Here is a 50,987-nt window from a genome sequence, read left to right as displayed (position 1 = left end):
TACACTTTTATGTTCAAAATATTTTTTTGCTCAGGTGATGTTTTTTTGTTTGTGCTTGGAAGACATTTTTTTATTTGTCTTTTGGATAAATGGAAACTTGCAGTATTCAATATGATAATGAAACAGTGTGTGCAATTTTTGATTTATGCAATTTAAATTTTTTAATTTACCTGTAGTGAAGGTGCATTATAAAACTGCACAGTGTATAATCTTTAACTATGTTTCTAAGTAAACATAATTTTACTGTACTGTAGATGCTTAAAAATCAAACATAATGTACTGTATTAAAATGTGTGTGGGACTACTTTTAAGTTTTAGAGGCACAGTTAACCAACAAATGGAAACTCGGTCATCATTTACTCACCCTTTATATTCAAACCTGTATTACATTCTTTCTTCTGGAGTAAACAAAAAAATATATTTTGAAGAATCTTTTTAAACTGCACCCATTGACTTGCATTGGTCTTGTGTCCATACGATAGAAGTGAATGGGTGCCGGCGCTGTTTGGTTCTTATTGGTATTATTTTTTTGTGTTCTGCGGATTAAAGAATGTGAATTGAGGGTGACTTAATGATAACAGAATTTTCATTTTTGGGTGAACTATCCCTTGAAGAACTAGAAGTAATTCAACAGATCGTCACATTTGCACCTTCTCCCATACAAAGAGTTTTGGCAGCTTTTTTAAAGCGGCCCTGCAATGGTGTTTCATGCATTCTGACTCATTTACGATGTTAAATGTGTGGTCTTCTCATGCTTGAAATGGTGAACGTGTCAAAAAACGAGTTGGACGTATGGCGTAGTATATCTGTGCTCGATACACTCCCCCAGTGTAGGTACAGGTTTCCGAAAGTTTTTATGGAATCTATGGAATGTCCTGGGAATATACATTTGTAAAGGATTTGAGTTGTAAGGGTTTTTGCTACAACAGAGTTGATCGGAAAGATTCTTTGCCCATTAATAAGAACACCGTTTGAATGCAATCAGAATCCTTACATTGAATATGTGATTTTTCGGTCGTTAAAGGCACAAGCATTTCTTATATAAACACCCAGAATTGTCACTATTTCCACGTAAAACATTTTCCTCCCATTTTATACCCCCGCACACAGCAGGGTCCACTTAGCCTGAGGGTAGAGATGCACTAGAACGCCCACTAACCTCTGAAGTAAAGTGCTACCACGGGGCACTCTAAACGTATAATGGTGGTGAAACTGTAAGGCCAAAATGCCCACAGGCAAAGCTCAGCTGTGTCTGATCTTGCAATCACAAATTATTATTCTGCGTTCACAGTTGGCTCGCGTGTTCCTGCTCAATCCCACTAAAAATCTTGAATAATCGTTTACCGTGATTATAGACTATACACCATGCATATATTTTAAATATAATGCTTGACCTTGTGAGGACACATACAGTGTGACACAATTCCTGTCAAAAACTACATTTAGAAAACTTTAAAACCCTTACAATATTAATAAAAACGTTTTAAAGGTTTTCACAATTTCTTAAAGCTGCTATAACACACGCAGTTTCTGCCAATCTCATATTAATCTTGAGTACTTATAGAGTAGTATTGCAGAGTTTTTGGTTTGATCAGATTTATTAAAGATAGATACAGCTGTATGATCATTTCCGGAAAAATATGACTTCCTGGGTTTATGCGGGGGGAAGAACTAAATCCGGAGAACACAATAACATAGCCATACATCATCGCATTATCCTTGCATATCTATTGACTCACAATAAGTTCGTGTTGTTTATGTTATGCACGTACGGGCCGATTGACAACCAAACACATGACTTAGTTTCACTTACCGCATGCTGTTCATGTCCGGCATTTTTGAGTGCTGGAACTGCTCCATCTATCAGTTTCAAATGATCTGTAAATCGAGATTTAACATTGTTAATAAGTCAGAATGCATTAAAACAATAAAACCGTTGCATCCCCACTTTAAAGGACTGGTTCACGCCAAAAATTATGTTATCATTTATTCTCTCTCTCATTCAAAACCTGTTTATGACTCTTTCTTGTGTGGAACACAAAAGAAGATATTTTGAGAAATGTGGGCCAGTGTTGTTTAGTTACCGTCGTTCTTTAAAATATCTTCTTTTGTGTCCTGCAGAAGAAAGGAGTAATGAATGGGATTCAAAATTTTCTCCCAAAATGTCATTTCTTCTATAGTTAACGTTCCTCTTAAGTCTAGAACACAACATCTGTTACGGACTGGCAGCCTCAAACAGTCCCTATTTACTTTCATTGCTCCAAAAAAAAAACATTACAGTGAATGGTGAGTCTGTTAGTCACTGTCCTCTGTAAAAAGAAAAAGAAAGTTGTACTGGTTTGGAACAACACGAAAGTGATTAAATGAGCGAAGGTGAGACACGCTTTTTCTTTCATCTAATTTTTAAGTCCTGTCAAAGGGAAGAAAAGGAAGAGAAGCAAACCTTTACATCTCACTTCGTTGCTTGCTCTCAGAGGGAGCCGGGACCACATTGTAATAAAAAGCTCACGTGCACGGTGTTATTGGACTCCAACAAAGCGTGAGATGACTCAAACCTCTTCAAGGTTCTCACTAATGAGGGAATATGGTTGGTGCGAAATGTGCACTACCGATGCATTCAATCATCTCCTGTGTGGGCCATGTTCAACCGTTTCAGTAAGCGCGGGGTCGCTGCATGTCATCGTCGCCATTGGGTTCAGGCTTGGAGTGTTAATGCGTATTAATTCAGAATACACTACGTGGTTTTCCTTTAAATGTGTTTTGTTGACCTAGTTTCCAACAGTCCAGAGTGTTAAAAGGAACTAAAAAGGTCACTCTGTATGGCTATCGCTGTTTTACATCCATCGGGCTGAGCATTGAAGGTCTAGTCACAGATAGAATTGTGCCTGGGGTCTATGCACACACATGTCTATGGGGTACAGAGGATAAGCATGGGAGTTGCAGGGAGTTTAAGAATTACTTTCAAAATGGCTTGATCAGTTCATTCTGACGCACCTCTTGAACACAAACACAAACAGATGCTCAAAGGGAAAATAAGTGGGGATGAAGTGCCGGTTACCTTAAAACGGGAAAAATCTGCTTATGGGTAATGTGATGTTGTTCACATTCTTAAAGCGGCCCTGCAACGGTGTTTCATGCATTCTGACTTACTTACAATGTTAAACGTGTTGTCTTCTCATGCTTGACATGACGAGTTGGATGTATGACGTAGTAAATCTGTGCTCGATGCACTCCCCCAGCATTCCTACAGGTTTCGGAAAGTTTTTTAAAGTTTAAACAGGATTATACGCAAAATAAAACAATCTGATGGGAAACATGACAAAATTCATTTGATTTCAATAATAGAAAAAGTTTGTCATTTTGGTGAATCCCATTGGATGTGTAAAGATTAAGCAAGTGTGACATCTTGTGATAAACTGTGGTATCGTCTTTTCTAGAATATTTGTGGAGCATTACAACCCCAGGCAGTTGTCCTAAATATTAAAAAAAATATTTTTTACATGCTATGTTTTGTCTCAAATAATAACTTTAATAATTTTAAGGCCCCCTAACTTGGAAGTTTGTTGAGGCCGCCGTGTTCAGATACTGCCGTGGGGTGCTGGGAGGTCATTTTATTTCTAAAATAATTTTGCGTTTTCTCTGGAAAGATGTTGCACACTAATTGTACACAATCATTTACTCATTAAACAGAAACGTAAACGTATTTCAGAAATAAAAATCGTTACCCTCTCTCTGGACATTTTTGATCTGAAATCCATATTTCATTTTTGTATTTCAGTATCGTTAGGAATTAACCTTGCATTGTGAAAATGTCATCAATTTATTCTCTACAAATGAATGGCCTTAATAAGAATAAACCAGGAGTTTAAAAACATCTTTTGACAGTACAGACATAAAGTTAAGCTCTAGGGGGCAACAACGAGCCACATTACAGCGTTACAACAAATTGCAAGGGAGAGCAGAAAATGGAGGTGTGGGCAGGAAGGGTGGCTATTTAAATTTGATTTAATACTCTAGGGATCTTCTTCTACCTTCAACAGACTGAGAAATGTGTGATCAAGAAATTCACCTTGCACCAAAACATCTGATTTAGATGTCTGATCAATAAGGGGAATCTAAAAATAGTCAGTGTTCCTGCTGCAATGGAGAACAAAACTTGTGCTATATATATATATAGAGAGAGCATTGTGTTTGCAACGCAACAATAATGTTTTTTTTCCCACAGAACACACTGATAAATAGCCTATAAAGCTTCAATTCACTGTAAGTTTTGCTTTGGATTAAAGTGTGTGCCAAATACATGAATGTAAATGGAAGTTTATTCCTCCAAAGTAAACCAGAATGCTATAAATGGGTTATGATCAAACAGTGGATTTTGTCAAACAGCATGTGAACTCAAAGGGGTAGAGGAAAGACATTAGATGGTGTTCACTGATCCCTGATCACTTGTTGTGTTTCACACTTGCGTGCCAAAAATCGGTGCGATGTGGTTGTAGTTCCAAGGACATAGATAAGTTGCAAAGACACTGCAGGCATGACTGTGCACTTCTGCGCTGTGCACGCTCACATTTGTCTTTATAATCTTGAACATCAGTGATAATAAGGAGGCAGCAATGGTGTTAATTACCCTCTCAGCAAGATACAGAACAGCATGCCATTATCGTGAATGGGAGACCGAGTTACTGAAGAAAAACATTTTCTGCATATTTTTAGAACACTGCCTAAATGCGTTACATTAGTTCAGAGGTTACCCAAGTGTGGAAATATTCAAGCTGGGCTATAAAATAGATTGTATTATAATACAGCTTAAAATAAGGGTTGCAGGATATACTAACTTGGAAAGGGTCTAATAAAATATAGAAACAAATTTCATTGAGTCAAATGTAAAGGTCCAGTTAATGTATTTTAGCGGCATCTAGCGGTGAGGTTTAGAATTGCAACCAACGGCTCACTCCACCCCTCACCCCTCCCTTTGAAAGCACTACGTTGCTGACACGGGGCTAAGATGTGATCACTTTTTCGCTTCTTTGCTGGAGGAGATAACCTATTTATGAAACGCAGTCTGAGCAGTATGTCTGTTCAGGGCTACCTTAGAAACAACATGGCGAATTCCACGAAAGGGGACCCGCGGTGTATGTAGATAGAAAATAGCTCATTCTAAGGTTATAAAAACATAACGCTTCATTATGTAAGTACTTAATCAATTATTATTATCATTTGTATATTAAAGTGCATTTCTGTCAATAGAAACACATTCCTTTATTCCAATAAGCTAATTTGGTATTCATCAAATATATGTTTGTAAATCTCAAATTAAGTTGTAACAAATCTGCAACTGTAACAAAAATGTAACACATCCGAAGGCTGCATAAGCCTCGGGCCATTGGATAATGGAAATCTATGCCGAGCCAAAGCAAAGTATGGATTTAACAGCAAAATATTAGCCAAAATATGTTCATGTATTCATTTTTATACTCATTAAACAATTTAATCACATTACAAAGTGCCCAAAAAGTGCAAGAACAATTTGTCCAAACCAAAGACTGTCGACCAAATTAAGAGACAGGTCTTTTTAACTCAGGCCAGTTTACAGGGCAACCGATTCACGGGGCAAGAGAACAAACTACTGTTTCACTACTGTTGAAAAGGAAATGGGTTTCAACTTGGCAGCAGGTCCTGAGTTGAAGACACAGATGTCTCTGTCTGCTCTCAGTTCACCTTATTCATCCATATTTATCTCTAAACCAGTTATGTGATTTTCTCTCTGGAACATAGAAAACTTTATTCATACAAATATGGCAATGGTACATTTTGTATACATTGTTTTTTCACTTGGCTCTACAGTAGCTATATGAAACACTACCACGATTTTTGTTCAAATTAAAACAGGGGGCTGCTTATTTTCGTCACATTTATGCAAGTCACAATTTTATCCAGCATCACTATTGTTTGTTTTAAGGATCTAATGATATACTTGAGTTCCTTTAAGCGCTTTATTCCGCACAGCTCACCAGAAGTTGCTTTTGGCAACACTCAGTAATGGCTGATTGGCCAAGATTTCCCTTCATGATACATCTGGGCCAATGAAAGAGCAGTACTCAGAGACAGCAGGTGCAGTCTGCACCTGTGTAGCAACAGAACGCCGTTACTTAGCAACGGATAAAGCCACTCAAATGCTTGTCGCTCATGCTGAAAGGTAAAAATAACACGAGAAGTGCTGCTTCTCATTTTCCACCTTATTTTTGTGAGACACAGCGCTGTTTTAGGTAACTGACAGCCTTGCAATATGTTATACATACACAATGGATTCAACATGCTGTTGTGTCAACAGAAATGCTCATGTTGGGCTAATATATTTCAGTCTCTTGTGAAGGTAATAAGGCAACAAAAAAAACGTTATTAAAATCCATAAGACCGTGCCTCCCGAAGATGTTCGGGGCAAACCTTTGATATGTTCTGGCTTTTACGGCTAGACATCTCGTATACAGCTCTGAGTATTCTCATATATATTTTTAGATGTTTATTTCAACCAGATGTCTTCTTTGCTAGTGGTGAAGACTAGCTTTGAAGCTTATGGAAATTAAAATGAAAGCGCCAGATTGTGACAGATCCTCTGAATAGTCTTTTTCTCCCATATGACACTCTTAGATCATCTTCCAATGTGAGCATTACATTCGAGGGACTTTTGTGAACCTTGTGTCATTGGTTTCCTAAAGTTAAATAAGATAATCAAAATAAGTGAATGTGAATGATCAGAGGGAGAGACAGACAGTGAGTGAGTGAGTGAGTGAGTGAGTGAGTGAGTGAGTGAGGAGAGGAAAACAGACAGTCTCAGATGGGGTGGTTTGTCACAGATAAGCATGAAGCTCTCTGTAGCCTCTCCCAAAGCCACATAGCAGAGCGGGAGAGAGGCTAGATAACACAGCAGTATCACTGAAGCCTGCTATGACCATAGAATACTGATGAGAAAACCTGGTGTGTGTTCATACCCGTACATTTCCACATATGTGTTTACATCTGACTATCTGCGAAGGTGTGAGTCGAATGTGACGGCATGTCGTTTTTGTTTAATTGGTAATGCCATTGCCATCATTCTGTGATAAAACTCAGTACAAAAACTCCATGAAATAATTGTGGCACATACAATGTATGAAAAACATAAAGATGTATATAAACTATACTGCATCTGTTTATACTGAGCTCATACCGCATTTAATTATATTTAGATTTTGTTTGATATTGTCCTCTTTACATTTCGTCGTCTTGCAACCAAACAGTTTTGGGACACTATTGACAACCACAGTAGGATAAAAAAAGTACCAAGGTAGTAAATGGTGCCCAAGAAATGTTTGGTTCCGCACACTCTTCAAAATATCTTCTTTTGTGTTCAACAAAACAAAGAAATGTATACAGATTTTAAACAACTTGGTGGTGAGAAAACATGAAATAATGTTTATTTAGTGTTGTTTTCTGTTTGTTTTGGCTTGGAGGTGGACTAAATAAATCTGTGTGTTCCTACTGGTAATTGTATCTTACGCTTGCAATGCATATACACAAACATGGCATTCTATTATAAGTGAGTGGATTGTGGGTGTTAGAAAACCTTGTGGGTCGAAACGATCAAATTCCTAATCCCTTTGCATTATATATATATATATATATATATATATATATATATCATATATTATTGCCTTTATATTTTTGCCAGTTTGTCTGTGATTTCACAGAAAATCACATTACCAGTAGTGTATAATAGTATACTAACACACTGGTATCTTATTATTGTGGGAGAATTACAATAGCTAAACATCCAAACACAAAAAAAACGAGAGATTGTCAGTGTTCAGCAGTGGAACTGAAAGTTGCAATACCTGCGAGAGTACGTGTGGGGGTGCGTTTGGATGTCTACGCATAAACGACAGCGAGAAGCTGACCTTTTTTGAATGTCATGCTTTTATGTGTTTTCTCTGGATGGTGGAGCGTTTCCGTTTCTTCCCTCGTCTCCTTTTGGCACGGGCTGTCATTCACTGTCAGTCCAGTTTACCCAAAATGCTATGGGGTTCATAAGGAATCTCACATGTTTGGAACACCCAGGCAGATTAAATACATATTGCAATTGGCGTTTGGCCAAAATTTGCAGCCCAAAATCTAATTGTTCTTGATCTCTTAAGATTCAATATAAGGACCTTCTGTATTTTTCCGAACACAAGATTTTATAAAATGTGAGAAGGTTTGCCGAACCTTGTGTTGTTTCTGTCTATTTGTAGCATCTGCATATCATTCTGAAACATAAAGGCCATTTTGGCAGGTTCTGGGCTTGTATAACAAGAGTTTAATAAAGCAAGTCTATTAGATTGCTTTAAAAATGCCATTGCCCTTTTCTGCAGTATACTATGTCTCTCTTTCCTATGAAATTGATATCATTGTCACAATTTCCTCTCTCCAGACTTATTTTGCATGCCCATTAGTGTAAAACTTTTCTCTCGGGCTTACAAGCCTTTGCTTTTTTGCGTTTGTTGCCTCAAGGTCATTAAGCCCCGATTAAGTCTAATCAGTCAGAGTCAACAAATGAGCCTTCATTAGCACCGGACTGGCAAAGGATAAGTAGCCAGTGCTCATGGGAGAATATTGGTGTCAGTAGACAGAACATGGGTTTTTATGAGGGCGGAACCAAGATGGAGGAAGATCTGCTATGTTCCTATATAAAGAAATGGATATTTAATTCATGTAAATGCAATCACTTCATATTTTTCAGATTGATATCTGTCATATTTTGATTGTTAATTTGCATTACATTCATAATTCAATATAACTGTGTTTATATTTAAATAAAGGTCTAACGATGAAAGACAGAACCTAATCTGAATGATAATAAACCTATCTAAAGCCAGTATATCAGTTTAATGTCTAGAGAAACACTGATCAAATGCAATGTAACAGCAATTCTCTTCTCTACATAAAAATAATTTTCTGCTGGGATGTGGAACCAGGTCTTAAAGTCTGGATTTGACTTGCAAATTCCTGCATTTTCTCCATGGCATCTTACTGTAAAAGTTATTAATATTAATGAACCGATTTGCATTCCATTCGAAAACATTTTCGCTTCATGTGTCCATGCGTGCGCCTTGCTGTTACAGTTAATCATTGATGAAGCAAATGCTCTACTTAGCTCTGATACCTGCGCACACCTGTTCAGGTGATGACATTGATGTGAAATTTGATTAGCGGCTTCACGCCAATATTCTCGCTGTCATAACAGTGATGACCCGAGCGCCTGTGCTGTAGAGCCAAGTGTTGCAATCCGTTCCATCTGTTGGACTGTATGGGATGTGTTGAGTGCTTTTCTTCAGTTCTGTTTTTGCCACAATAACCAAGAGACAGATGGTGGTATGTGGAACTAGTGTTAAAACAGTTGAGGATTCTGTCCACAGTTTCTAATTCGATTTCTAGGTTGGCTGTTTGAAGTCTAAACACATATTTTTATACCCTATCTTTTCTTAAACAGGTCAGCATCTGTAACTATCTATGGCCTACATACTCTGTATTTCTGTATGTAGGGCTCTAGATGCTGTAATATCATGTGCCTATTTTGGGATACGTAAATCGATTTATCGAAAATGAATGGGTTTTTTAACCTATCATGTGTTTTGGTCTTTATATGCATTTTATTGCGTAATGCGCTTTCTATTTGTCGGTAAACATACAGTAAGCCCCACTATGCAGTTTATTTTGTGTGTAACTGTAACTTGGTTTCAAGAAAGTGTTTGTTTTATTCCCTGAATTGTTTATGCACTTTTTTTATAAGCATGATAAATGGTTTTATATGGCATTAAACAAATATTGCACATATAAACATTGTTGGGGTTATGAAAGAACATAATTTTATAAGATTTCAACTTGGCTCTCAACACTTCTGCCCTGAATCTTTGATTTTCTCAGCTGTGCACATCCGGTTTGAGCAGAGTTCATATTAAACATCCTGCCTTTGTTTGGCCTGTCGGTTTTCCACTCATTCAATTATGTAATGCTATTAAATTTCATTGGAGAGCCAATCGAATCGGAAGATCAACATTCAATTTCCTCCCCCTTGGCATTCGTGGAGATATATGGCTGGGGTAATTGAATTTCTCTGCCTGTGTTTGTGAATTTTGTTCTTGACCGAATGGGTCCTGTTGCTGAACCTCAGGTGCACCCCACAGCCTTACAGTATGAGCACAGATCAAAGATGGCTTTGAATGAGAGAGGGAGGATGTTTCGATGTCCGTATGTGACGTGCAAAATGTGTTTGCTTACCGGATAAGAAGATTAAGATCTTTAAGAAAACAGAGATTCATATTAGGGAGGAACTATTATTAGAGACCGTACCTGTTGGATGTATTGGACCCCGGTGGTCCCAGTCTGTAGGACTTTAAAGCTTCTCAACATGAATTCTGTCTCATGACGTAGCTGTCATACCTCATACTGCTGCATTTAGTGAAATAAGACTTTAGATGTCTTGAGACTGTAGAAACATATTGCTATGGTAACATTTTCCCAAGGCTACATTTGGCTTAACCTTTCAAACCACCTGTGACAGAATATGTTATATACGTTTGAAAATGTATTTTGCAGACAAAATACAAAAAACAGTAGTGATCTGTCTATATTTTAAAAGTCCAATGTGTCATTTTTAGAATGAGCTATTTCTATCTACATATGCCCCAGGCCCTCTAGAATGGGATTCAGCATGTTTTTTCTACAGTATACATAAATTGACAAACTACTTCACAAAGCGCATTTCGTAAATAAGTTTTCTCCTTCGGCCAAGAAGATTAAACGTGATGCCATCTTAGTTCTGTGTCAGCCACCGTCGTGCTTCGTAAGGGAGGGATGGAGTGAGCTACCGGTTGCAATCCGAGACCTCACCAATAAATGCCGTAACATTTTATACACTGTACCTTCAGGATATCCCTGTTCGTCAGTGGCTTTAAATCAATTATATTACAAAATTATTTCATATGAATAGCTTGCTTGTTTTGTATGGTTAAGTATTTGACTTGAGTAAGAACTACAGTAATGTAATAATTCACTCCGATGGAAATGATTCCTTATGAAGGAAATGGATCTCCCAGTGCACATACGTATTGCACATTTTGACTAAAAGGAAAAGTGTCTGAATGTAATACATGTTGACTATTTTATAGCCTCTCATGTCCTTTGACTGAAACACTGATTGATAATGTTGACTGCCGCCTGCACACGCATTTGACATTGCAGTGGTAAAGGTCAAACGATCAATAACGTGCCCTGCGGAGCTTGTGCATTGCATGCAATCTGAATGTTGCTCTTTCATATCTGATGTTTTGACTGTCTTTATCTTTTATTAAAGATAACACACACACATCAAAAGATGAATATGGCAGCAGTATCAACCGTGACAGATCGTATGTCTTGAATAAGGACGACAACTGACAACTTGTTAGAAATGAATCTAGAAAACAAAGCAGAAGGTACCACACTATTTCAAACCTACTTGGAGATATTCATCTGCTGGGATAACACAGGTTTGAATTGCCTCAGGAATGTTAGCTGCCGCAGCAGTGGGATGGGAATTGAGCATGTTTTTGTTAGGCAGTTTTTTCTTTTCTCAGCAGGCTTGTTTGTTCCAACAGCTTGTGCTCATTTTTCCAGAACACATTTAAAAAATCTCTAGGTTATTTTTCTGTTGTTGATTGTAATATCCAGCTATTTGGATGGGACCGAATGATGTTAATAATGATGTTGTTTACCCTTTGTTGTGTAAGTGGTTGGGTTATATAAGCACAATATTGATTTTTCTGTTGATAAAAAAGACCCTGTGGGATTTTGGCACGTTCATTTGGTGTTATCACTTACACGAGATAATGATTTACGTTCAATTGTGTGCGTGTGTACAGTTTATGGCAAAAAATGAACATTTTAACCAAAGCTTATTTTTAGGCAATTTGTCCTCACAAATCTAGAGAAAACCCACTTGTCAGGATTTTTAAAATCAAATATTTATATGTATGTTGTCAGGTTTATTTTACTCCTACATTAATTCAGGGGTTGGGAGAATGAGAAAATTAATTTAGGTCTTTATTTGAGAATTCAGTCATCACTGTTGCATTGTTTAAGAAAACTGTGATAAGTGTAAGGTTATAACATCAAAAAGCAACTTTTGAATACATCTACAAATATTACTGTTGTATTGCATAAAAGTGAATATGAACTTGTTTTCTTTGCAGTGTTTGAGGTCTGGAAAAAATACAGAGCATCTTTTCTGGTATTTTGACCTGTTTCATTTTCTGCAAATAAATGCAAACAGAAACAATATTTTTATTTGAAATTTGGGAGAAATATTGTTGAATCCAAAATGATAATTTTACTTAAACACATATCAATAAATAGTAAACTCTGAAAACTGATAATAGTTTTAAAATGGCTGTATATAGTGGATAAGGGGGGATTGTTGTCAAGGAGAAACTATTTTAGTTTTTATTGTACTTTCCTATATACCGTAGGTAAGGAGTGTGTGTTTCACTGCGGAAATGTGTTGCCTTCTCCAAATTTACATTCATAGCAGAGCACTGCTTACCTTACAAGACCCATTTTTAGTTTTGTCAGACTTGGCTCTAACTTTTGCTGACACATGGGACACTCATCAACATGGTAAGCATGTCTCAGATCTAAGACCATGTCTCTGTTGATTTGCCGTCTCTTACTAAGGTGGAGAGGTAAGGTTTCTTTCATTGCGAATTCTCATGGCTGACATCTCCTTGGCAAGCATCCGCTTCATTTGATAGCAGATGCGGCTGATAATCTCTCAGGTGTGCACCTTCTTTGTAGCCATAAACTTCCACTTTGAAGGATCGTCAAATTTTGTGTTTGTTTTTATCTCCTATTTTGGTCACAAATGGTTTTATAGTTTGGTGTTTTGTCATAGATAAAACGTAATTTATTGTTTTTAAAATCTAGTTTAGGACACATTCTTTGTTATTCTATTTTTATTATAATTTTCTCTATTATTCTTTTATTTGGCATCTTTAGAAATAAAGGATTTTTCTATACATTGTCCACTGTGTTTTTTTGGCCACATGCCTTTGTGTAACGTCATAAATCCCTCATTGGTCAACCCACAAACAATATTTTTCCATGTCTTCCATTCAGCTCTGGATTTAACAACTAAGTTGACTTTCTGAGTCAATAATACATGGAATTGTGGCTGAATAATTGATTATCCACTTTATATAATTCTTACTCCTCAGCGTTTAATAATTCATAGTTGGGAAGTTGGATTGTCCGGAACCCCAGAATAGTGGCTGAGCAGAGCATCAGTGTTTAAACAATGGCAGAGATACATCAATCAAACCCAGTCCAATCTTCAGTGGTAGGTTGATCTCTTAGGGAGTGCTGTAATTCACAAAAAATCATTTGTAATCTCATATTGTAACCTTGAATCATAATTCTTCTGTGGTGCAATTGGGATTTGAGAGGCCACTGGCACAATTTCTTGGGGTTACAGATGTAACAAAAACTAAATACATAACCAGGCTAGCACTTACATACAGAAGATATTTTGGCTTTTGTTACTTTTAAGTGTAGTGTTGATATCAAGGGGATCTGGGTCTAACTGGATGACATTTCTAGGATAATCGGTGCAAGTTATTACTTGGGCCATGTCCCACCCTAAATTATTCAGTGCTACTGGTGCTGACAAGGCAAACTTGGCTTGGGTATCTCTGATGTGAGAAAACCTCTAAGCAACACTTCTTAAGTGCATCAAGAGCATATCGTCTCTGAGAATATATTTTACTTAATGTTACGTAAGTGGTAACGTAGAGCTGGCTGGTTATCATAAATAAATACCCTCTAACAGCGTGATCACAAAAAATAATCATTAGAAACATAACTGTGTTCTCCACCTTGCACAAAGCGTAATTTTAACATGGGAATTAGTTATTTATGTAGGCGATTTAATTGCTTTTTCTTCTAATATTACCGTATGGGTAATGGATTAGATGTAATTATTTAAAGGAGTAATGTGGATATTTTAGTGGCATCTAGTGGTGAGGTTGTGATTTGCAACAAATGACTCACTCCATCCCTCCCTTTCATAGCACTACGGTGGCTCTCATAGAACAAAAATGTTTTCACGTTTTCACTTCTTTGCCGAAGGACATAACGTATTAACGAAGATTAATATTCTCGTCACGCTGTGTACCAGACTTCATTCTCATTAACAATTCAGGTCGTTTTTTGCACTTTTTAACATGTATGATTTTCTATTAAAATATAGTTATAGTATGTCTTATTATGTATGATTAACTTGCTCAGACATCATTGCTTCCCTCAAACCTATAGCAAAACATGCTATGGGTTTGACAGTTTTAAATGGTTACGAGAAATTTGAATGCCTTTTAAGGTTTTATTTATGTTTTTAAACATGTCATGCATTGTTATTATAAATAAAAAGGAAATGCGTTGATGCAAGTGTTTTTAAGAAAATCATGTTTGACATCACAAGCCAAGCTTTCGTAGAAATAACCCCTTTATCAATTTTTTTTAACCGTAGGCCTTTATGAGTTAATCATCTATAGTGTTCTGTCTAGTACAGGCTGTCTAATAATCTGAAACACTAATAGCCATCGTGTCCAACATTCTACAGCTGTTGAGTTTGGCAGGCTGTGTGGCTGATAATAAAAGCAGGCCGTCAGAATAGCAGAATGACAGCAACACACAACTCACCCAACACTGCAGCACTTTAGTTTAGTGTATTTGTTGTCAGGTCTGTAGAGGTTTAGCCTGCAGCTCTGTTTAAACTTTCTCTCACACACAGGCAGTGACACCACCTGTGTTTCATCTGCCCAGAATTCAGCTCAGCCTCAATGTTTTCCGTCCGCGTGTCATATCCCGTCTGAGCCTCTGTCCGTCTCTGCAGGGACTCCAGACACAAACATATGGTGTTTATTTATTGGCTAGAAAGATAGGGGATAAAAGTCGAGTCGGGGAAATAATTAGAACATTATTTTATTCATATTTTTGTGCAGAAGAAATTGTGCATATGAATCTAACTGCTGGTGGTTTCCAAGGTGCCGTCTTCTCTCTTCCATGGCAACAAGTTCTGAAGTCTTAACCCACTAAGCTTCTTAAGCATCTTTACAGAAGCTGTCCTCCTTACAATGTATGCCAAAATCTTAATTCGTACCTTATGCTGTAAACGACACGCAGATGTATCCTCCATTATCAGGAAGTGTGTGTGACTGTGTCAATGCAATGTCAGCATATGTTTATGTATGCATGCATTATTTTTGCAGTTAAATCTGGATATTGAGCCTCCGTGTTTACCACCGACTGCATTTCTTTTATCACTGAATCCTCTTCATCTCAGCTCTGTCAAACAGGGATCATAAATGGACTTTCACACAGCATTCAGGACGTCACTGAAATGCAGATTAATCAGATCATGATCTCTAATCTATGTCTAAATTCTTTTTATGCAGGAGTCTCTTGCCGCCTTGATCATTTTAAGAAGAGTTATGAGTAAGTTTACATAGACAGGTGTTATTGAGCAACAACCAAGATCTCATTGTAAATAATAAAATGATCTCATTAATAATAAAACGTTGGATTTTTTCCCCCGTCACCACGGGAAATACTTTGATAGTATACCACTCCACCCTTAATAAATCTCTATTTTTACAATACAATTCACGTTCTTGGATGTCTTCAGCTTTTTGGTTGTGTTTTTATTTCTTATCCATGCTTTTGTATAATTTTGTAAGACAATCTGCATATGTTTAAACTGTGACTGTTAATGAAGATCTAATTGCATATTCTGGCACTGTGGGTGGATATAATCGTTGATCTACATCTTCTACTCATTAAAGCAGAAAAACATGTTTATCATTACCATACTTCTGATGAATGTCAGTTCATGTTTTTACATTTCATAATTTTAGTTGGATTGAAGTTGTACTCTTGTTTGAAGCGTTGGAAGGGTCATTGATGGCATGTGAAATGGGAAACTGCATTCTAATTTCAAAGCGCTGACAACAGATCTGACATCTTCAAGGATGGTTGAGCTTTTGCGTTTGATAGAAACCATCAGAGGCTGTCATTACAGACCGACATCCTTAAGATGCATCTTACCTTTTGTTCTACAGATGTCACAGAAGGTCACATGAAATTCACTGCTCAACAAAAAAAGGAACCCCCAAATCACACTGTATTAGATACTTTGCATATTTTTGTTGTGAGAACAAAGAAATGTGACAACGCTCAATGGAAGCCAAAATCATAAACTCATTCAGGTCAGGAATTAAAGTAAAAAATTAAAATACTGGTTGATTCAACTGTTTGTATTTCCTCCCAGACCTGGATAAGAGCATAAGTGAGCTCCCGGAGAGTCTATGGTGCTACTTTATGACTCATGAGATCCCAGAGGTTCTCAACTGCATTTAGGTCTGGGGAACGTGAGGGCTGTCAATGCCTTCAGCATCCAGAAACTTCCCACAGACTCTGGCAACTTGAGGCCGGGCATTATCATGAACAAGGAGGGCACTGCACCAGCATAAGATCTGACAACAGATCTGAAGATTCCATTGCGATGGTCTGTGAGACCCTCAAAGGATTATATTCCTGAAGGTTAATTGACTTGCTGTTGTGCCACTGTAGGATTATCAAGGGCCCCCTTAATTTTTTTGATCAGTGTATTGTATATTAGGGAATGGTTTTATCACCATGGCGACTCCATTTCAGTGCGTTTTAGGTACACTATCTCCCATATTTTTAATAACAAGTCCGATTTTGTGAGTTATACAGTAGTATTATTACCCAAGCATGCTTTACATGTATTATGTTTTATTCATGCATGCAGTATTTAAATAATTTGGGCATTTGGGAATTCAAAGCAACAAGAGAAATGATGAGCGAACATCAGTAATCTATGATACCCTCGGTCAACAATGCCCGCTTGCCAACCTCATTATAAGATAATTAGCCGTTACTAATGTGGATCAGCCTCCATTTACACTTAGCAAGATTTACTAGCCGCTCTGCATTATCTCAGTAACACCAAGAAGGATTTTATAGAGAGATGCCAGAGCTCATTCCTTCAGTGGTGCTGTGCAAATGGCTTTGTGATTGTTCATCACCCTTTCAGTCCCAGTTTTAGGGCCTAATATCTGTGAGATTTGTGATAATAATTGTTTGCAAAGGATTATGGTCATTAATCATGGTAATTTATTTTTGATACACAGAGATAATGTATCCCTTGCACTTTGTCACAATTATCATTGTCAAAGTAAAATGTTTACAGTGTTAAGCTTGTGTTAAGCCAGGAACTGTTTGTTTTCTTAAATTCCTCAAAATATTTTCATTTTGTGTTCAACAGAACAAAAAATATATATACAATTCTTTCTACCATGGTAGTCAAGGTGCTCCAGAAATGTCTTTGTTTGCAACCAAACAAATACATTTTAACAGGTTTGGAACATTTTAAGGGGGAGTAATTCATGACAGATTTTTCATTTTTGGGTTAACTGTCCCTTTTATTTTCTCTTAAGAAAGTTGGAGTCTGTCTTGCTCGTGCAAAACCTGCTACTGCAAGACTGTAGTGTTACCCTAATTCTGCTACATGCATCCATCTCACGAAATGGCACACGCCCACAGAACATGCTGTGCCGATGACAGTAAAGAGGTGGGTGATGAGGGATCATGGCACCAAAAGAAGGGAGGGAAGGTTAGAGCGCAGGTACGTTCTTCATCGCAAGCAGTGCCCTGTCTGGAGGTCTTTCCTCCTCCTCCACCAGCTCCGATACCTCCTGACGGCTTCTTTACACCTCACACATTCTGTTTAGACCCCTCTCTACACAGCTGTGTAGAATAAGAACGTGTTTGACATGTTTTCTGTATGAAGGCTCCAGTTAGCAGTGATTTGTGAGTCTCTGTTTTGCTCGCCGTTAATGAAGTTCAGGCGTGTCATGAGAAAATAGTTACTATTGCTGTCACTCAATGGTGACGTGCTGAAATTGCTCCATTCAAAAAGAAATCCTTCTGCGCTCATAAAGTCTCGAATTACACCATGTGCTACTGTCACACATCTAATGGCCTGCTACCAAATCTCATTTACTGTTCATTGAAATGACCTTTCTGCTCAATCAAACATACTTAGATTAGTCATCTCATAAGCAGGGGTGTCCAAACGTTAAATGAATAGATAAGACTTAATATTGCATGCACTTTACAAAAATGCTGCGATATTTTTAACCCAGTGTTGGGTCTAAAAGGGACGAACCCAACTGTTGGGTTAAATTAACCAAGAACATTTTTATATTTGACGCGTATAAAGGTTAAACATATAACGCTGGGTTGAAAATAATATTGTCAATATTCCACATCAGAAGATTTAAATGCATTGTTTTTAATCAGGTCAAAGCAAATAAGGATCAAAATTATTATTATCAATGACCCGCCTTTTCTCCCAAAATAAAAAGCATTTCTCTGAGGTCTCTTTTATAACCCAGGGGGCTCAATGAAGCCTGTTTTTCATTTGGGAGAAATACAAGAGTGCATGAGTTTGTTGACATATTGTTAAAGTGGTGAAAAGTTGTTAGCTTGACTGAGATCATGGAAGAAATGTACAGTAACTGTTTGAGTTTCTATTAACTTGGTTAACTCTTATGAATCTGGAAACACACTTTTATTTCTCAGTAGGAAAATGTGAGAAGCAAATGGAGACTCTATTAGCTCTTAGTTTAACCTCATGGCCGTCTAGATGAATATCTGCTGTCAATTGAATTTCATTGGTGTCTGAATCTTTCTCTCCTGTTTTTTCCGATGCAGCACAGCTATAGTATTTTTAAGCACATCAACTCGAAGTTTTTCACATTCTCGTAGATTAAGTGGTTGAGCAGGGTGCTAGTAACACTAAGGTCATGAGTTTGATCACCGGAGAACGCATGTAATAATATAGTATGTATGCATAGCTAAAAGAAGTTTCAGTTTGCTTTTCTGACTACAACCTCTACCCACACCATCATCAGGGGCCACAAGCAATGTGCACTTTACTGTAAGTCTTGGCAATAGTACCTATTAACATCCTCCTTATTACCCCAACCCGCCTTTTTCCAATGCTCACTGAGAACATGTAGGAAGGTTGTAACCATGTCAACGCTCTATAGATTGCTCTCTGGAGTTTGGTGTTCTTACAACAATCTATCAAAACCCAAAGGCAGAGAACACGAGTACAGTGTGTTTTTGCACTAAAATGGTTAAAAATAGCTTCTGTAAACAGGAAGATGTAGCCTGGTCCTCTGAAAACATCTTGAACATCATGATGACTATGATAAATAAACATCAAACTAGTGATGTTTCTTAACCTTTTCTTTGTACAAAGCACTAATTCATTGCATTTTCCTGTCCTCTTTTAAATTGACAGGATATATCGGCCCTGATCGTGTGCTGTTTTTAAACTATTGGTCTATAGCAGATAGTGTGATAAAATCTTTTTATCAAGCAAAACCCAATTATTTGCGGATATATTGGAGCATAGAAACTGGTCTTATTCAGGAAAACATTATTGTTTAACAAGACCGCATCGAACTGACTCATTTAATTTACACCAGCAAAAGTTGTTTTATCATGATTAAAATCCCATTATTTTTCACTGATCTGAGAATAAATCCTTTTACGTTTTCATAGCCAATATGATGTTTTTAGGTTACGTGACTGTCTTTAGTAAACAGTGGAACATTAGGTGAGGTTATAATTGTGTGAATATACAGTGCATTCATTTTTCATTCATTTAATTAGTATTGTTCATTTCTGTAGTAAACTAATATTTAAATTATTTTAAATTATTTAAATTAATAAAAAATGAGACAGAACACATCTGTCTTTGAAACTACAGATCACGCATGTATTATATACTAAAAAGCAACAGAGATTGTACTAATGTATCAATCTCGCAAGGTCAGCATTTTTGCTCCAAAAGGCTGATGAGGGTGAACACTTTTGATTGGGTGAAGTAGCAAGATGCATCCCAGGATCCACAGCAGGATGGTTGAGTCCCAGGAGACACACTCACGCCTCATGCAGCAGAACGCTGGCCTAATTTAAGTGCTGCTGATTTAAGCTGATCAAAGCCAATACACTCAAACCCTTCTTTCCATTTTTCCAACTTATTCAATGCTGTTCTTATTATAAATGTAGAAGTGAAAGTTGAAATTATAAAAACACCATATGAGACGAGAGTTTAACTACAGCATCATTGTCAACAACAATAGGAGCATGTCTATAATGTCAACAGTAGCAGCTCGCTTGTAATTTGTGAGGTAGAAAGCACTTAGCGTCTTCTGTTGTGGATGTGTTTAAATATTAAAACAGGCCTGGCAAACGTTCTTCCATTCTCTTGAAGGTGTGTATCGAAAGTGGCAACGTGCCAGTTGAAATATGACTGAGAATAATTATTGGATATTATTCTGGCGTCTATATTGAGAGGGTTGGAGATGAAACAGGAACATGTGATGTTACTTGAGATGGCGGCGGCTTGTTTTGAGGGTGACCTCTGGAAAGGTTGTCACGGTCGTGCCTCTAAAAACTTTTTGATGGAAAGTGGCTTTGATGGCAAAGAACTGACTCTTATCTTTAGCGGTAGCGCTTTCAGAATTTCACAAAAGCTGAGTCTCGGCTATATGGCACATTTAAACGTCAGGGTCTTTCATTTCGTATTTGAAGGAGAGTGGAGAAGCTTGAATTGCACATCCAATGGATATTATGAAACTTTTTCTTTGTTTATTTGATTTGAATTTTAAATCTTTAAACAAATAGTTAAATTGCGGACTGTCCTCAATTCTTGCTGATAGCTTAGACTGACAAATAGCAGAGAGAGACCTATTTGGACCCGTTTCACAACACATCCCTAACGCTCTGTCAGATGCTGGTAATAATTCACTGTAAAGTGCCATGGTAGGACTGACTACAGAGCTGGATAATTTATTGTAAATACGTTGACTCTTGAATAAGAGTCTTGTTTGACGTGACAAACCAAATCGACTTATTTACAAATCACTTACACTGTCTACACCGGACGTGAGGAACGTCGTGAATCCAGTGTGGACAAAATGTTAAATTATAATGGGTTGGGTTGGATTGTCTTCTGTTTTGTCGTGCCGTACCGTGTCGCATCGCATCCAGTGTAGACACTGTGTAAATATAATTTTTTATAACATTAAAGGCTTGTTCACACCTAGAAAAGTAACCATAAGATAAATCAAATCAATTCTAAATTTAAGAAAATATAACTAAATAAGAGCAATATGGAGAAATATGTTGTTGGGATCTCAGAGATATTTTTTCAGCTGATGAATAATAAATCAAAAATCAATTGGAATTTAAAGGGGTCTTGCATTTTTTTAAATTCTGATTAATCTTAATTCTGATGAATTAAACAAGAATGTATACAATATTAAGATATTGAGAGGGCACTTGGATTTAAGATGTAAAACAGCAGCACACCAGCTTAGAAGAAACAACATTATTGTCTGCTGGTGTGAACACTAACATTGTTCTTGTTATTGTTACAGTTATTTTTCTTTGTGTGAATGGGCTTTAAGGCAAGCCAACCTAATCCAATTTTTTGAGGAGGCTGGAAATCATGCATTCCAAATTTTAAATGAAATTATTAAAAATAAACACTGTCTAAAAACATAAACCGGCAGTACATGACTGGGTTTTTGCATGTACCTTGTTTTGAATAAGGTTTGCTTTTGTTAAAAGGAATAATTCACCAATCGTGAATAAGCCTCATGCTTTGAGACATCTGTGTAACACAGAAGTCCAATACGGTTGTGGATTTTGAAACAAGCTTGAGCAAAAGAATTGGTAACACTTGCCCTGGTCCAAAAATTAAATCTTGTAAATATTCTTCACCAACATTTTTTACACAATAACTAAACATATCTGCTCAATTGTTTTCCTCAGCAAGAAATTGAGAAAATAACTCGAATTAAAATACATTTCTCACTTTGATTGCCTTACACCCTTTTACAGCACAGCTGGAAACGTACCTCCTGTAGCGTAACATCATTCATGTATTAACATGATAAAGCCCCAGGAGACAGAATCCCATCAATTCTGACGGTTTTTGCTCTACTGCCCCAGTAATCACAACATTTACCTGATGTACAGCATTCAGGATTCCCAAATGGAAAGTCTGCTGAAGTCTGTACACTGAAAATGTGCTGTCTGAATCTTCATTTAGTTGCATCAGTGATTCAGCAATGGCTTTTGTATATTACTACTCGTTTAATATTTACAAAATGGTTGATCTGTCAGGACCACTGTCGTCAAATATTTAACAATAGCATATACAGTATCTAAGGATGGCGGAATGAAACTGTTCTAGGCAAACTCTCCACCCGTCCATGCAGCCTTGCATCGACATAGCAGTAGCGTAACAATACATGTCCCCCATCTGGGGAACCAAAACAGTTCACGATGCGTAACACTATTAAATAAAATGACCCGATTGATACATGCCGCTATGGCGGGGATGAGGATGGGGTTGGTTTTGAGTGCAGCACGATTAAGCAGCTGATAAGGAGCAAAGAAAGGCAACTTAAATAGGACGCAGTCTAATGTGTGGTGTTTGACTATTGGTTAACGTTGATTAGCTGCACCTGATGTGATCAGATGATGCAAGCTTGACTCACGTGACCTGCCAGAACTGATGCTACATATAGTATACAGCCCCAAAATTATTTTCTGCTAAAATAAATGGAACATGGTATATGGTGACATTTATTTTAGTAGAAGTTTTAGAAGGCTATATATGAATGGTTGACCAGATCAATTATAATGAACATTTTTGTAGAAAAATTTGTAACCATAGTTTCCAAACTGTTCCCTGTGCAGAAAAGTGATGAAGCTTATTTTGGCTTCTGCTTTAGCATTTATTTCTCACTTGTGGCAAGAACCACTTAACCTTTTTTCCATTGTCACGTCTCCTGCGCCACCAAGCAGGTTCATCCACTTTATTTGTGACACCATGCTCCCTGTTTCTCATTCACAAGCACCCACTGGCGGGCACTATGCAATGCAGAAACTGAGAAAAAGACATTTATGGCGCGAGAGGAAGAGACATACTTTTTCATGACAGTTCATTAACATGACGCCTCCCACAAGGGGACATTGTAGACAATGTGAATAATGTGTTTCCTCTAGCACTCATAGGGAATACAAACTTGACGTTGGCACTGCAGCATCCCTGAAACCACAGTGTTTATTAATAAATGTTTTAGCAATCGTGTGACACTGTAGACGGTTTTTCCAGGGTTTAGCGCTGGACGTTTTTAGGCATATCTGGGCCGGACACCACAGGAGTAGCTATTGGAATCTGTATTTCAATCCCAACTTTTCTCTTGTATGTGGTCCATGCAACCTTTTCTGCTTTTGTCATCAGAGTTACTCTGGGTGTGTTTTATATGGTCAATGATTTATGGCTTTTATTATATACACATGACGCAAATTTGCATAGGCTTGTCTTGGTTTATGGCTTTGTATTCATCCCCATTGGAAGGCACATCAAGAGTCATCTTCCCCCTACTTCTGTTATCAAAGAGGTTAATTGTCTCATTGTAAAGGATATTTTACTGCACGTTTGGGGAGTCCTTTTCTCTGTCGGCCTTACAAAACTCATGAGTGCTAAACAAAGGGGTTTATTTGAATTAACTGCGGTAATACAAAACAACCAAAGCACTTTTTCCTTCATTAAACTGTAATGTTCCGTAAGCTGAAGAATCATGTGTTTGATTACAAACTTTAAATGCTTTGGGTAGACGCATCATCCAAATTCATAAATATCACTTATTTCTTTGAATCAAAATTAGTGTTATTGGTACTTGTTTGGAACATGGCATAGCTATGGAAGAACTAGAGGTGTCACAATATACTAGTATTGTTAATAACTAGATATTAAAAAACATGATAATTGATAATGATTTTATTTACAGTATATGATAATATCATAAACAATTCATTTTTTTAAACAAAGACACACAGCAAGAGATTTTGTGACAATGCAGCCGCTGCAAAGTCTTTTGGTCATGATAACCGTGTAGTGAAAATCTGACATTGTGACATCCTTATCAATTACATTTATTTAAATGTTCCAAATCATAAATTGTGGGACCGCTGTTGCCAGTCCGCTCTCACCGACCCGTCATTTGCGATGATTATGCTGACCAAAAACCTTGAGCTGAACCTAGATTTCCATTGAGCTTGGCCTGGTGTCAAACCATTGTCTGCTTTGCCTTCCTTCATTCATCAACTTCGGAAACCCCCATTAGAGGGCAGATGTTCTATTCTCAAAGCAGTTGGTTGAAAACATAAGTATAGGAATGCTGGTCTGGACAGCATGGACGTCACCCATCTTTCCCAGCCTCTTCTATAATGAGCCTGCTCTGGGGTTCCGTAGCGGTCGTGAGCGACTCTATTGAACCCTGACAGAGTGCAGGGCAAGAGCCTGGCGTCAGGGTCAAGGTAACAGCGATCAGGTTGATGAATATGGATGACATTGCCCCATCTGCTCCCACTGCAGTGTGTAAACAAACACGGGCGTGTGAATCAAAAGGCGGGCGATGCGTTCCCACAAAATGACTCTTGCGCAATAAGCCTTGGCAGGGAGATGCAACTTTCCCAGCTTTATGTGGGCCAGCAGATGCGCGTTTGGTAGGCTCGCTTTGTTTTAGAGATGCTGTGAACTGTAACGTTTTATAAGGTTAAGTGTATTAGGTTGAAGTCTGTTATCTAGCCATAGATAAGGCTAAAGACCTGTAGGTTCATGCTTACATTGTGTTAAATGCATTCTTCTCGGGGGAGAATTCTGCTAAATTAATTTACTCATCTGATACGTCTACGGTTTTGTCCTCTTTCATGTGTTACACCGACAAAAGTCTCCAAGGGGACTGGCAGCAGACGGCAAATGTCACATTTGTATAAAGCTAGGTCTGATATAACGTGGTATTTTATAAACGAATCATAGCAATTTGCCCAATTATCACATAACGAATAAATTAAGTTAGGTAGAATTAACAGCAGGGTCTCCTAGGTCTTGATTCATTGAATGCCGAGAGCCGAAAAACAGACGTTCAAGTCATATTGAATTTATTTACAGAGACAGAGATTGCAGATGGCATCTAAACAAGATTTCACAGGAGGCAAAGTGGATTAGAAACTGTTAAAATTTTCTGAGAAGAAGCCAATCGCTACACCGTTGTGTGGTGACCATCATAAGTGTCTTAAGCTGTTTGCAGTGGGGGTTTTACCATTGGCTGGTAGTTTGGTGTAGTGTTTGTAAGCCCCATGTGGTCCAACTTTAAGCCCCTTCTGTCTGAAATGCCAATCAGCTGTGCGGAGTGAATACGTTCTGAATTCACACACACTGAATGGCGGTCTAGGGAGTTTAAAGAGAACTATTGTTCGCTGATTCTTTCTGCCTCCAACTAGCAGGTGTAATCCATGGTATATGCATATAGTCATTTTAGAATAATTTCTAAATAAGGAGAGTGCAAACGACAGCATTGTCCATATGTCCTTAAAATTAAAAGATTTTGTGTAAAAGCCGATTTAGCTTGATAACAATATAAATAGCTTGGGTCACATTCTCCAACATTTTCATAGGACAGAATCATTTTCTTATGCGTACCTCCGGTGTGGTTCTGTACATTGGCTTTGTTGTTATAATGATGTAAAATTATATTTTATAATTAGTCTCCAACAATTATAAAACAGTTCTGATGTCAGATGTGTGTTAAAAGCCATCTCTGTCCAACTTAACTATAATTGTGTAATGCAACTAGAGAGCAGAGACAGCAATGCCATCTGTTACTCACATGCTAATACCCCCAAATCCCTGTTGAATCATTTGGTTAGCTCTTTGTCTGTATGTTGGGAAGAGTGGCTTCGCTTTGTGAATTACTTCAGACTTGAAGTAATAAATGAGCATATACTTATCAACTACATAGTTATGAACCCTCTGCAGTAAATGAATAAATGCGCTGTACAATCTGGCAACCCACATTTTACAGAGCTTTCTTTTTATTAATCCCTTCTCTTCTCTAACATTTTACAGATAAATTCTTGATTGCCGGGTGCGTGCCTCAGTATTGATAAAAGTCCACAAATGCTTTGTGATGGGGATGTCCTATCTTGATCTATATCTGCTGACAGACATTGTTCCCAAATTCGTGCCTCAATTGTATTAACAAAATAGGAACTGTGAGAGGAAACATCAGTTTGTGCAGAAAAATGAAGGAGACAAGATTATCTTATTCTTCATCACAGTAATAATTAAATTCTATATCGTGTAAAGTGTAGGAGAAAGTCACTATTGTGCATTCACATTCACATTTACTTATTCCATTTATCCACTTGGCTGGTGCTTTTATCCAAAGAGATTTATAGTGCATTCAAGCTATACATTTTATGAATACTTGCATTTCCTGGGGCTCAAATTCTTTACCGAAGTGTTGCAGGTGCTATAGGCCTACCAGTTGAGCTAGAAACACCCGAAGGCACACGTCATGTCATGATATTTATCTCTTTTTTTCATTTTCGGTTGGCCTTGTGAATCTATTGAGCTTCTGTTTTTCACTGTATCTTAATATAATGAAATTAAGCTTAAAGGGTTGAATTTTTTACTATGCTTGGAAAGGTAATGGCTGCTGCTACACAAGAGACAGAAAATAAGGTAGATTTGTTTAGCCTGGTTAGATTGTGCTGTGGGCTTCAGGTGAACCACAAAGACGCATTGTAAACATTTCTGAGTGCCTTAAGGTGTATTGTAAAACATTTATTCAAAATGGTCTGGTGTAGTTCTAGGACAGTAAAAAGAATAAAGGAGATGTGGATTCATCACGCCATGTGAAATACTCAGTGCTTGAATACACAATGAGAGTTGCCTCAAAACGTAGATATACTCTGTGTGGCAGGAGAGCTGATCCTGGTTTGTTTCTGCAGATGTTCATAGTCATATTTTCCCTAATCTAGGACAGGTGGGATATGTTGAAGGATTCTGTTGTTGATTTAATTCATTTATAAGAGAATAACAGGAAACACTGTCTATTTTCTGCAAACCCTGGTGATAATATAAGCCGTCCACTTACTGTGTATCTTCTAATATTTTTATATTGCTGTTTTGAATATCTTTTTACTTTGATCCTTTTTTTATAATCCTTGAATTATTACCTTATTTAGAAAATGAAAATATAAAAGAATGATTTTAAAGGGATTGTTCACCCAAAACTGAAATTTACTCATCTTGAAGTTGTTCCAAACCTTTGACTAGCATATTAGGAATAATCTAGCACCATTCACTACCATGGTAGAAACTAAAATTTATGTTGAACATAGAAGAAGTTTATCCACTAACCACAGATCTTTAGAGAATGATTTTGAGAATGTTCTACCACTATCCATGGTGCTGAAATTCTGAAGTATAAAACGACTTGGACTAAGAATAAACTAGTCACATTTACGCATTTGGCAGACACTTTTATCCAAAGAGACTTACATTGCATTGTACCATACATTTGAATCTGACTATGTGCAATCCCCTGGGATCGAAGACATGACCCTGGCATTGCTAGCGCCATGCTCTAACCACTGAGCCACAGGAAAAAGATTGTGCACGGATAACATATCCGCAGTAAAATTAAGCCTTGCTCAAAAAATGACCTATTCAACTCAAATTCAAAGATACCATTAGAACACTATCAAATATCCATAGCAAGGGCTTATCTTATTCAGTGTTTAAAAAATATATGTAAAAAAAACCTGAATAATTATAATGAACCAATGAAAGCATTTCTAAGGGTTGAGTCAGGCAGAATTGGAGATAAATGCATTCATGTGGATATATTTGGTATCTAGGCAGAGATGCTTAATATTTAAGCAGCATTTTCACTAGATTTGATGTGGAGAGGAGATTCCAGAAGATCCTGCAAAATTAGAAAATAAAATATTGCTTAATTCTTGCATAATTTTGTACATGTTGTCTTTTGTTTCTGATTGAACCCTCTGGTGCAAATATTATTAAAACACAAAAAAGGATCAGGAACAGTTTCTTTTTATCATCATTCATAATCATTTATTTTCCCCTAAATTGATAGAACATAAACATTCCAGATATGTTTGGTGCATCACCATTTTCGTCAGCGATGTTCAGTATACAGTATGTTGTTAGATCGAATGTAACATAAAAATGGCTTTTAAAAACCTGCCCTCAATGGACAGTCAGGTTACTTAACAAATGGTGTTTATAGATTATTGTCAAATGAGATTTTGCAATGAAAATAACATTTCAGAGATGTCTTATTGATTCCGTGCATCAGAGCCTAATTTGGAAGTGTCTCTCTAATGCTTAGCCTTTATGCATCCATTCAAACTGATCCATTCAAATCCATTCGTCTGATATCTACAAACATCTAGATCTGATATCTTGATTTTTATAATGCATTGAGTGCTCTTAACCGTAGTTTCATTCAAACTATTTACTTTTTTAAACTTCCATTTGCACACCCTGTTCTTGGTCAGATCATCCGATTACTGATTATTCTACTGAAACTAAAAAGGTAAATAATTTCACTTCGCCCTTATTGCTTGTGTTAATCAGACCTCAAGTGTTTTGTTTTTTCCCTTTTTCATGAGTGAAGAAGAGTAAGTGTGTGGTTGCTATTTGTGATTTGTGGCTCTGCAATGCAGCAGTTGTACTAATTCATTGTGTACTTATGATAATGGACCTCAATGGTTCTTCTTGATCAGGAGGAAGGAAGTTTGAAGCGACGTGCCTCCTCAGGACACACATTATTCTGTTTCAAATAAGGGAAAAATTGCAGTGAAGGAGACTAGTACTTATAGAGGGAGAGAGAAAGAGAGTGAACATGCAGACATGCTTTGCTACAGGGGATTAGATTCCCCGTCAGGGAAAGGACTCTCAGTATCAAGCCATCCAATCTGCCTGGCAACCGTTGCCGTGCATGCTTTAGGTCTTTGGGCTGTATGTGAGAGAATTTCTTGCTATGAAAGGATCTTTCTCACCCCGCCCTTTCGTTTCTTCCTATCTATTCTCTGTGGAAGGGGTCATAACCCTGACCCCAAACATTGTGACCCCATGACAAGAGATTTTGCTCTTTCTGTTCATTGTTTTTGGGGAGGAGGGGCACCTATGGTGGCACAGTCATCCATTTCTTGTGTCTTAATGAGACACAAACTTCAAAAGACTTTAGAGTGGCTTAATGCTGGTCTTTAAGAAAAGTGTAATTTTATTTTATTGTTGATTCTGAGCAATTAAACAGGAACTAATCCAACATGATTTCATTGCTTTGGCAGCAGCTAACTAAAGGTGTTTTGACATTACAAAGCTTCTGATTTTATTGTAAATATGTATATTTTATATGACTCGGGACACTTTGAACTTTGTGGGCTTTTAAGCATCAAATAATTTAAAGACGTCATATGGCATGAATATGTGTTTTTCTGTGTCTTTGGTGTGTGTTATAAGTTGCCCAGGCATGTATTAGACACGTAAAATTGCAAAAAGTGTCGGAACAAAAGATGCATTTTATCCAAAAGCGACTGCCCACCCAGACCTGCCTGAAACTCCTTGTGTAACCACACCCCCACAAATCTATGTCAGTTTGTGGTATGATTTGAATAAGACCGCCCAAATGTATATGCAAGTAAGGAGTGCGCACTTGTCGGTACAATTGCTTTGGAACCTGATGTTGTGACATTTCCGTCACACGCTTGCAGTATTCGACCAACCACTATGCACTGGTTAACTGGACAATCATACACCTCGCTTTTCAGAGTGATGAGTTTTGTAAAAATCTGCGCGTTTCAGAGAGTAAAGATAATTCAGGGATCAGGGAATAAAGGAGATACAAAACATGCACGGTATGTGGAAAATAACCCTTTAAATACCCATTACATCTAAAACAAACGATAATATTCGTTTAAGCCATAAAGTCTTCTTTTATACAAATCAACCCCTGCACTGTACTGTAAGTGCCTCAGTTTAATGAATACATTTACATTTAGGCATTTGGCAGACGCTTTTATACGATAAAAGGGGGAAATTTGTGTCCATGAACACAAATCAATAGATTCCAAATTTTGTGCAATCTGCCTTGAGACTGGGTTGACAGCCTGCTGAACTTGGCCATATGCTCCTGTCTCACCTGTACAGAACATCAAGGCTCAAAGCCGCATTAATATTCTGCCTTACTGACAGATTGACCTACCTGGTGTCCACAGGTCTCTCATCCGACTCAATGGCTATGTGAACTCTATCGAAGCAAATACATGCCCACTGCAGCAGATAGCAAAACTAACCCCAGGCTGTTGCCACGATCTTCTGTTAATCTATGTGTCATGAATGAAATGTCAGACATTCTATCAACAGTGCAGGTTCATGCTTTTACTCTAAGTATTTTTTGAAGATGACATAAGTATCAGTTAATTCATTAGTAGTTTCTATCCAAATGTGCTGCGAATCTTTCCACACTTCCCAAAAAAACGAATGCAAATTAGATGCATTTCAATCAAGTTGTTGAAGCAGATAGCGGTATTGGTAACCAGCCTGAAAGTAAATAAAACAGGGCAGGCACAGAAATTGAATAGACACCGTCAGCAGAAAAAGGATTAGTCACAAATGAGTGTCTACCTCCCATTATTCGCATTAAAGGTGGGGTGGGTGATTTGGAAAGGTGCTAACTTTAGCCTGCTAGCACTGAAATTATAATCCCACCCTCTATACGATTCGCAGTTCAAAGTCACGCCTCCTCAAAACACATGAACGTATTTCGTAAATCCATGTTACGAATTAGAGCAACCATGTTATCGTCTTTCAGACCCTCCATCGTGTAAAAGCTGAACCGATGTTAAATCGTATTTTTCCTTTTTCATGATCCAGATATTTTTCGTCTCTGCTTTTTCAAAAATTGACTTTCGTTTTTTAGATTTACTTGTTATTGACTCTGCAGGAAAGTTTGATTGTTGCTGATTGTCGGCCATTCTCCTTTCATTGACCGATGGTATGCAAAATATGTTGGCTGAAAATGTACATGACCAGTCACAGCGTTCGGACAGGGCGTTTTGATAGGGCAAACGTTTTTTGGTCCTACGCCTTTCACAGATGTTGTATAATTATAAAAATAATTCTTGACTACTATGCTTTTTGATTGCTCTCAGGATGAAAATAGATTTCCAACATGAGAAAAAATATTTCGGTCACAATTCAGTATACGGGGCAATTCTTGCTATAAACAAACCATTAACTACTTATTTTTCCACAGAAACTCTTAATTTGTTGCTTATTAATAGTTTGTAAGGTAGTTGTTGGGTTACGGTATTGGGTAGGATTAGGGATGTAGAATATGGTCATGCTGAATATGTGCTTTATAAGTACTAATAAACAGCCAAAATGCCAATAATAGGCATGCTACTAATAACTAGTTAATCGTTAGAATTGCCCCCTATACTGAAGTGATACCAAAAATTCTAAACAGGATCACCCACCCTGCCTTTAACTCATAACATTTTATCATTTTTGTATTAATATCCATCACTGTTAATGATTTAATCTTAGAGATATTCACATTTGGACAGTGAAATATCCAATATCAGAATTATGAAGCTGTGGGAAGGAATCCTATAGGTGGATTTTTTCAAAAGGAATTTAATATTTTATATTTGGAAAATTTTCTTTTAAAAATTCTGTCATCATTTACTCACCCTGTTGTTATTTGTATGATTTTCTTTCTTCTGCAAAACACAAAAGAAGATAATTAAAATATGTACTGTATGGACACAAAACCAATTGAAAGTCTATGCGACCAACGGTTTTCTGTTAACAAAACAATGTTCTGTTCACAATATCTTCTTTTGTGTTCTTCAAAGGAAAAAAGACGAACATGTTTGAAATAAGAGGGCGTGTAAATAATGACCGAATTTTTATTTTGAAGGTGAACTAATGCTTTAAGTTATAGCTATTTCACATCAAAAGCAACCTGCTGTTTGAAGGGTTAGGTATTCCTGTGTGGGCTGACTGAACATGTCTGTGTTACGCATTATTTAGCATGCTAAAGGATTCCTCTTCAGTAGACATAACAAACGGCTTCAGTAAATATGCATCACCAGAATATGTTTTGCCATAGAAGATAACAATCTCTTACAGTACATCTTTCATACAGTATGTCTTGCTTCAAATACATTAAAGATTTTCTGGACACTTATATTAAGATAAAAATGTACACTGTAAAAATGGTCAACGCATCAGAAATAAAAACCTAAAGATAAATTGCTGCCTTCAGTTTTTAAATGATACAAATGCAACGAAAATTTTAGATTTTTTGTGCAGTGCATGTCGTTGCACAGTATTTACTTGCAATTAAGTACATTAAATACTTTTATGTTAAAATTAATATTGTTCTTTGTAATTATATTGTATTTTTGTGTTATTCCTGAGATACATTTTCCTAAACAACGTTGAGGATCTGAGCAGACTAATTAACAGGCAAATAAATAAGCTCTGAAATCTCATGATTTCATGAGATGAATATTATTTATTTCCATTTCTTCCCCAGAACAACTCACAAGGATGGAGGGATTGCGAAGAAAAACTTCCTTGCAAGTGAAGAAGCCAAACAAAGGGATATTGTCTCATTGTAAACATTTGGTGACTGGGACGCACGCCGAGTCCTCCATCACAACGTCAAGAAGAAGGAGGAGGTGGAAGACGTTCTCACAAGAGAATAGCACCTCCTTAGCATTTTCGGCTTCCACGCCCCGCGTTATCCCCACCGTGCACCCCCAGTGCACCCCCATTGCCCGCCTTTGTTCGCATCACAACAATCCCTGAACAGATGGTGCTCTGCTTGGGAATCGAGTGACAACCACCGGCTAGCAACCAATCACCTGCCCGGGAATCAGCTGACTCGCCTGGACAGCGCCAGGTGCTGTCATCATATTTTCCTTGGCGACGCAGCTCGGGTTCAACAACACGGAGACGCGGCGGACGGATAGTAGTCAGTCAGCGCGTTCCCGTCGCAAGGATTCCTGCAAACCTGACCATGCGCACGGCGAAGGTTGCACATGAATGTTCGCGGAGTGGATATAAAGGAGTGATGCAGTTGTAACCGTCAAACAATCAATTTCGCGGAACTTAAAAGCGACGAGGTGGATTGTCTTTTCAGAATGAATCTCCTGTTCACAAGGGCATAGATACAGTATCTGGCATCTGAAACAGTCAACGCCAAAGCAGGACTTCAATGCCATTGGAAACGTGTAGGCTTTAAAGCCAAAGAGGTATGTTGAGATTTCTTTAGATGCATCGATACCGTTTCCACCGTGCACGGCTATATCTCTGCATGCATAACCCAAATTATTTCCCATGTGAGCGGCTCACAGACAAACAGGCTGTAGCTACGTGATCACAATTTACTGCATTTCATCGCAAGGACGCATCGGCTGTTGCGCCCGAGGTGTTCAAGGGCACAACGTGCGTGATTTCTCATAATTTACGGTTTGTTTATAAAAAGAGCCAGAGTCAAACGACAGCAAACGCTAATCCCATGCACAACCCCGAAACGTGTATGTGTACCATAGGGAATCAGAATGGAAACGAATGCGTTTTCTATCCATAAGCACGATTTCTATTTTAATATCTGCCTTCCGTGGTTTAATATGTTCACAGGGAATCGATTTTTACACACAGAGTCCCTGCAAACTATTGTATAGCCTACAATAGTTGCGATTTATGCAATAATTGTTGCGGCAAACTTTGATCTGATCGCGTTTCCGCTAGCGCGCGCACGGGTCTGGTTAGCGTGATTTGAATATCAATGTCCACTCCAGCAGCTGTTTCGTCGCTTGCTCATTCGATATACTAAGACGCTACAACTTTTTTTGGAAAGACAATATACACAGGAAGATGTCTTTCAGACAGGGAAGGATGTATAATGAGGTCTGAAGAGGAGGGGGCGACGCCACCCCTCGCTGCAGCTGTTGCGTCCGCAGAGCAGAAGTTGTTTTCTGACATTTGAGGACAACAACGTAAGGAAAATGTCCGGCATGTTTTGAGATGTGGATATATTAGCCTGCAGGTTTAACATCTTTCAATGGGTCACAGGTAATAAATTATTTTTCTTTGAGAATTTAGTAAATAGCCAAGTAGGCTACTATTGCATTCCAAATGCAGATTATTATAAAGACACGTAAAAGGAATAAATGGGTCTCTTGAACACTTGGTTGTCTGTTTTGTTTTCCTGTTTTATAATATAGTTACAAGGACAGTTGCATGTACAGTAGTGTAAGAATGAAGAAGGTTGTGATAGAGAACAGTGTGGCTTTTGTGTGGGTCACAGAGATAGACCCGGCAGCTGTTTGGCTAATTCTAAAGGCGTAATCTGGTTAAGAAATCACCAAAGTATCTCTGGGACAGCAGGTCGAAGGCACAAAAGACATGGATTTGGTTTGGTTTCTTATTTTCTTAATGAGACATATCTATGAATTTTGTAATGTTTCATACATTTAAATATTGAATAAAAATTGATCATTTTAATTGTTTTATTACAGATCTTAATTTAAGCGTATGCATTTAAAGAAGATAACTTTCCAATTTTAAAAATACAAACATGTTCTGATGGTTAATTTGACCTAGTATACAATGTTATATATATTTTAAAGTGATATTTTAAAATTGTATCTTTTATTACAGATCTTAATTTAAGAGTATGCATTTTAAGAAGATAACTTTTAAATTTTAAGAATTGAAACATGTTCAGATTAATTTTTTCCTAGAATACAAAGTTACAAAGACATGTATTTTTTAATAATTTATATTAAAGACCAAACAGTGTAACAGCATAATTTGTCCAATTGTAATATCTATTGATCATTCCAGGCAACACATTTGTGTTCATATCAGTGATAGGGTAGAGTTTAGATCTCCATATACTGAAAATGCAAAATCAGCCTGGTAACTTTTCGAAGTGTTTCACAATGGTTTGGAACATGGAGTGCTGAAAATTGGAATTGGACCTTTGGGGTTTTCCGGTGTATTTACTCCTCAGCATGCAGCCTTATTCAGTGATGCAGATTTGCAATCAGTGTTCTTTATGTCGTGCCCATCTCTACTGCACTACTGCCAATGACATTACACGTTCAACCAATTATTAATAGCCCTCAAATTAAGAATTGGTAAGCGCAGATGTTCTTAAACGTTGGATATAAAGAGATCTGCTCTCTTTGCTTTTCAGAAGCCTTCTCGATCCTATAACGTTGTTTGTTTTCTGGAATAAGGATCTTTGTGGAGATTAATGGAGAAACGACTTTAGAGTTTGAGAAAACACTGTAATGTTTTGGGATTTGACAACAAAAGTCATTGCAATGGGCCTTTGGGGCTTCTCCAGTTGTTTATTTGGAGTTTGGTATTGTGTTGTGGAATTCATTTCCTATGTTTCCCCTGCCTTAACATATATAGGGATAGAAAAGCAAACACAGTTTCCTGGAAATGTATTTTCAAGATATTTTAAGCCATGTAGACTGTGAGAAAAAGATCACAAGACAGTCAGCTCTATTCAATTTACATCTGTAACAACAACATTTTTCTTTCAATAAAGTTAGTTGCAATTTGGAATTGCAGAGCATAAACTTACCATTAGTGTTTGTAACTATATATCACAGATAAATGTCTAAAGCCAAAACTGTGCATCAAAATCATAACTCCTCTTTATTTTTATAACCATTTTGGAAAATTGACAGATTTGGATCGTTGTCCACTTATCTGAGCAAAGTGCTTCTCGATATCTCTGTTTAGCCCCTAGTGTACACTTTGAATAAACCTGAGGATCAAAGGATCAAAGTTTACACTTTCCCCAGATTTGAAATAATACCCTGTCAGACACTGGCAGTACAATGACCCATAGATCAGACGTTCCTTCAAAACAGAAGTCTTTACTGTCTGCAAAGAGGAGATCTGCATCTTTTTAGTGATCTGAAATGGCAGGTGTTTCAAACGGCTCTCATTGATTTTCACAGCTGTCATTTATCTAAGACTAGAGGAAGTTATGGATGACAGGCTGGACAACAGGAAGCTAGCTGGAAGCCTAAGTTCACCTAATGAGGTTTGAATGGCGTACAGTCATTAATTTGAACACAAATTGGGAGCTGCTCACATCAGAGTGAATATGAATTGACATATTCAGGGTGCCGTATTTTTGTGGCCCTTGTATCAGATTTAACTAAGATCTTGACATTGTTATTTCACTTTCTTCATCATCTTGATCGTGGCATGTACCAAAAATAAACATATGTACATATTATTTTAACCATTAAACATAATTTTGTATTCATTTTATTAAACAGGTATTTCTGAAACCGAATTATGATTGGATTCAGAGCTGTTAAATTATTCCAAACACTTGTGTCCGTGGACATTCTACATTTATGCGCCAAGTTGCTATGTTGCTTGGCAACCATGAACCACCTGCAATTAGGATAATGGACTATATAACGTGCTATAAGATTTGTTACAATAATGATGTAGTCGCTGTTTATAAAAAACAATAAGCCATTTGAATCCTCAACAATAATTTAACCTCAGGTGAGAGGGTTTAAGACATCCCATACCTGTGGCCGATGTACAGCATGGTGTCGCATGGCTTCTTGATTTAATTGACCAAAAAATCTAAGATATATTTTAAAAAGAAACATTTAAAGCCCCGGCTATTTATTGTTTACTAAATGTTTATTTAAGCCCTAAATCACTGTCCATCAATGTTAGTTTTTTTGGTAACAAGTTTGGATTGAAGTCTGCAAAAAGATCAATAAAACTCTCAGTGGATTTAATGAAACTGAAGTGGTTTCCCCTTACTACACCCAAAAAACCTTAATCTAAAAGTATAGTTATGAAATTGTGGCTTTATTTTAAGCTTTTACTTATACAGCCTTAAATGAAATTTTGATCTCTGGATTACTTTATCCTACTTACTGGATATCCTAAACAGTGCTGCTAAATGCTGAATCTGAGATTGACCTTAATATCAGTAAAATGACATTTAATTCATATTAGAATGGAGGAACATGAGGGGGTGAGAAGTGAATATAAGCAATAGTGATTTTAAACAATGGCGAATGCTGTATTATATATAATCTTTTTTTTATATATCATATCTTCGCTGTCTGAAACGTTGTATGTCCAAATTCACAGTTTTTCAGGAAATGGAGAAAACAAGTATTTTCTAACAGTTTAAACAGTATTTTTAAAAAGGAACCTTGGGTATGGAGAGATTTATAGCTTAATGTATTAACAATGGCATGACTTTATATTTGCGAAATAAAAAAACGGTGTAACTGTCACAGTTACGGTGTAACTGTCACAGTTCTCATAAACTTTGAAAAAATATGTTTACTCGAAGGCCGACACTTTTAGACAATAGGCTGCTGATGTGATAAATAAACATAAAAAAGTCAAAATCTGGATAAAATGCATTTTATAATAGCTAAACATATCGTGTATATATTAAATTCAAAATGATTTTGATTATTAATATTTATGTTTGTATTGCTTATGACCAACAATATTAAAACAATATTAAAATGTATGAAAATACACCAAATAGCATCTTTATTTTACTTTATTATTTAGCATTATTATTATTTATTTTATCCTACAGCACCTTATATTTACTGAAGCACGGATTAGTGTGTCTGTGTTCAGTTCGGCTGCCTGTGCCTGAACATGGTTAAAATGAGTGTTAGATTTAGTTTTATTTAAAGAAACGAAAATATTTGATGTGTTTCTAATGACAAATGCTAGTAGTGTAAGGCTTTTACAATGTATTAAGCCATACAGCTCTCTATACCCTGGGTTCCCTTTAAAATTTGTAAAATGAAAGTTAACAAGCACCTTTTAATACTTTCTTTTTATTTGTTGGATATTTGCAAAGCCCAGTGACAAACATATAGGTGACTCATGATGCATCAGGAGATATAGAGATACAAGGTTTCAGAAGGACAGCAGCAATATATCACATGAGTATTTGAAGGGTATGCTTAATAAATAAGTTATTTAAATTAGCATTCTATCAATAATAAAACACTTTTGAAGATTTTTGAAAGAATAATTGGAATAGTAAATCTTTTTGGGTCACACTTTAGTATAGGGGGCAATTCTTGCTATTAACAAACCATTTACCATTAACCAGAAATTGCACTTCTGGTTAGACCTAAACTACATTTCGTTACACTGTACTTGTATATGTGTAATGACAATAAAGTTAAATCTAATCTAAAAAATCGAATTAACAACGACTTTTTCCCCAATAAACTCTTAATTTGTTGCTTATAAATAGTTAGTAAGGTAGTTGTTGGGTTTAGGTATTGGGTAGGATTGGGGATGTAGAATATGGTCATGCAAAATATGTGCTTTATAAGTTCTAATAAGCAGCCAATATGCCAATAATAAGCATGCTACTTACAACTAGTTAATAGTTAGAATGGCCCCCTATACTGAAGTGATACCTCTTTTTATCTCTATAATTTGTTTACAGATAACTATTTTGTTTTAATGACGTCATCAAGACATTTCACTCAAACAGTTTTGTGTGATAAAGTACTGCAACCTAAAGAACGTATTTTATCACCCAAGTCACACCTGATTTATTTTCAATCTTTGCAGTGCTAATAGAGTGAACAGCCAAAGAGAAACGTTAAAACAGCATGGCACTTTCAGTGTGAGGTGTCATGCTGTATTGAGATAACACTGTTTTGGGGGAGATAACACTGGCCAGGATCTTTCTCTTTTATGAGAATTGCTGATACAGGCAGTAACAGTCAGCTCTCGGTCTAAATAACCCTTATGCTTCCTCAGCCGCATGGGGAGATCAGACCTCTTATTGATTTCCACTCTCACATTAAAAGACTCATTTACACCAGCTGTACCATTTGCTTGGAAGTGCGCGGCTTGAAATTGCTAGTTACTGTCCAAGCTCATATTTCTTGGCGGAATTGAATACAGTGACTCTAAAGCTTTCAAATAAACAGAGTCTGGATATTGCAGCTGACTGATAAATAGAAAAAGAAGAAAATATTCGATTTTGCAAAAAATAAGGTGGATATGTTCTGGGAGGTTTATTAACCGTTTAACACAATAAAAAACTTTAACAACATCTGTGGAGGGAGTATTTGTTCTTAATGTATGTGGTATTTGGCATGGATTAAATCCCTGTGGCTCGCTGTGTGTGTGATTGAGTCAGCATTAGCACCATATGGGATAGCAGATGCCCTGTGTGCTGCTCTGTCAAAGACAGACCTAATATGCCACCTTTTTTTGCCTTTGGCACGCATTGCATACCGAACCTTAAAATTACCCTCAAGAGCTATATTAGTGCTGTAATCTAGAGTAATGCTGTTTTTTTAGTGCAAAACGAATCAGGTTTTCCGGGTAAAGATATTTGACCCCAGTAGTATATGATATGCACATTCAAAAAAAAGACACAAAAACATGTCACATATGAGAAAAATAATTTTGCTTCAGGGTTTGCATAATGTCTTGGTAGTCGAGATGCACCGATATATCAGCCAATAATATAATATTTTAAAAACAGCCAATGATACATCCTTTTAATGTAAAGAGGACAGTAACATGCCCAAAAAATATGAGCTCTCTATATATATAATAGTCAGAAACATCTCCAGTTTGATGTTCAATATAAATAGTCACATAAATTAATAACATTCAGAAAGTTAATAAATATGAAGTTAATCTTAAGAATCGTTTTTAGCAGATATCACGCCGAATAATCAGTATCAGTGGAGAAATTTAGAATCAGTGCATCTGTGCTTGGTAGGATTAGTTTAAAGTTTATATAATTAGTCTTTATAATTAATAGGCAGGATTGAAAGTTTATTAGAATTAGAATTAGTTAGAGCTCTTAAGTAATAATTAATGAAATAAAATACAGGTAATTTGAAATCTACTGAGGAACAAACTGTGACAAAATGACAGTTCTGGATACATCTCAAACCTATAAATATTTATAACTCTATTGATGGTCATTTCAGACATTCTGTTGAGTCTATAATGATGACTGGAAAAGCTAATGATCTGAAGTGTTGTTGAAAAGATGAAAGCACTCAATTGATTTCCACTTCTGAGAAGTGTTTTATATTGCCTCAGCATAATAATCAGCTAGTTTAGCATTTTTATGAAAAGTAGTTAATCTGCATATACAGTATCAGACTCTCTATTTTTACGCTGTTGAACATTTGAAATCAATAGAATGTTTTCTACCCATAAATCAAAGATTACAAGGCAAAGTAAAACTGGGTAAACAATGTTTCCATTATCAGAATGCGTAATCCCCACTTTGATCTCATAAACTCCTTAATGTCTTTATAGAATGAAATTATGTTTATAGCTTTTCAGGTCACAGATTTTTTCATTGTTGTAACTCTAGCTTTCCTGTTTGTTTTCTTTTCAGGCCAACTCTTCAGTCTCAGGTTCAAGCTGTGAGAACCTTTCAGCCCACAGGAACTACACACTTGTAAATCTTTCTGAAGCTCTTTGACTCCCCGGCTTCAGCAGCAGAAGGATAAAAGGACTATTCTGCCACACTTCTGTTTAATTCTCACCTCACCATCTTTTTGCTGCTAGAGAAATTCCAACTCAAATCTAAGAGGATAAACACTTACAGTCAGAATGGCAAAAGGGACTTTCTTTTTTGTAGCGCAGGGCCAGTTTTGTCTTTTCCTGCCTCTGGTTTTATTTGGCGTCTCCACTGTTCAGAGTACAGAATGTCCTCAGCTTTGCGTCTGCGAGATCCGGCCTTGGTTCACGCCCCAGTCCACCTACAGAGAAGCGACTACTGTTGATTGCAATGACCTTCACCTCACGCGCATCCCTGGAAACCTGTCCTCCGATACGCAGGTGTTGCTTCTTCAAAGTAACTACATTGCCAGAACTAGCGAGGAGCTGGAACAGCTGCTGAATCTCACAGAACTCGACCTGTCCCAGAACAACTTCAGCAACATCCGTGATATCGGCTTGACCAACATGTCTCAACTTACAACGCTTCACCTGGAGGAGAACCAGATCGTTGAGATGCCAGACTTCAGTTTGCAAGACCTCACCAATCTGCAGGAGCTATACATCAATCACAATCAGATAAGCTCCATCTCTCCCAGTGCCTTCGCCGGTTTGCATAACCTGCTTAGGCTCCATCTGAACTCCAACAGGCTTAAGGCCATCGACAGCCGCTGGTTTGAATCAACCCCCAACCTTGAGATCCTTATGATTGGGGAAAACCCTGTGGTTGGCATCTTGGATTTGAACTTCAAGCCACTTACCAACTTGAGAAGCCTGGTGTTGGCGGGAATGGAGCTTACGGATATTCCAGGCAATGCCTTTGTTGGACTAGACAATTTGGAGAGTCTCTCTTTCTATGACAATAAACTTGTCAGGGTTCCGCAGACTGCTCTGCAGAAACTTCAGAATTTGAAATTTCTTGATTTGAACAAGAATCCTATCCATAAAATTCAGCAAGGAGACTTTAAGAACATGCTAAGACTGAAAGAACTTGGCATTAACAACATGGCAGAACTTGTGCTCATCGATCGCTTCGCCCTGGATAACCTTCCGGAATTGACCAAACTTGAAGCCACAAACAACCCCAAGTTTTCCTTCGTGAGCCGATTAGCATTCCGTGACTTGCCGTCACTAGAGAGTCTAATGCTTAATAACAATGCTCTCAACTCCCTGTACCAGGGGACAGCAGAGTCCCTTTCAAACCTGAGGGAGATTAGTATCCATAGCAACCCGTTGCGCTGTGACTGCGTCATTCAGTGGATGGGCTCGAACCGGACAACCATTCGATTTATGGAACCTCTTTCAATGTTCTGTGCGATGCCACCTGAGGTTAGAGGTCAGCGAGTGAAAGAGGTACTTTCTCACGAATCTACAGGTCAATGTCTACCCATGATTTCTCACGACACCTTCCCCAACCACCTCAACCTGGACATTGGGATGACTGTAGACCTTGACTGTCGCGCAATGGCCGAACCTGAACCAGAAATATATTGGGTTACACCGTCTGGCAACAAAGTAATGATAGACACAATATCCGAAAAATACCAGCTCAACAGCGCAGGAACTTTGCGCATATCTCATATTCAAGTGGATGACTCCGGTCACTATACTTGCGTGGCCCAGAATACAGAAGGAGCTGACACACGGGTGACCGCCATTCGGGTGAACGGGACTCTTTTGGATAGCACTCAACTTATGAAGATCTACGTGAAACACACAGAGTCCCACTCGATATTGGTGTCCTGGAAAGTGAACTCCAACGTCATGATGTCCAACCTGAAGTGGTCATCGGCCACAATGAAAATTGACAACCCACACATAACCTATACAGCTAAAGTTCCTGTAGATGTACATGAGTATAACCTCACCCACCTTCAGCCAGCCACTGAGTATGAGGTTTGTCTCTCTGTCTCCAACATCCACCAGCAGACCCAAAGATCTTGTGTCAACGTCACAACCAAACACGCCACTTTTGCTGTCGAGATCTCCGACCAAGGCACCAGTACAGCTTTTGCGGCTGTTTTGGGAACAATACTGGCCATCATCAGTCTGGGGTCCATAACGGTCTACATCGCCAAGAGATGGAAGAGGAAGAACTACCACCACTCCTTAAAGAAATACATGCAGAAAACCTCCTCCATCCCCCTAAATGAGCTGTATCCTCCCCTCATTAACCTTTGGGAAGCGGATAGTGAAAAGGACAAAGAGGGTTCTTCAGAAACTAAATCCAGCCAGGTCGACACAACAAGAAGTTATTACATGTGGTGAAGCCTGCCAGACTTTTCTTCTTCAGAGCACAAAGACAGATCTTTGCCTATTTGTGGGTCAAAAAGATATGGATTTTCCTTTTTGTGTGCTTTGCTTACCGCAAGCATCTACTCTCTATCTCTGACTTTTTAGTAGAGTGTATTGCCTTTCTTCTTTGACTTTCAATATGGCAGCTTTGTTTAGCTTCCGAGACATGTTAGTAGCTGTGCTTTTTCTTTCTTTATATTTTAATAGCACAGCGTAGATTATGTCAAGGATTTGGGCCGCCTGATGCTGTAGCACCGTACCCGATCCGACGTCGATATGTCTTTGGCAGTATTCATAGAGAATGCATTGTTTCTTTCTCTCTTTCGTAAGACAGTTTAACTGTTGTGCACTGAGATATATAAACAAAATCGTCCGTGGACTCCACTGTAAGCTGACAAGGTGAATTTTAGACTTGATACACTGTCTATTGAATAACGTTAGCGATCGTTCTGTAATGTTGTATCAACTATAATTTGAACGTTTTGGATTTTCTAAAAGATAAGTTTTGATTTAGACATTAACTTTGCAGATAAAAGAAATGTAAACCAGCAATAGAAACGTAAATGTTTAATATTTAGGTAGTAGAAATGCTTTTTTTAATGATTCAGATTCTCCTTTTTAATTGGCTAGAATCTGTTAATCACTTAATTTTTGTTGTTATTTACACATGCAAAATATGTTATTACAGCGCAAACAAAAATAAAAATACTGTTTTGTTCATATATTTTTTATACAATCATTGTCAAGTGTCATAATTTAAAACGCTATCAAAAATGTGACTCCTATAAAAGATGTCTTACGAGATGTTGCTAGCACAACACAAATCTGTAAGACATTTTTGAAAAACCCATGTGATGCTTTGTGAATACGTGAGGCCTCCGTCATGCACATTTTAGTGATATAGGTGCACACTTTACACGAAAAATATAAATGTTTTTCTTTGAATTCTAAACATGGCGGGAGACACAACAACAGGTATAAAGCAAACACATCAGGTTAGGTAAAACATCTATTACTGTACTTTATCAGACTGTTTTACTGTTTTTTGCATTTAAAACTTAAGAACATTAAAAACACTGAAATACAGTAACAGTAAGAAAGAACTTGAGTAGAATAAGTACCAGATGTACTTACAACACGTAAAAAAAAGTAGATGAGTAAAAACATGCTGACAAAATACAGATGGTTGAGTTGAGTTGAGTAAAAATATATGACAACCTTTGCCACAAAGTATACTAACTGTGTCAATTGCTGAATTAAAAGAAAGAAAGATTTTAACTCAAGGTCCCAGGTGTCATTCTTTTGGAGGATCCATTGAAAGTTAGTTCCCATTATTACCTTAGAATAAGCCGTTTCTATCTACATACACCGCAAGGCCCCTTACAAGAAGCCCCTTTCCTGTGGCTCAGTGATTAGAGCATGGCGCTAGCAACTCCAAGGTCATGGGTTTGAACCCAGGGGATTGCACAAAGTCCGATTTTTTTTATAATACAATGCAATATAAGTCACTTTGAAAACTTAGTTCTGCGTACTTCAGCCACCGTAGTCCTTCGAAAGGGAATGGTGAACGGTGGAGTAAGTCGTTTGTACTTTTCGCAACCTCAGCACTAGATGCTGCTACATTTCATACACTGGACCTTTAAAATATTGGAAATGCTTCAAAATGTGATTTTATTTTAAATCTGTGAATCAATTTCATGTACATAAAAATACATGTAATTATGTGTGTAATCTCACTATTCCCACACTGACAAAGTGGATTTTCTGTAATATTTTAAACCACAGTCAGTAGAATGACAGTTTTGCATTGATTCCGAGGGCAATACTTCATTACAGGTTCATATATCATGTTACATTAGGTTTCTCATTCACCCTCTGCACAGTACATTTTTAGATGTAATATTAGAACATAGCAGCATAGAGTGGTTTATGGATGTAATGATAATGCCTGAAACTGGGACAACTATCAATAATTAAAACAACATTTTGAAACTATCCAGACCCTATTATTCTTTTCGACCCTGTGTTGGATGGGTGTATTTCAATAAATCGAATCTTTACTCAGCAACAACTGTGTCGTCATTCAGTGACGTTGTTTCTAATAATTTCGAAGTTTTATAGCTGTCATTCCTTTAAAGCCAACTGTTGAGTTTCTCTCTTTAATTACCTCTTCGTCTCATTACAGTTTTTAATGAAGCTCCTTTGACTCTTAAGAGAACAGCATATAGAATGACTGCTAGATTCAATACAGTGAGCCAGGTGAAAAGACTTGAAGGAATAATAAAGAATCACAGAGGAGGTTCCTTCTTGAGCCATTGAGGTATTGAATTGCTTTCTGCTGCCAGTCTTGACTTTGAGCCAGGAACTCTTATATTGACAGTCATTAGGGTAATTCCCAACAATATTTACCATATTATTTTATTTACCAGCGTATATATAGGCCATGAGACTAATAATGCTTGATATTGAAGTAGGATATGTAAGTGATTCATGGGAAATGCACTCAAACTTCTGACATTGATATACATATTGATTATGTTATAATATGACATACAGAAACATATGTGATACCACATCAGAGCTATTTGAATACTTCAGTTCTATCTGTTTGTAAAATCTAATGTTGACCCCCGAGTATCATGGGGCAAAACTTTTTAAAGATTGTGTTAACCCATGAGCTTTGTTAACATGTGGAGTAGTATTTGGTCAGCACTGAAACGGCAACTAATTGACAGGTCATTTGGGTTGTTGCACTTCAATGTTTGCAAATAGGGAGGTGTTTCCAGCCGGTGTTGTAAAGTCTCCCCATGGAATTATTATCGATCTTAAAGTACTGTATTGATTTTGTTTTCAAAAAAGCTAATCTTAAGCTTCACAAGTGGAACATAGCTGACTTTTAAATATCATCTGACCACGGTTGAATCCATGTATTAGATTACCACCAAAATACTACAAGAGAGTGGATATCATAACGTCCTTTAAAATCCGGTTGCTACCACACCTTTATTAATTCATCTTTCCTAATAAAACAATATGAGGCAGACCTATAATAGCGATGTCCTGAGTAAGTGGTGAAGCTTAAAATGTGCCAAATCTGCATCTTTATTGTATTGTAATAGTCATAGAGATTGGTCATTGCAGTCACAGCTGTTGGTTCAGAAGTATAAGAGATAATTCACTGGAACTGTGATAAATTAAATGACCTTTCATGCTCCTCCAACTAGATTTCTCTATTAGGATAGGCCGTTCTATTGAGCATGGCCGTCTGTTTAGTGGGATCCCTTAAAGGAACAGTTCACCCAAAAATAAAGATGTTGTCGTAATTTATTCACCTTCATGTTGTTCAAAACCTGTTTGACTTTCTTTTGTGGAACACAAAAGAAGATATTTTGACAAAAGTCTCAGTGGTTTTGTGTCCATACAATGAAAGTCAATGGGGCCAATGTTGTTTGTTTACCAACGTTTTTTTTACATCTCTTTGTGTTCCACCGGAGTTTTCAGTGTTTAAAGCACATTTGAATCACATCAGTAATCTGTCAGTTTGTATTTTGTAAACTAACCGAAGAGCGTGTTAAAAATGTCTGCTGTACCTCTTCTCCCTAAGGTCCTGTTTCTACAGCAACCCTCCTTTTCTCTACCTGACAAAACTGGCAGTGGTGGTTGTTAGATACCTCCAGGAGTTTTAACAGAAAAATCACTGACAAGGTCAAATCCTCCAGGCAAAGAGCTGCAAAAAACACCTTGTAGCCCCTCAAAGGTGTTAAAGAACGTCTTCAGCGTGAAGCAGCTGAATATTAACAGCAAATTGACTGTAGAATCACGTCTGGCATAATCTTTTGAAACGGATTTGGTAAAGGGTTTTATGGGTGCGACTCCACTATTTATTTTGAGATATTTTTCTAAGTACCACATTGGCTAAACAAAGTAAACATACATGGTTCTCAAAGCGAAAGTATTCATGATTTTATATGAAGATGTGGCCATGTTTAATATCCATGTGCGAGATTGCCTTATCTTCATTTCTCTGAAACATCCAAAGATTGAAAAGAGACCAAATGGAGACTTATTTAGACGTTTATGTTCAAATAAAATCTCAAACACTGGTCAGATTTCTTAAACATCGACATTTGAAATTCAAAGGTTTTCATCATGAATGATGAACAATTTTCAGCAATTTCTCTCAAGAATTTATAGCTATATTTGTGATGTCAACAACTGTCTGATTTGTGTCTATTTAATTGCTCTTAAGAAATAAAAACAAAAACACTAAAGTTCTTTAAACTTCATTGAAGTGTAAATAAATATACATTATGATAATTGTATATGCTCATGAGCCATAAAAGAGCAACTATAGCATCCATGCGGCAGTGCTTGTCAGTCACTATTTTGACATCTGTCTGCATCATTATCACATGATAATCATTTTTCATCCAAATATCACCTGAAAATATACTGTAGATTGAACAAAGGTGACGGCATCTCTCAGTTGAAATCTTTGCACGTCACAGAAAATCCCATTTGTTTGTGAAAAAGATGTCATGCACTTGAACTAGTCACTTATCATCAATAAGACATCCGTTCAATAAAATACAGTAATTGGGTTGACTCAAGACCTTTTTTACTAGAAAGTGAGGCTTTAGTGACCTCCCTTTTGCCATGGATCACAGTAACACGAACACTACTCATCATGCAGGGCAGACATTAACCGCCAGTTCTAGCTGTGAGAAATTAATCAAAATTGAATCTCTCATCGCAGTGTGTTGGAATCCAAACCCCTGTGCATTGCCTGACATTTTCAATATGGTTTATGAAAACATAAATAATCTGTAACTGGCATGGCCTTTTACAAAAAACTGTAATTTTGGTGAAAGAGTTTTTTACTGTAGTTATAATAAGGCTTAACGTGTTTTACTTATTTTTCTTGTCTTGCGTTTTTATTTCTTCAGACGTATTTGTTTAAATGATCTCAGGAGTTATCTTGGAATTACAAGCTAATTCTAAATATAGATGATGTCATCTTTTCTTCAAAATGATGAAACTTTTAAAAGAGGTTTGTTTATCAAGCCTATCATCCACACGGTCACAGCAGCCATTTTTAGATCTCTATTCATCAGCATTCACAGGGATTCGGGGAAAAAAAGAATGGTGTACTTTAAATTCCCTTTTAGGTTAAGGTATAACACAGCTGTGAGCTCTTATGTCCCTGTGCTGAACAAAAGAATATATTTATCTCATAATAAAATAGAGAATGTATTTGCGGTTGAAATAAACATATTATTTTGAAGTGGGACATAAATGTCTCTAAAATCTATTTGACCACCTTAAAAAAATCTGCTATTTTAAATTTATATTGGCTGTATATTGTGGATACAAAAGATGTGAAAAACACCTAATCTTTTTTTAGGAAAATATAAAATGTTTGTTGTTAAACCAGCTAAAAGGGTCTCGGCACACCAAAATTATAACAATTAGGACACTAAGTTCCCTATTTTATGAAAGCTTAGGGGTTTAAAGCTTTCTGTTTTGAATTCTGTTATTATTTAAAACCTTAAAAGGAGTGAAAAACAAAGGGATGATGGAGAGAATGAACACAACCTCATGATGAAAGGGTGATGATGAAAGGATGGATGTGGCAGTACTGACAAAGAGAGCTTTATCTTGACAGAGAGATGTTGATTCTGTTTCAGTGGGACTTTATGCTCATACTGTGGACCTCAATGACATGCTGCAGAGAGTGCACCTGTTCTGCTCTTTTTGTCTTTTCTCTATCAAACAGTCCATCTGTAGAAGAAATAACAAAGAATAATATATAACGTGAAACGCTGTGAAATCACACCATAAAATCTGATTTCAAAACAAAACAACAGTGTTATTTTTCATACTCTAGAAATCAAACAGACAATTAATTTGTAACGTTATGTATCGGATTCAAATTTGCAACGCAAATAATGTTTCAAGCAAAATAGGTTTACTAAAGCGTACTTTATACATTACACTGTTGGTGTAATCATTTGAAATCTATTTATCTTCAAAGAAAAGCACTGAGAACAGAAAATGATAAAGGATAATATAACGATGAATATAAAAAAAAAGAAAACTTAGAGATCACAAATTTAACTGTGTGTTTAATGTAATGAAGCGACTAGGATTCGAGGATTAGTCTTAAGTCTGATACATCTCAAGCACAAGCGCAAAGGCTATTTGTTGTGAACGTGGAGGGTAGACGTGATGGAAGAACCCAAGTGCAGGCAGACACGGGGATGAAGGGGTTAAACAATAGACTTTAATAAAACAGATACAAAACAAACACCCACGATGGGGGAAAACTCTAACTCAACTAAATACAAGAACTGAAAACAAATACTTCCCACAAGGGGGACAAAAATAAACAACTAGTGATAAAGACAAGGAACTTGGAAACCATACATACACTCGACCGGGACCGGGACCGGGACCAGGACCGGGACCAGGACCGGGACCAGGACCAGGACCGGGACCAGGACCGGGACCAGGACCAGGACCGGGACCGGGACCGGGACCGGGACCAGGAAACTTGGAACATGGCAGGAAACAAGTACAAAGAATGAGCACAAGACAATAGACAAGAGGGCAATATATAGGGAGACTAACAAAGGAGATAACACTGGGCAGGTGTGGGTAATGAGACACACGAGGAAAGCTATACTAGGTGTCATGATTCTGCCTGCTCTTGTCTTGATTTTCTGGTCTAGGGGCAGAATCATGACAGACCCACGTGTTTTATGTGGAGAGGAACATATTATGGTCAATCAGGACATAATATGCGTTCTCTCCTGTCTCGTCATTTGGCCCTGCCCCTCTCGTTTCTAGTATAGCTCTCCTCCTGTGTCGCATTACCCACACCTGCCCATCGTTATCCCCTTTGTTAGTCTCCCTATATAATACCCTCTTGTCTATTGTCTTGTGCTCGTTGGTTGTACAATATCCCTTGCTTGTACTCCTTACTGTGTCCTTGAATCCTTGTCAAGTAACGTATAGTCTAGTCTTAGTGTTTAATATTGAGTTCTTGTTGAGTGTTTAGTAATCCGTTTATCATATTTGTTATTGTGTACTGTTTTGTTACTCCCTCGTGGGTTTTTGTTTTGTTCCTGTTTTATTATTTATTAAAGTCTTGTTAACCCCTTCATCTCCTGTTGCCTGCGCTTGGGTTCGTTCTCTGTGATTCCTGACAGAACCAACGAGCCACTACAGAACCCAGCGGCAGCATGGACACTGACCGGTCCAGCTTGGCCCGTCGCCTCTGCAGTCTTCGCCAGGGGAATGAGACTGTGGATGAGTATGTGGGGAGGTTCCTGGACATCGCGGAACAAGGTGCGTTCGGAGAGAGGGAGCTGGCGGTGCTTTTCAACGCCGGTCTCAGAGAGCCACTCTCTCGCTCCGAGATGAGGGCGATGAGGCCATTGGATTTCGACGCCGTGTGGGTAACTGCCGCAGAGCGTTCGGAGTCCGCGACCTCATCGAACCCATTTTGCTCATCTCCGCTGGTAGCGATACCCGAGAGTGGTCCTCTGCAGATGGGTGTTGTGGGCATTGTCACGCACCACTCTCCAGCCTCTGCAGCCTCTCCACAACCGCCCAGTCTCACTGGCAAGCGGGGGAGACGGCAATCCTGGGGGTCCTCGTCCGAGGCCTCCAATCCCGAGCCGCCCATCCCATTCACTTCGTTCCTGCAGCAGACCACCAGGCGGGTGGCTCGGCAGAAGAAGAAGAGGCAACGGAGGGCGGCTCGGAGTCCGGTGGTCCCGTCAAGTCCGGTGGTCCCGTCAAGTCCGGTGGTCCCAAGTCCGGTGGTCCCAAGTCCGGTGGTCCCAAGTCCGGTGGTCCCAAGTCCGGTGGTCCCAAGTCCGGTGGTCCCAAGTCCGGTGGTCCCAAGTCCGGTGGTCCCAAGTCCGGTGGTCCCAAGTCCGGTGGTCCCAAGTCCGGTGGTCCCACCTGCACCCAGTCCAGAGTCAAGTCCTGCCCTGCCGGCCTTCCAGCCGGCGTCAAGTCCTGCCCTGCCGGCCTT

At 37.7% G+C, this 50,987-nt stretch overlaps 1 protein-coding gene across 1 annotated transcript; it reads left to right on the top strand.

Moving 5' to 3' along the window:
• Positions 1–32,897: 32,897 nt before the first annotated feature.
• Positions 32,898–45,009, top strand: lrrn1 (leucine rich repeat neuronal 1). The gene is made up of 2 exons (XM_079459663.1): positions 32,898–33,366; positions 40,545–45,009. The coding sequence occupies exon 2, from the start codon at positions 40,763–40,765 to the stop codon at positions 42,914–42,916; it is 2,154 nt and encodes a 717-aa protein (XP_079315789.1). The 5' UTR covers positions 32,898–33,366; positions 40,545–40,762; the 3' UTR covers positions 42,917–45,009.
• Positions 45,010–50,987: the final 5,978 nt, after the last annotated feature.

The sequence above is a fragment of the Barbatula barbatula genome (assembly GCF_947034865.1).
Source record: "Barbatula barbatula genome assembly, chromosome: 7".
Taxonomy (NCBI): Eukaryota; Metazoa; Chordata; class Actinopteri; order Cypriniformes; family Nemacheilidae; genus Barbatula; species Barbatula barbatula.
This window is presented reverse-complemented; position numbering and strand designations above follow the sequence as displayed.

Coding starts and splice junctions, on each gene's coding strand:
- lrrn1 (XM_079459663.1), top strand. CDS start 40,763: ATGGCAAAAGGGACTTTCTTTTTTGTAGCGCAGGGCCAGTTTTGTCTT.